The sequence below is a fragment of the Pseudophryne corroboree genome, chromosome 12, assembly GCF_028390025.1.
Source record: "Pseudophryne corroboree isolate aPseCor3 chromosome 12, aPseCor3.hap2, whole genome shotgun sequence".
In the NCBI taxonomy this organism is placed as follows: domain Eukaryota; kingdom Metazoa; phylum Chordata; class Amphibia; order Anura; family Myobatrachidae; genus Pseudophryne; species Pseudophryne corroboree.
This window is the reverse complement of record NC_086455.1, coordinates 6138782-6210332: the sequence shown is the minus strand read 5'-3', so window position 1 is coordinate 6210332 and position 71551 is coordinate 6138782. Positions and strand designations below refer to the sequence as shown.

The 71551-nt window shown below is 49.9% G+C and overlaps 4 protein-coding genes across 21 annotated transcripts in view; all 4 read right to left on the bottom strand.

The window, feature by feature from the left end:
* B4GALT3 (beta-1,4-galactosyltransferase 3) overlaps nucleotides 1-5950 on the bottom strand; it is a 49682-nt gene extending 43732 nt beyond the window's left edge. Inside the window, exon 1 of one of the 2 annotated variants that reach the window (XM_063946803.1) lies at nucleotides 5746-5950. The gene's annotated coding sequence lies outside the window, so the exon portion shown is untranslated. Of the gene's footprint in view, nucleotides 1-4990; nucleotides 5074-5745 lie in introns of those variants that run through there. The other variant, XM_063946804.1, reaches the window with a different exon arrangement.
* A 9031-nt stretch (nucleotides 5951-14981) lies between these two features.
* On the bottom strand, nucleotides 14982-34008 carry USP21 (ubiquitin specific peptidase 21). 4 transcript variants are annotated; one of them, XM_063946799.1, is made up of 14 exons: nucleotides 33780-34004; nucleotides 31375-31439; nucleotides 30517-31225; nucleotides 29559-29618; nucleotides 28578-28701; nucleotides 28135-28246; nucleotides 27175-27312; nucleotides 23506-23570; nucleotides 22895-22998; nucleotides 22101-22187; nucleotides 20358-20436; nucleotides 18987-19094; nucleotides 16528-16642; nucleotides 14982-16445 (listed from the first exon to the last, which is right to left on the bottom strand). In XM_063946799.1, exons 2-14 carry the CDS (start codon nucleotides 31377-31379, stop codon nucleotides 16358-16360), a joined length of 1794 nt encoding a protein of 597 aa, XP_063802869.1. In that variant the 5' UTR covers nucleotides 31380-31439; nucleotides 33780-34004; the 3' UTR covers nucleotides 14982-16357. The 4 variants fall into 4 exon arrangements, with proteins under 4 accessions (XP_063802869.1, XP_063802868.1, XP_063802870.1 ...); XM_063946798.1 differs by having other exon boundaries at nucleotides 33785-34004; XM_063946800.1 differs by lacking the exons at nucleotides 18987-19094; nucleotides 20358-20436 and having other exon boundaries at nucleotides 33785-34006.
* A 510-nt stretch (nucleotides 34009-34518) lies between these two features.
* UFC1 (ubiquitin-fold modifier conjugating enzyme 1) lies at nucleotides 34519-44332 on the bottom strand. Its single transcript, XM_063946802.1, has 6 exons — nucleotides 44181-44332; nucleotides 37360-37427; nucleotides 37208-37271; nucleotides 37052-37128; nucleotides 36679-36769; nucleotides 34519-34772 (listed from the first exon to the last, which is right to left on the bottom strand). Exons 1-6 carry the CDS (start codon nucleotides 44301-44303, stop codon nucleotides 34701-34703), a joined length of 495 nt encoding a protein of 164 aa, XP_063802872.1. The 5' UTR covers nucleotides 44304-44332; the 3' UTR covers nucleotides 34519-34700.
* Nucleotides 44333-49947: 5615 nt separating this feature from the next.
* Nucleotides 49948-71551, bottom strand: part of UBAP2L (ubiquitin associated protein 2 like) — a 52030-nt gene continuing 30426 nt past the window's right edge. For 13 of the 14 annotated variants that reach the window (XM_063946781.1, XM_063946783.1, XM_063946786.1 and 10 more), the window contains one exon: nucleotides 49948-50458. In XM_063946781.1, coding sequence (XP_063802851.1) covers nucleotides 50363-50458 — 96 coding nt within the window. In that variant the 3' untranslated portion in view covers nucleotides 49948-50362. The remainder of the gene's footprint in view (nucleotides 50459-71551) is intronic. The other variant, XM_063946788.1, reaches the window with a different exon arrangement.

The window sequence follows — 71551 nt, the reverse complement described above, 5'->3', positions numbered from 1 at the left end:
GACTCCTCCACTCAACCTCCTCTCTAGGCCTCTCCCATTGGTCTGACTCCTCTACTCATCAGTAGGGCCACTGCCTTCATCTAGTATTCCCCAGGCGATGCTCAGTTTCTGAATTCACTAACACTCCTTTCCCTCTCTCAGATTACAACCTTATTACCTGCATGCTCTCCTCCATTTCTTTCAACTCTGTCTCAATGAAGTCCTCCAATCCTCCTCAAACCCGCAGAAATATTAACGCAATTAATCTTCAAGAACTTTTCACCTCACTCCAACAACTGCTTTCACCTATTTCTGCATCCACTTCTTCTTTTGACACGACTGTGTCACACCTGAAACAGACTCTAGAGATAGCCCTTGATGAAGTGGCTCCAGCTACCCATCACACTCCACATAGGCCTAGAAGTTAACTGTGGCACTCTAAATTAACAAGACACCTACGAAAACTCTACATAAAGTTGAACATCAGTGGCGTAAATCTCATATTCCAATAGACTTCCTCACATATAAGACTGTCTACTACTCTTATCGTAATGCCCTGGACACTGCCAGACAAACATATTTCTAAACTCTCGTCTCTGCTCAAGCCTCTAACCACAAACGACTTTCTAATACATTTAAATCACTTCTGAACCCTCCCTCACCCAACCCACCAGGCACTAACAGTGCGCAAGATCTTGCTTCCTACGTCAAGGACAAGATTGATAAGATCCAATTTATGAAGATGAAGTATCAACACTGTTATGATCCAGCTACTCTACCATCTCTCTTCTTAATCCTATACTATCACAAATAAGTAAATCTCTGTCTCCTGTGCTCATCCCAACCTTAACTAACATCTGCAATCTCTCTCTCTGTCTACTGGTATCTTTCCTTTACTGTGTAAGCCAATGGTTCCCAAACTGTGTGCCGTGGCTCCCTGGGGTGCCTTGGGGCACTTGCAGGGGTGCCTTGGATTGGTGGTCCAGGACCAATTACAATTATTTATGGTCAATGTAATAGGCAAAAATAGTGCTGGTGGCCATCAATCATAAAATGTGTGGACAAACAGACGCAAATTAAATAACTATACCTAGAGATGACATACTGCATAAATACAATTTACTTTATTTAATATATTATTCTAAACTTTGGCCTAGGGATGCCGTGAAACAAATTTTGATACTCTAGGGTGCCATGACTCAAAAAAGTTTGGGAACCACTGGTGTAAGCATTACGGATGGTGTAATGGTTAGCATTACTGCCTCACAGCATTGAGGTCATGGGTTCGATTACCATCATGGCCATAACTGTGTGGAGTTTGTATATGCTCCCCGTACTTGCGTGGGTTTTCTCCGGGTACTCCGGTTTCCTCCCACAATCAAAAAATATACTGAAAGGTTAATTGGCTCCCAATAAAATTAATCCTAGTATGAATGTGTGCATATGTGATAGGGAATATGGATTGTAAGCTACACTGGCGCAGGGACTGATGTGAATGGCCAAATATTCTCTGTAAAGCGCTGCAGAATATGTGTGCGCTATATAAAGAACTGGTAGTAGTAATAATAATAATAATAATAATAAGCCAACAGTGATTACTCCCATTATGAAAAAAAAAAACAAAAAACACAATTCTGACCCTAACTCTCTCTCTAACTATCGTCCCATCTCTCAGCTCCCATGTCTCTCTAAGCTACTTGTGAAACTTGCCTACACTCGTCACACACGCTTTCTTAACTCACACAACTTACTGGATCCACTACAGTCAGGCTTCCGTTCCCAACACAAACACTACAATCCCTAGGTCTTCAGGACACAGCCCTCTCCTGGTTCTCATCCTACCTATCTAATCGCTCTTTCAGTGTCCGTTTCTCTGATTCCACCTCCTCTGCTCTACCTCTATCAGTTGGATAACCGCAAGGCTCAGTCTTAGGTCCTCTGCTTTTCTCCATCTATACCTCATCTCTTGGTAAACTAATCAGCATCTTTGGATTTCATCATCATCTGCATGTGGATGATACTTATATCTACCTATTCTCCCCAGATTTATCACCATCTGCATTGGTCCGTGTAATTGAATGCCTCTCTGCCGTCATCTCGCCACCTCAAACTTAATATTTCCAAAACAGAGTTAAATTATATTTCCACCGGCCAATAGTAGTTACGTACCTGATATCTCTATCACTGATGATAACTCAACAATCACCCCTACCCCACAAGCTCGCTGCCTAGGTGTCATCCCTGACTCTGATCTGTACTTTGTTCCCCACATTCAATCTGTCTCAAGATCATGTTACACACATCTAAGAAACATATCCAAAATACGACCATATCTTACACAGGACACTGCTAACACTCTAATCCATGCTCTCATTATCTCCCGCATTGATTATTGTAATTGTCTCCTGACCGGTCTTCCCAAACATAGGCTCTCACCACTACAATCCATTCTGACTGCAGCTGCGAGTCTAATCTTCCTCGCTAAACGTTCATCGTCTGCTGATCCGCTCTGTCAGTCCCTCCATTGGTTACCGGTATTCTACCGTGTTAAATATAAAATACTTTTACTCACACACAAGGCTATTAACCAAATTACACCAACATACATCTCAAAATATCTCAACATACTCATCTCAAAATATCTCCCAACCCGACCTCTCCGCTCTTCACAAGATCTAGGTCTCTCATCCACACTCATTACTTGCTCCAATGCACGATTGCAGGACTTTCTTCTGGCTGCACCATTCTGCAGAATGCCCTCCCACATACAATAAGACTCTCCTCTAGTCTCCAACCGTTCCCTGAAAACTCACCTCTTTAGGCAAGCTTATCAAAACCCGGAACCACTCGCATAACTTTCATAAGCTTTCCTATCCAATTGCATCCCCACCGTACAGTCCACACATATCCTCACATATTTTCTCATTCTTCACTTTCCCATCCTCCTGACCCTAGTTCATCATTGCTGTGTGGCCATATCATGCAGCCCACCGAGAACCTTTGCATTCTGGTGGACCATTACGCAATTTGCATTCTGGTGGACCATTACACCTATCCTTGTGTATCAATGCCTATTTTCCTACAGAGTGCAAGCTTGCGAGCAGGGCCTTCCTACTTCTGACTGTTTGCTATTTCCCAGTTTTGTTTTATCACTGTTGTATCTAATTGTAAAGCGCAACGGAAAAGTATGTAATTAGAATTTTAATAAACCTCCCCTAAGGTGATGAAGAGGGGGTGACATAATGATGTCATTACCGGTGCGTGGCTTGTGTTGTGTGAACGATAACGACCAAATGGATCAACATCTGGATTGCACCTCTGGTGTGTTTAATAAACTACAAAAATGTTCCGGGCACGTTTTACCGTATCTGCTACGGGTGCTCCTCGGGTAACGCCAAGAACCATGGATTAATATTTACTTACATTAACACGTCTCAAATTTACATCTCCATAGGTTTACCAAATTATTAACTTATTTATATGTACAACCGTGACAATCAGATACTTCCGTGCGAAGAACGGGTAGAGCAGGAAGGGGGGGAGTTGTGCTACATTAACTCATCCATGTATTGACATATAGTTATTATTATTAGTGCATGTATCATGTAATACTACTGTAGGAATGTAGTGGATGTATATGTGGCTAGAATATTTCTATTTGTGGGTATTGCTTATTAGTGTGGTATTATATTGAGATACGATTACCACCCACTTGGATCATACGTGGTGTACCCCATGTTGGAACACGTTATATTGGCCACGCCCACTGGTGTGATCTACGGTCCAGCATTGAGGCTGTACGCCTCACCCAAAATCTGCGCTCCTACCAGGGAAACCCAGGAGTGATGTCTCTTGCAAAATTATGTTCATTGCATACTTGCCTACCTGACCCTCTCCATGAGGGAGAAAATGCTCTGTTCCTGGACTCTCCTGGTAATGTATGATTGCCATCACCTGTGGTGAGCTAGGTAATTGATAAGAAAGGTGTTTCACCACAGGTGATGGCAATCCTACATTACCAGGAAAGTCCAGGAACAGAGCATTTTCTCCCTCATGGAGAGGGGCAGGTAGGCAAGTATGGTTCATTGGGGTACATGGTATGGGACGAGTGTATTGGGGAGCTTTATGAATGGGACAAGTGTTTTTAGACTTGCAGGTGGGAGTACTAAGTCTGTTTCCACTTCTTCTTTTTTTTAAGTCCCTAAAACGACCCAAATATATACTTTACGTTATACGTTTTTATGTACCCCAAATGTAATTTTACACTTATCTTGCGGAACAAAAATGACTTCCTAAAAATTTTTTGACTTTCAAAAAATGCATACAACAGCCATTTCGCCAGATTTAAGTACCAGAAATACATTTATTGTAGCCAATAGTAAACCTCTATGTGTATCTGATGTTCGTTTAGCTTATTATTTTTGAGGGTATAGACAAATTTACCAATTTTTTTACTGCTGGCAACAATTTTCACGGTAATCCCGTTTTCGCGAGTTTGCAATTAAATAGGCGAATGACTGGAGTGCGCAAACCCGCAAAAAGACAGTGTTTACAGCAATAAAGCCGCAAAAATGGCAACTGCTGTAAATTACCATGAATTTTGCGTCCAATTGTATTCGCCCCTCAGTAGGAAGCAAAAATTAATACAGACTACCATGTGTCAAAGAAACAGCTGCTATGTCACAGGCAGGGTGATACAGCTCGTTACATATTATTATTATTAGGCTCAAATGCAGAGCCTGGGACCCCTGGCCAATCACTGTCACTAGCCACGTGGACATCTGATGGGAATAGTAACCTGTGGTCAGCAGACGCTGTTTAATGTTCTGAACAAGTTTAACGATGCTCTGAAGCAGGTTAGTCACATCCCCCCCCCCCCCCCCCCCCCCTTGGGGCATTACTACTATAATAATAATAATATTCTGTATGCTAGCAAATAGCTGCACTTATAACTGAAGGCACATATCTCGCCCATCACCTCTGCTGTGTACTGTTATATATACATACATACCTCGGATTACCTCCCAACATGACCCTCTCCAGGAGGACACAATGCTCTGCTTCTGGACTTTTCTCTTACTGTATGATTGCCATCACCTGTGCTGTAACACCTTTCTTATCCATCATCCTGTTCAAAACAGCTGTTGGCAATCATACATTAAGAGAAAAGTCCAGAAGCAGAGCATTGTGTCCCTCCTGGACATGATAGATAGATAGATAGATAGATAGATAGATAGATAGATAGATAGATAGATAGATAGATAGACATACATATATACACACACACATAATGCTTACCATACTATCCCTTTAAACTGGGCCTCTCATGAGTTGTCTTACTTCTAGGCTGCATTTCTGGTTTTAATCAGCTATAGAACCTGTGTAATGAGTGGCCTGGTTTAAAGGGATAGTATGGTAAGTATATATGCACATTATATTATAATATAATATATATATGTCCTGTCTGCACACATTCATGCTTACACACACACACACACACACACACACACACACACACACACACACACGAGTCCCCTCCACCACATCAGCACACAGGGCTCCCAGCCACCATGAATAATAAACACCACCATGATTGTGCAGAGCTGTGCAAGGGCAGCAGCCATGGGCAGCAGCCTGGCAGGCCCCTGAGCAGCAGAGCTTGCACTCTGTCCAGCAGCCGCAACAGGCATGATATGATGCAGAGTATAGGTGCCACCACCAGGATGGGCACAGGGCAGCAGCAGTGTGTGCAGGAGCCTGGCTTACCTGTGTGCTGCTGGGGGAGAAGCTGCTGTCTGATCCCTGAGCTGTAGGCGGCTGCTGCTATGTAAGATCAGGATGTCTCTGTCATGGCACCAAAGTCTCTCTCCTCCTCCTGCTCCCTTCCTCTGTGTGATGGCTGCTGCTGCCTCCTCACATCCCACCTCCTCCTCCTGCTGCCACTGCCTCCCCCACAGCACTGCTGCTCCTCCTCCTCCTCCTCCTCCTCCTCAGTCTGTAGTGTCAGCTCACTCTCACTCTGTGCAATACATTTACAGTATATACACATACATACTGTACACATACTACACAGTGCATTGCTGATGATTGGTATTCTCCTCTGCTGTTGCTAGAACTTATAAGCTGCAATATCAGAACATTATTCAAATTCTTGTCACCTGGATGGTCAGGTATTGTGGAGGTCCTGTCTGGCTGTCACCTGGATGGTCAGGTATTGTGGAGGTCCTGTCTGGTTGTCACCGGGTCAGGTATTGGGGATGCCCTGTCTGTCTGTCAACAGGACGGTCAGGTATTGGAGAGGACCTGTCTGGCTGTCACCTGGATGGTCAGGTATTGGGGATGTCCTGTATGGCTGTCAACAGGATGGTCAGGTAATGGGGAGGTTCTGTCTGGCGGTCACCTGGATGGTCAGGTATTGGGAATGTCCTGTCTGGCTGTCAACAGGACGGTCAGGTACTGGGGAGGTTCTGTCTGCTCAGGTATTGTGGAGGTCCTGTCTGGCTGTCACCTGGATGGTCAGGTATTAGGGATGTCCTCTCTGGTTGTCACCTGGATGGTCAGGTATTGTGGAGGTCCTGTCTGGCTGTCACCTGGATGGTCAGGTATTGTGGAGGTCCTGTCTGGTTGTCACCTGGATGGTCAGGTATTGTGGAGGTCCTGTCTGGTTGTCACCTGGATAGTCAGGTATTGGGGAGGTCCTGTCTGGCTGTCACCTGGATAGTCAGGTATTGGGGAGGTCCTGTCTGGCTGTCACCTGGATGGTCAGGTATTGGGGAGGTCCTGTCTGGCTGTCACCTGGATAGTCAGGTATTGGGGAGGTCCTGTCTGGCTGTCACCTGGATGGTCAGGTATGAGGGAGGTCCTGTCTGGCTGTCACCTGGATGGTCAGGTATTGGGGAGGTCCTGTATGGCTGTCACCTGGATGGTCAGGTATTGTGGAGGTCCTGTCTGGTTGTCACCTGGATAGTCAGGTATTGGGGAGGTCCTGTCTGGCTGTCACCTGGATAGTCAGGTATTGGGGAGGTCCTGTCTGGCTGTCACCTGGATAGTCAGGTATTGGGGAGGTCCTGTCTGGCTGTCACCTGGATGGTCAGGTATTGGGGAGGTCCTGTCTGGCTGTCACCTGGATAGTCAGGTATTGGGGAGGTCCTGTCTGGCTGTCACCTGGATGGTCAGGTATGAGGGAGGTCCTGTCTGGCTGTCACCTGGATGGTCAGGTATTGGGGAGGTCCTGTCTGGCTGTCACCTGGATGGTCAGGTATTGTGGAGGTCCTATCTGGTTGTCACCTGGATAGTCAGGTATTGGGGAGGTCCTGTCTGGTTGTCACCTGGTCAGGTATTGGGGATGTCCTGTATGGCTGTCACCTGGATGGTCAGGTATTGTGGAGGTCCTATCTGGTTGTCACCTGGATAGTCAGGTATTGGGGAGGTCCTGTCTGGCTGTCACCTGGATGGTCAGGTATTGTGGAGGTCCTGTCTGGTTGTCACCGGGTCAGGTATTGGGGATGCCCTGTCTGTCTGTCAACAGGACGGTCAGGTATTGGAGAGGACCTGTCTGGTTGTCACCTGGACGGTCAGGTATTAGGGATATCCTGTCTGGCTGTCACCTGGATGGTCAGGTATTGGGGATGTCCTGTATGGCTGTCAACAGGATGGTCAGGTAATGGGGAGGTTCTGTCTGGCGGTCACCTGGATGGTCAGGTATTGGGGAGGTCCTGTTTGGCTGTCACCTGGACGGTCAGGTATTGGGAATGTCCTGTCTGGCTGTCAACAGGACGGTCAGGTACTGGGGAGGTTCTGTCTGCTCAGGTATTGTGGAGGTCCTGTCTGGCTGTCACCTGGATGGTCAGGTATTAGGGATGTCCTCTCTGGTTGTCACCTGGATGGTCAGGTATTGGGGAGATCCTGTCTAGTTGTCACCTGGATGGTCAGGTATTGGGGATGTCCTCTCTGGTTGTCACATGGATGGTCAGGTATTGTGGAGGTCCTGTCTGGTTGTTACCTGGATGGTCAGGTATTGGGGATGTCCTCTCTGGTTGTCACCTGGATAGTCAGGTATTGAGAAGGTATGGTCTGGTTGTCACCTGGACTGTCAGGTATTGGGGATGTCCTGTCTGGCTGTCACCTGGACTGTCAGGTATTGGGGATGTCCTGTCTGGCTCTCACCTGGATGGTCAGGTATTGGAGAGGACCTGTTTGGTTGTCACCTGGACGGTCAGGTATTGGGGATGTCCTGTCTGGCTGTAACCTGGTCAGGTATTGGGGATGTCCTCTCTGGTTGTCACCTGGATGATCAGGTATTGGGGAGGTCCTGTCTGGTTGTCACCGGGTCAGGTATTGGGGATGTCCTGTCTGGCTGTCACCTAGATGGTCAGGTATTGGGGATGTCCTGTGTCTGTCAACAGGACGGTCAGGTATTGGAGAGGACCTGTCTGGTTGTCACCTGGATGGTCAGGTATTGGGGATATCCTGTCTGGCTGTCACCTGGATGGTCAGGTATTGGGGATGTACTGTATGGCTGTCAACAGGACAGTCAGGTAATGGGGAGGTTCTGTCTGGCTGTCACCTGGATGGTCAGGTATTGGGGAGGTCCTGTTTGGCTGTCACCTGGACGGTCAGGTATTGGGAATGTCCTGTCTGGCTGTCAACAGGACGGTCAGGTAATGGGGAGGTTCTGTCTGCTCAGGTATTGTGGAGATCCTGTCTGGCTGTCACCTGGATGGTCAGGTATTGGGGATGTCCTCTCTGGTTGTCACCTGGATGGTCAGGTATTGGGGAGATCCTGTCTGGTTGTCACCTGGATGGTCAGGTATTGGGGATGTCCTCTCTGGTTGTCACCTGGATGGTCAGGTATTGGGGAGGTCCTGTCTGGTTGTCACCTGGTCAGGTATTGGGGATGTCCTGTCTGGCTGTCACCTGGATGGTCAGGTATTGGGGATGTCCTCTCTGGTTGTCACCTGGATGGTCAGGTATTGGGGAGATCCTGTCAGGTTGTCCTCTCTGGTTGTCACATGGATGGTCAGGTATTGTGGAGGTCCTGTCTGGTTGTCACCTGGATAGTCAGGTATTGAGGAGGAATGGTCTGGCTGTCACCTGGACTGTCAGGTATTGAGGATGTCCTGTCTGGCTCTCACCTGGATGGTCAGGTATTGGAGAGGACCTGTCTAGTTGTCACCTGGACGGTCAGGTATTGAGGATGTCCTGTCTGGTTGTCACCTGGTCAGGTATTGGGGATGTCCTGTCTGGCTGTCACCTAGATGGTCAGGTATTGGGGATGTCCTGTCTGTCTGTCAACAGGACGGTCAGGTATTGGAGAGGACCTGTCTGGTTGTCACCTGGACGGTCAGGTATTGGGGATGTCCTGTCTGTCTGTCACCTGGATGGTCAGATATTGGGGATGTCCTGTATGGCTGTCAACAGGACGGTAAGGTATTGGGGATGTCCTGTATGGCTGTCAACAGGACAGTCAGGTAATAGGGAGGTTCTGTCTGGCTGTCACCTGGATGGTCAGGTATTGGGGAGATCCTGTCTGTCTGTCACCTGGACGGTCAGGTATTGGGAATGTCCTGTCTGGCTGTCAACAGGACGGTCAGGTATTGGGGAGGTTCTGTCTGGCTGTCACTTGGACTGTCAGGTATTGGGGATGTCCTGTCTGGCTGTCACCTGGACTGTCAGGTATTGGGGATGTCCTGTCTGGCTCTCACCTGGATGGTCAGGTATTGGAGAGGACCTGTCTGGTTGTCACCTGGACGGTCAGGTATTGGGGATGTCCTATCTGGCTGTCAACAGGACGGTCAGGTAATGGAGAGGTTCTGTCTGCTCAGGTATTGTGGAGGTCCTGTCTGGCTGTAACCTGGGTGGTCAGGTATTGGGGAGGTCCTGTCTGGCTGTCACCTGGACTGTCAGTTATTAGGGATGTCGGGAGTGGCTGTCACCTGGATGGTCAGGTATTGGGGAGGTCCTGTCTGGTTGTCACGTGGATGGTCATTCATTGGGGAGGTCCTGTCTGGCTGTCACGTTGATGGTCAGTCTAGGGGAGGTCCTGTCTCGCTGTCACCTGGACAGAGTCATTGAGGTTTCCTGTCTCGTTGTCACCTAGATGGTCAATCATTGGGGATGTATTGTTTGGCTGTCACCTGGATGGTCAGGTATTGGGGATGTCATGACTGGCTGTCACAATGATGGTCAGGTATTGGGGATGTCCTGGCTGGCTGGCACCTGGATTGTCAGTCATTAGGGATGTCTGGTTGTCACCTGGATGGAGAGTCATTGGGGATGTCCGACGATGGCTGTCTCCTGGATGGTCAGGGATTGGGGATGTCCTATCTGGCTGTCACCTGGATGGTCAGGTATGGGGGATGTTCTATCTGGTTGTTACTTGGATGGTAAGGTATTGGGGAGGTCCTCTCTGGTTGTCACCTGGATGGAGAGTCATTGGGTATGTCCTGTCTGGCTGTCACCTGGATGGTCAGATATTGGGGATGTCCTATCTGGTTGTCACCTGGATGGTCAGGTATTGGGGATGTCCTCTCTGGCTGTCACTTGGATGGTCAGTCATTGGGGAGGTTTTCTTTGGCTGTCACCTGGATGGTCAAGTATTGGGGATGCCCTGTCTGGTTGTCACCTGGGTGAAGAGTCGTTGGGGATGTCCTGTCTGGTTGTCACCTGGATGATCAGTCATTGGGGATGTCCTGCCTGGTTGAATACTCCTTTTTGCTCCTACATCTGGGGGGCACGGCTACCACAGAGTTGTGGTGGGAACTAGGGAACTGGACTTCTCTTGCAGGCTGAGGCTGCTTCCCTCTCTCCAGGTTACTTTCAGTGCCCTTGGATTCAGGTAGAATCTCATTACTTCTGCAGCAATTAGAGAAGCTCCCATTGTAAAATCACCTCCCATACCTATTGAGAACAGAGCCCCCAGTGGCAATCGCTCACTATTAGCATACATTGGGAGCTGGTAATGTTATAATGAATCACTGACAGACACCAATATCTAAGCTCCACAGTTTTTTTTTAGTTTTTTTGTTGCAATGCACATCTTCAGTAAATAAGCAGCAGACGGGACGTATTGCTGGATAGGTGTCCACACAAGGAATAGTTGACGTTTATTAAACATTATGAACAGGGGCAGGAAAACACAGGGTTAAATGCAGGTGCAATGGCACAGGCAGGGTGAATGCAGCGGACAATATAGCCAGAGGTGGCTGCACCCAGCAGGTGGTGGCATACTGGCATTTTCCGCACCTTATCTGTACTATACGGTCTCCGCTCTATGGGAGACTCCGCAGCGCACCTCTGGACTTCAGGCCTGATTCATGTCTGTACGGACACACCTGCGCTGCTGCCACTTTTCAGGCTATGGCACTGCTGATCACCAGACGTGAATCTGCCACCCAGGAAAGGACAGAGACACCCACGGGAGCCATTGCAGAGTCCTCAGCACCTGTGTACACATACACAGCACCGACGCAATAACGAGGAGCAGCAGCCCCCCCGAGTGAGTGTATGGTCATCCAGACTGGCCTCGGCAGTGGTAACACTGGTGCCATGTTTCTCTGCATACATGATCGCAGCGGGCGGCTGATACACTCCCCGAAACGCCCGCGACACGCCTACGTTTTTGCCGCTACTCCCCCTTAACTCCCCCAAACGGTCCCTTCCAAATCTCACTGCGAGCGGCATCGCAGAGGTACCTTGCCACGTGCGCAGTGCGATCGCAGCACGGGCGCAGTCCGGTGATCGCTCAGTTGCGTACAAATATGAATTTGGAGGATGCAGGGATTGCACGTTCATATGGGAGTGTGGAGGTCACGCTGACGTCAGCGCATCGCCGCCAGTGGAGCCTCTGACTGGGAGAGAGACATTTGCCCTTATTTATCAATGAGTGATAAATTTCACTGTGAGTGATAAATTGCACCAGCCAATCAGATCCTAACTTCCAAGTCACAGGCTGTGTTTGAAAAATGACAGTTAGGAGCTGATTGGATGGTGCAATTTATCACTCTCAGTGAAATGTATCATTCATTGATAAATAACTCACCCCAAGAGCCGGATTCTGCGTCCATGCCGCTCGCAATTGGCTGATGTGTTATATCCTCGCATGCGTCCCCATTGTTAGCGCTCAGAGACGCAGAACAGACATGGATTTGCCCCGCCGCACGACGCTGCGTGTGAGCGCCTCAGTATTCCCCATATCAGCCGCATAAGCATAAAGCATGTGTGATCCAGGGCTGCGTCCTAGGATGCTGCGGCGAGTCACTGCTACACCCGCGGGCCGGCTCAGTGACTCATGCTCCTATGTCAGGTGAAGATTTACCATCCGAGTCTGGCTCACTGTGCGTCCCAATTGCAGCAGCGCCTCCCTGTGTACACTCTGTGTAACGCAGGCGCAGGATGAGTTTCTGGGGATTTTCCTGCAGGTGCAGTAGCAAAGGATCGCTCATCTCCACGACCACTGCGTGCGGCTCTGAATAAGGCCCAATGGGGGTAATTCCAAGTTGATCGCAGCAGGAATTTTGTTAGCAGTTGGGCAAAACCATGTGCACTGCAGGGGGGGCAGATGTAACATGTGCAGAGAGAGTTAGATTTGGGTGGGTTATTTTATTTCTGTGCAGGGTAAATACTGGCTGCTTTATTTTTACACTGCAGATTAGATTGCAGATTGAATACACCCCACCCAAATCTAACTCTTTCTGCACGTTATATCTGCCCCACCTGCAGTGCACATGGTTTTGCCCAACTGCTAACAAAATTGCTGCTGCGATCAACTTGGAATTACCCCCAATGTGCGCTGTGCCAATAACGGAAATATATAAAAGAAATTATCTCCTGGGGGATCCAGCTCAGGAAGCCACACGTGTGATAGCGAATGTCTGGTCAGCAGGGGGCAGGCAGGGGTGGCACAGGTGGCTGTGTGGGACTGGGGGTCAGTCGGGTGGCACAGGTGGCTGTGTGAGAATGGGGGGCAGGCAGGGGTGGCACAGGTGGTTGTGTGGGACTGGGTGTCAGTCGGGTGGCACAGGTGGCTGTGTGGGAATAGGGGTCAGTGGGGGTCAGTCGGGTGGCACAGGTGGCTGTGTGGGAATGGGGGTCAGTGGGGGGCAGGCAGGGGTGGCACTGGTGGCTGTGTAGGAATAGGAATCAGCAGGGGGCAGGCAGGGGTGGCAGTGTGGGAATGGGGGTCAGCGGGGGGCAGGCAGGGGTGGCAGAGGTGGCTATGTGGGAATGGGGGTCAGAGGGGTGCAGGCAGGGGTGGCACAGGTGGCTGTGTGGGAATGGGGGTCAGCCAGGGGTGGCACAGGTGGCCGTGAGGGAATGGGGGTCAGTCAGGGGTGGCACAGGTGGCTGGGTGGGAGTGGGGTGTATATATATATATATATATATATATATATATATATATATATACACACACACACACACTGTATATATATATATATATATATATATCTTACCCATTTACAGTCATTGTATTACACTACAGCTGGCATTTAATGGTATTGCAGGATTGTCTTTTAGCCCTGTTTATGCCCCCTATTACATTCCATTCCAACAGGTCTTCGCTAAACCCTTAACCATTAATAGTCAAGCCACATTGCCACATTGTACCCCTGTCTGCATGTTTGTAACGGATGCGTCTGGCAGGGGAAGCCATGGCGGGGGGAGGGGGTCCTTTCTTTATTGCCAATCCTGACCCTAGCAAGATGGCTCCTGGGAATGTAACGGCATCTGCTAATTGATGCTGCAATGTAGTATGCCATTTGCTAATTGACGCTGCAATGTAGTATCTACACAAGGGGCTCGCCCGTCCGAGGGTCACATTGCTTTTATCCTGCAATATGATCATTAATAATAAAAGCTCCTAATATAAATGTACGGGAAATCAGTAAGGCAGGAAGACGCGCCGTACAGCTCTGCCAATAAGCGTTTATGTATAGATGGCGCAATGATCAGCTGGCACCGCCGCTGCTTAGATGGTCACTTCTGGGCAATTCCTACCAGCACAGGTCCCTCTGGGATTCTTCTCTCTGTACCTGAACCCAAGACACTGACCGGATTTATCACTGCAGCTTAACGTAACAACCAGTCCATTGCTGCGGAGCTACAATAAGGAGGTCTCTATCAGTGTCAGCTAAACACAATCAGCGTACTGACTTCTAGTACATGGGGAAGATGGAAAATACCCTCCTAGAAACTGACTAGCGCTGCGGAACAGGCTATAATATACTAAAGAGGGACAGTGTTGGGAGGTATTAATAGAGAGATTACTGAGAGGGCAATTTATACCATCACTAGGATCCAGTGACATCACTGAGAGTGCAGCCTATCCACTCATTAGGAGCCAGTGACATCACTGAGAGTGCAGCCTATCCACTCATTAGGAGCCAGTGACATCACTGAGAGTGCGGCCTATCCAGTCACTAGGAGCCAGTGACATCACTGAGCGTGCAGCCTATCCAGTCACTAGGAGCCAGTGACATCACTGAGCGTGCAGCCTATCCAGTCACTAGGAGCCAGTGACATCACTGAGCGTGCAGCCTATCCAGTCACTAGGAGCCAGTGACATCACTGAGAGTGCAGCCTATCCAGTCACTAGGAGCCAGTGACATCACTGAGCGTGCAGCCTATCCAGTCACTAGGAGCCAGTGACATCACTGAGAGTGCAGCCTATCCAGTCACTAGGAGCCAGTGACATCACTGAGAGTGCAGCCTATCCACTCATTAGGAGCCAGTGACATCACTGAGAGTGCGGCCTATCCACTCATTAGGAGCCAGTGACATCACTGAGAGTGCAGCCTATCCAGTTACTAGGAGCCAGTGACATCACTGAGAGCGCAGCCTATCCAGTCACTAGGAGCCAGTGACATCACTGAGAGTGTAGGCTATCCAGTTATTAGGTGCCAGTGACATCACTGAGAGCGCAGCCTATCCAGTTACTAGGTGCCAGTAACATCACATGCAGCCTATCCAGACCCCCACAGTACAGGCAGAACACCAATGCTCACTGGGTTTTGTAGTTAATTTACTGCAAAATATGTGAATATACTTAGGACAGGATCATATATTTACATAAAAACATTCGGTTTAGTACCAAAAATATTAAAATCTTACCGGAATAGCTTGAAATGGACGCAGATATACATAAAAAAAACATACTTTACAGAAAGTGTTCCATAGGAGTAAAACCGATTGGATTAGTTGGAGGCAATTAATAAATTAGTTAATTCACAAGATAGTATTGTAACGGGGTGGTGGGGAAACATACAGGTGGAGCAATGTTATCATATTATAATTTTGTAATGTCAGTGATTTTTTTTTTACTCAAAGTAATTTGAAACTGTGTATTTACCCCTGGCCTGCGCACTATGGAGACGGCCATTGTGTGGGCTGTACATGGGAATAAAGCACACTATCAATTCACCTGGAAACAGCCACATCACCAAGGCACGAGGAGCCTGCTGCTTATGTGCTATATAAGGACAGTCACACACAAAATGGCTGCCCTCACTGCTCCACATATCAGCACTGCCTGCCAGGCACAGGCAAGGTATGCTGGGACTTGTAGTTCCGGCACAGCAGTTTACCTCAGCTCTAAATTAAAATACCACAGCCATGAAATTTTCGTGGCGACTGTAACGCTCGCAAACAATAAAAATAAAAACACTTTTCCTAATGAAATAAGATGCCTGCTGGTCACATTATATAAAAATATGAAAAATATATCATTTCTTTGTGATACGTTCCTTAAAACAAAGAGTATCTCCGTTATGGGTACTGCTTACTATGATTAGTTGCCAGCCAGTTTACCTGTTCACCTATTATTTTTAGAAAATGGTGCAAATTGTGCTGCGTTTTGCCCATTGCGGCATATTGCTCCGAGTGCTTTTATTTCAATGAGCCGCGCCTAAAAATAAAAAATTCTAATTTCACTCAAACTCTTATTCGTGATCCCAGAACAGTCCTCTCGTCATATAGGTGCAGTCTGTCCCAGTGAGTTAGAATGATCATACTACAGCAGAAAGTGCTGGGACTTGTAGTTCAAGTACAAAGCCTGAGCAAATAAATTATTGATACGTCTTATCCGTCGACCATTCCCGCTCGGTGCTGGGACTGGACCTGGCGCCAGCAGCCCCGTGGCGGGCAGTGCAGTGGTCATAATACACGTTTCCTGCGGTAAGCCGCGCAGTCTGAAACTGTTAGACCAATTGGTAGAGAACCATTTATTGCTTCAAAATCCGAGTCGGAATCGCAGCTCGGCTCCGGCACCCACAAATAGTGCCTGGCAGAGGAAGGATCCGGGGGCGGCTCGTTCAAGCAGCAGCAAAGAGCGAGGTCACCGAGACCTCATACCTCCAAGAGATGGTCCAGTGTCCCCAGTAGGCTATTTCTTCAGACCGCTGTCTTCCAGCTCGTAGAATAGGACGTACGCCTCGCTGGTCTGGACTTGGCTCTCACTGATGGGTGTGACTCTGCAGGGGGCAAAAGTTTCATCAGACAAGCTCCGATACATTTCTCTGGACTAAATCATCAGAGAGACGTAACAGAACTCACCGGGAGTCATTGTAGACGCACCATCCGGACTGGCCCTTGCAGTAGCTGGTGTAGTGGCCGTAGTGTACACTGCCTGAGTGATTGCAGAGGGCATACAGGTTGTACATCGGGCTTCCTGCAATCAGTAAGTGACACGTTATCTTACACACGTATGTATATAGGCTCAATGACATAAATCCCAGACATTACACTAGATTGTAAGCTCCTGGGGTCTTCCAGAGTATCGATAAGACTGCTTATAACTAGGTCTCCCATGACACCAGTGCTTTGTAAGAACACTGGGACTGCGTCTATACTAAACTGTAAGCTCTTGGTCACATCTCCTGTTATATAAAAGATTTAAACTATTTTTTTGATACGTTCTGTCATTACGCCTCTAGAGTGCAAGTTTACGGACTTGATGAACCCCAGGTCCTGGTCTCATGGATTGGTTATATAGTTTAGGTGACATTGTCATGTAATCTGAGATGGTCCCATCCTGGCAGGAGACTCCCTAATCCGCCTTAATCCTGTCACACGAGACCTTGACACTAATACCTGACAATCCCCTCTCTCTATTACCGGGATAGCAGCCTACAAACCCTCCGACAATCCACTTTCACTCACAGGCGGCTTCTCCTCTGACCGTCCAGGCGGATACTATTATAGTCCTGCTCAGTACTGCTGTACGGCCGGGAGAAGGGAGGACAGAGGGGGGCTACGATCACTCGCACTTGTGTGATCTGCGGCGGTAAAGGCAGAGCTGCGTCATACCAGTATTATATTCCCTACTCATACACAGCGCACTTACATGGAACCTTTATAAGCGGAGAGTTTGTTAGTATATAGTGTGGTTAATATGTGCATAACAAGTCCCAATCGTGTAAATGGTATTTATGTCGCTGCTGCGTATAGAAAGCCACGCGGGATCCAGAGATCAGACAATATACATTATTGCTGGAGCTGCTTCTCCCCAGGATATCCCTATTGACTGTGCTGCCAGGCTGCTCCGTACTGCACATCACTAAATAACTAGAAGCCGCGTCTAGGGTCTATGGAGCCGGGACCAGCCAGCTCCTGTATAGACACAACAGTGCTGCCGCACAAACCCGTGTCCTCCGAATGTCACCTGGGGCTGTCACCAGTACCCCTTTCATACATACCACCCGGGAATTTCCCTGCTCAGTCCCGGATTTTACACTTCTGAAAAATCCCGGGTCTTTGCTGGGAGCCCCTTTCACACGAAACCAGAGACCTGGGCAGACAAGGCTATTCTCATGTCTCACACACACACAGACGTCACACTCGTACATGTTACACACACACGTCTTACACATACACATGTCACACTCAAACACACACATACATGTAATATACACATACATGCCAAATTCATACATACACACACCACAACAGGCCGCCTCTCTGTTTTTAGGCTGCGCCGGCTGCTTCAACTACTCACTGTAGCACGGACTACAGCAGCCGGCGCATGCCCCCTCTTCACTCCGGCCCCCTCCAGGCAGCCCCGGCCCTTCTACAAATACACACGCCAATCAGGTGCGACCTGGGAGCAAATTCCCGGGTCACACCTTTCAGACCTAAACCGGGTCGTCTACCCGGGACTTAAGTCCCGGGAAAAACCCTGGTCACTGCAGGGTCAGCACCCCAGGAATGTGTTCCCGGGTTGGGGTCTTTCAGACATGCCAAAATCCCGGGTTGATGCGCGTTCATGTGTGAAAAACCCGGGATTTTGGATGTCTGAAAGGGGTATTGATAGTAGGCTCCTAGGATAAAGCCACCTTGTCTAATCCTCTGCTAGGTACATTCTCTTACACAGTGTATCTAGCATTCCCCTTTACTGTAGACTTTTCATTTTCCAGGGGCTGCGGATAATGCAGTCCTGTGTCTACACCGGACCCCCGCAGCTGTGCCATGTGGCAGACAGTGGTTTGCTCTGTGGGAAAAGCTATTTGCTTTCCTCCACTCAAAGTAGAGGGACACTGGGTTTGTGGCATGGCGGTGGGGCCGATATTACACAGGGGGCACCAAACTACCACCTCCCCTGTTGTGGCCTCATCCTGTAATGCTTTTCTATGGTTCTTATATGGAATCACTGTCTGTAAAGGTCCACGGAGTCTCTACAATAGCCCCGCACATCAGCCAGGTCATGCCGGATGACCTCTCTCTCTCTGCTGTTGATATAACGATCAGCTTATAATGATGCCACCTCCTGTACCGCAGCACAGAGAGCAGCGCCTTTAGGATGGACGGAAGCGGTACAGGCATAGGATTCGTAGATGAAACACACAAAGACATTTATTCCATTGACTAGCAAGTGGTATAAGAATATCCATAGCCAGGCATAACGCTAATCCTCACTATTATACACTGCTCTGATGATCACCGCAGAGGCCTCTATGTCCAGTCTAGGCTTGCATCATTCCGCAGCGCAGGGAAGGGCACAGAAACAGCCAACCTACCGGCTTTCTCGCTGGCAAATTCCTTCAGGCTGAGTCGGTGTAAGGGGAAGTCTACAAACACCGAACATTTCTTGATGGAAAACTTGGTGCTGGAGAATCTGTTCAGGTCTGTGAGGCGGAAAGTTATGGAAGATGTGGCACAGCTGGCTGTCCAAAATGGGAGATTCTTACTGCCTGGAGCTACAGGGACCCAAATGATATTCACTTGAGAGCGCAGCCTATCCAGTCACTAGGAGGCAGTGACATCACTGAGAGTGCAGCCTATCCAGTCACTAGGAGGCAGTGACATCACTGAGAGTGCAGCCTATCCAGTCACTAGAGACCAGTGACATCACTGAGAGTGCATCCTATCAAGTCACTAGGAGCCAGTGACATCACTGAGCGTGCAGCCTATCCAGTCACTAGGCACAGTGACACCAATGAGAGTGCAGCTCATCCAGTCACTAGGAGCCAGTGACATCACTGAGAGTGCAGTCTATCCAGTCACCAGGAACCAGTGACATCACTGAGAGTGCAGTCTATCCAGTCACTAGGAGCCAGTGACATCACTGAGAGTGCAGCCTATCCAGTCACTAGGAGCCAGTGACATCATTGAGAGTGCAGCCTATCCAGTCACTAGGAGCCAGTGACATCACTGAGAGTGCAGCCTATCCAGTCACTAGGAACCAGTGACATCACTGAGAGTGCAGCCTATCCAGTCACTAAGCACAGTGACATCACTAAGAGTGCAGCCTATCCAGTCACTAGGGACCAGTGACATCACTGAGAGTGCCGCCTATCCAGTCGCTAGGAACCAGCGACATAACCCAGAGTGCAGCCTATCCAGTCGCTAAGGACCAGTGACATCACTCAGAATACAGCCTATCCAGTCGCTAGGGACCAGTGACATCACTCAGAATGAAGCCCAACCAATCGCTAGGGACTAGTGACATCACTCAGCAGCAGAATGTGGAAGTTTAAGCTTTCAGATTCTACAGCCTCCTCCTGGTGAATGGATGGGATGCACGGTCATGTATATCCGACTAGATAATGACTGGATTTCGCCAGCACATCTGATCTGACTTTGATTAGGCTCTTTGGCTGTTGTGGTGACCCACGAGCAATACAGCAATTTGGCCAACACAGTCTCTCCACCTGCAGACTCCTCACCCTGTCACACTGCAGGTGATGCTTCAGGTATCTGTCATAAGTATCTAGACTGCACACAGCGCCATCTGCAGGCTGAGAGAGATTACTGCATTGTGTGATTTCTCCATGAACTTTATCACTACACATCTCCTCTCATTCTAACAAGACGGAGAACCAAGAGATGTTCCTCCCTGTAACGCCCACCACACACAGAGGAGATCTGCTCTGCAAGATAAAGGATACGTAACACGAGGATTCTGGGAAAGCGCTGGATGGTGAGCTTCTTGGTGCTTTTTGTCCTCTGCCGGCAGCGGTCACAGATCTGTCAGACACAAACCATCATATACTGGTTGAAGACCTGGAGCTACAGGTATCACGTACACATACACCTTAAAGCACAAGTTACCCCAAACCAACAGTGAATATATTGAAAAAGATGTTTAAAGGGCCCGACACAGAGATGTGCGTTAGTGCATTTATGTCTGTGACCCTGTACGCGGCTACTGTACAAAACAACGCTAATGTCTCAGGCGCCGGGATCTGCGGAGATGCCCACCACCGGCTGCATACTAGGAGGCAGCATCGGTAGCAGATCAGGCAATTGTCGCAGTCCTGAATGGTTGCGCAGAATGGCCACAGGAACCGAGATGCTGGTGCCATGTTTTCTGCGTACTGGATCGCCACTAAAACAGTTGCGACATTCCTGCGTTTCTGCCATCACTCCCTGTTGACGCCCCTAACAGTCAGTGCCTGCAAACCACTTGGCAAATAAATCCCACGCGCAGTCAGACGATAACCGCTCAACTCCTAAATATCGGCCTGACTTCCATCTCTGAATGATGCCCTAAGGGTGGAGCATCTCTACCTTCCATCACTCAGGAATGGGAAGCGGACGAGCAGCGAAATGAAACCATCTATGGTCCTAAGTCAGTAAGGATAGCTTATGCGATCATTATTGCAGTTTCCCAATGGTCAGAAAACTGCACACGCGCAGGACCCATTCTGAGCACGTGCAGAACGCGTTCTGCGATTTCATCGCAGGGATGCAAAAACCTCCGCCTCACTGACAGGCAGAGGCGTTAAGAGGGAGGTACGGGGGTGTCCGGCGTTTGGGCAAACAGGGACGTTTCACTCTGTTTTCTGGGAGTGGCAAGGCCAAGAACCGCGTCACGTCTGCAGTTTACTTGGCTTCGTAAGCCGCCCTGTGACTGCAAGCCTGAGTATGCTCACGCTTGCTCAGCCTACAGTCGCAGATGAACATCACGACTATTGGTCGCGACGTTCACCACAGATGCGATTGCATCACAAATGCAGGAAGGAGGTGGCATGCTCCTCTTTTTGCATTACAATTGCAGCCCTTACTGAATGAAGTCCTGTGCACAGATTTACAGATTCATAGGCGAAGGACAGAGGCCTAAAGGTGACACAGGAAACGTACGTTGCCATCGGGTATTACCTTGTATTCTGCTATTTATCAACAGCAATAAATGATTGTACCATCCACAAATACACATTCACTGGCTCAACCAGCTGGACTGAGGTCAAATAATATGAATATTTTGGTAATGATAAAAGAAAATACACTGCATTATTACCATTGGTTATACGTGCCTCCCCCACATTGTACCTCCAACCTCCTTAAAGGGCATCTGTCAGCACACAATGAAGGCAGCCATTTTGAAGGCATCAGAATGTGGCCTATCTAGTTACTGGAAGCCAGTGTCTCGGAGATAAATGGTCGGTCACGTCTGTGGACTGATTGGCTGCATGACTATCAGTCCGAGTCACAAAATGGCCGCCTCCACAGCGTACAGCTATAGGTTCACTTGAAAAGATGAAGGAACTACTGTAGTATGTTTAAAACCGTTTTCCCCATGGAACACGGATCATCCTTATCATACATGTATGATATATGAAACTGGCAGCACCTTCCTATGACGTAACTGGTAGATTATACTGACGACAGCAACCTAACGGGGGAATTACCGGGGCGTTCTCAGAGTTCAACTCTTCCTCCTTAGTGAACAGGCTGAAGGAATCGATCAGGGAGACTTTACCGCTGGTGAAACCTTTCTGCAGAGAGGGACAAAGAATGAGGAACACAATGTTAGAGGCTGATAGATAATACCATGTATCATGGTCACTTAGCGACTGTCTATATATTCATGTTTCTTCATGTATAAAGACCCTATCACAAACAATGTCTCCACTGGATTTAAAGTTCTACGTTCTGCAGCCTGGTGGATCCGGCAGGTCCCCTCAATGAGTCTTTTGGTCAGCGCATTATTATCCTCTATTTATCATCATCTCTCCGGCATAGGTGGGCCTAGCTCAGGTTATTAAAGCCCGTCATTGACAGCACATTCCTGTAAAACCCTTTTATAAACACTTATTTGCGGATCCTGCGGGAGTGAGAAGAGGTGACCTCCTACAGATGCTGAATGCAGTGAGGGAACCCAGAGAATACCCCAGATCACTAAATACAGCCATGCCTCTCATTGTACCAATGGGTGAGTTGCACACTCCCTGAGCTACAGACCGGTACCAGTGATAGCCCCCCACCCTACCCCCAGGAGGCAGTGGGAAGCAGCTGGCGAAACGTACGTGTGACAGCTGTCCTCTGCTGTTAGATTATGTGCGTATTATGCAGCAAGGTATGACACTTATCAGTCTGCGTCTCTCGTATGGATCGACCCTAAAGTCCGTTTACTGGGAGACTGTCAGCATAACTGGGCAAAAATAAAAATAAAAAAAGAGACCATGCACCACCCTTTCCCTACCTTGGGGATGGGCAGAGACAGATCACAGAAGACATCAAACGTAGGCGATCGGTAGCCACAAGCCTGGCACTTAAGGCAGCTCTTTAACTGGCCCACAAATAAATCTGGAGGGGCAGAAAATGATTAGTAGAACAGACAGGATGATCTCTATGGTGAAAGTTACACAAAATGGCATGCTGGTATTTGTGGTCCATAAACGGCTACAAAATGACTGTTTATAGAGGCCGTGTAACTCCCAGGTTTGTGTACTGCCATAATGCAACTTTTTTTTCCTGATACATTTTCTGCCTTTATATGAGTTATGTATTTGTGTCATCCTTGGTTATGACACTTATCTCTGCACTGGATGCACCTGTATCTACACAGCCGCCGTATGATGCGTCAAAGTGGGTTAATGAAGGACTCAGCCTTGATGGTATAAACATCATTGTGAAAAGTAGTAAAGGGCGGGTGTAACCCAATAAATGGAAGTTGTCTGACAGAGGACAACCCAAATACTGCGACTAAAAGACTTCAAGTAATATATTGCTGTACGTGGAAAATAACCCAGAACTCTGTCTCGCCTGACTGTGTTAATAATAACCTAAATAAGTGTAACATGAAACACTTACCTACTACTTTGCTATCTTCTCTCTCCAGGTACTGCTTCCACATCTGATTGGCTCGCTCGTCATCACTGGGGAAAATAAGCTGTACAAGTCAGCGACTCTCCGGTCCCCAACTCCCACTGTACTCAATCAGTGACTCTTTACCTCCTCCCCACCCAACCCCACTGTGCCCATCAGTGACTCTCTACCCCTCATCCCCATCAACACCACTATACCTATCAGTGACTCTCTACCCCCACTCCACCCAACCCCACTGTGTCCATCAGTGACTCTCTACCCCTCATCCCCATCAACACTACTACACCTATCAGTGACTCTCTACCGCCACCCCACCCAACCCCACTGTGTCCATCAGTGACTCTCTACCCCTCATCCACATCAACACCACTATACCTATCAGTGACTCTCTACCCCCACTCCACCCAACCCCACTGTGTCCATCAGTGACTCTCTACCCCTCATCCCCATCAACACTACTACACCTATCAGTGACTCTCTACCGCCACCCCACCCAACCCCACTGTGTCCATCAGTGACTCTCTACCCCTCATCCCCATCAACACCACTATACCCATCAGTGACTCTATATCTCCTCCTCACCCAACCCCACTAACACCACTACACCTATCAGTGACTCTCTACCCCCACTCCACCCAACCCCACTGTGTCCATCAGTGACTCTCTACCCCTCATCCCCATCAACACCACTATACCCATCAGTGACTCTCTATACCTCATGCAACTCCACTGTGCCCATCAGTGACTCTCTACCTCCTCCTCACCCAACCCCACTGTGCCCATCAGTGACTCTCTACCCCTCATCCTCATCAACACCACTATACCCATCAGTGACTCTCTACCCCCTCCCCACCCAACCCCACTGTGCCCATCAGTGACTCTCTACCTCTCATCCCCATCAACACCACTATACCCATCAGTGACTCTCTACCTCCTCCTCACCCAACCCCACTGTGCCCATCAGTGACTCTCTACCCCTCATCCCCATCAACACCACTATACCCATCAGTGACTCTCTATACCTCATGCAACTCCACTGTGCCCATCAGTGACTCTTTACCCCCTCCCCACCCAACCCCACTGTGCCAACCAGTGACTCTCTACCCCTCATCCTCATCAACACCACTATAGCCATCAGTGACTCTCTACCCCCTCCCCACCCAACCCCACTGTGCCCATCAGTGACTCTCTACCTCTCATCCCCATCAACACCACTATAACCATCAGTGACTCTCTACCTCCTCCTCACCCAACCCCACTAACACCACTACACCTATCAGTGACTCTCTACCCCCACTCCACCCAACCCTACTGTGCCCATCAGTGACTCTCTACCCCTCATCCCCATCAACACCAATATACCCATCAGTGACTCTCTATACCTCATGCAACCGCACTGTGCCCATCAGTGACTCTCTACCTCCTCCTCACCCAACCCCACTGTGCACATCAGTGACTCTCTACCCCTCATCCCCATCAACACCAATATACCCATCAGTGACTCTCTATACCTCATGCAACCGCACTGTGCCCATCAGTGACTCTCTACCTCCTCCTCACCCAACCCCACTGTGCCCATCAGTGACTCTCTACCCCTCATCCACACCACTATAACCATCAGTGACTCTCTATGCCCCATGCAACTCCACTGTGCCCAACAGAAACTCTCTACCTCCCGTCTCCATCCCCACCAACACAACTATACAAATCAGTGACTCTTTATACCCCCCAACCCCACCCAACCTCACTGTGCCCATCAGTGACTCTCTACCCCTCATCCCCATCAACACTATACCCATCAGTGACTCTCTACGCCCCATGCAACCACGCTGTACCCATCAGTGACGCTCTATACCCCGCTGCACCCAAATCCATCTATTCTTGCAGTCAGCAACAGAGCTGTCAGATAGACCGCTCCAGCAGAAACCGCTGCCAGCATTGCCGCCTGCAGAAGTGTCTGTCCCTGGGGATGTCGCGGGACGGTAAGAGACGCGCAATACACATATACCAGTGTACTGGCCTGTTATCTCTCTATAGAGTCACTATATCCACACATTTATACACTATATAACAGTTCCCATTTCCTAACAGGATTAGATATATTATACACTGTATCTGCTGCTATGTCACTGCAATACATTATCCTCAGTGATCAGACAAAACGCGTCGCCCATGTGTCTAATGCACTTCAAGGGGCCTCACTAATCAGCCCTATAAAGCTGGGAAAGGCCGCACATTCCCCTTAGTCACAGAAATATCTTAAATCAAGTCATTTAATGAAAGAAACACCTATCTGTAATAACATATCCCCAACCTATAGGAAACAGGGCTGTTTCTAGGGCGCTGCGGACAGTACTGCCGCACTGAGCGCAGTATGCCCTTGGGGTTGGACCAGGCGCCACCTCAATCTGTAATGGCCGGGCACCCGCTGTGAAGTTGTTACTAGCAAGATGGTCCATGTGCAGGCTCCGTAACGGCCTCCCCCTCTCTGGCAGCGAGTAGACTCTGGTGCACATGCGTAGGTCTCCGGGAACATGGCACCTGTGGTGGCCATTTTCTCAGTGATTTACTTGTGCAGCGCTGCCCACCGACGCAGGACTCCAGAGGGATAACTATAATTATTTGGGTGCATGGTGGGCACCCCCTGGACCGAGGGGCTAATGTGAACTGCACACCTTGCATCTGTTATAGATACGCCCATGAATCAAACCCCGCCCCAACTATAGAGTATGCTGCCATATTACAACCAATTGGCTGTGGGTAATCACGTGACACTGCACAGAAGTCAGCGAAAATACATAATGTCACTGTATATTATCTCATTATAAGAGCACAGGAGGCGAGGAGCAGAAGAAGAGGAGCAGGAGGGGAGAAGAGGAGGAGCAGGAGGTGAGAAGCAGGAGGCGTGGAGCAGGAGGTGAGAAGAGGAGCAGGAGGTGAGAAGAGGAGGAGCAGGAGAAGTGGAGCAGGAGGTGAGAAGAGGAGCAGGAGGTGAGAAGAGGAGGAGCAGGAGAAGAGGAGCAGGAGAAGAGAAGAGGAGGAGCAGGAGAAGAGGAGAAGGAGGTGAGGAGAAGAGGAGGAGCAGGAGAAGAGGAGAAGGAGGTGAGAAGAGGAGGAGCCGGAGAAGAGGAGCAGGAGGTGAGAAGCAGGAGAAGAGGAGCAGTATGGGTGGAGCAGAAAGTGAGAAGTAGGAGGAGAGGAGCAGAAGGGGTTGAGCAGAAAGTGAGAAGTAGGAGGAGAGGAGCAGAAGGGGTGGAGCAGAAAGTGAGAAGTAGGAGGAGAGGAGCAGAAGGGGTGGAGCAGAAAGTGAGAAGTAGGAGGAGAGTAGCAGAAGGGGTGGAGCAGAAAGTGAGAAGCAGGAGGAGAGGAGCAGGAGAAGGAGAGGAGCAGAAGGGGTGGAGCAGAAAGTGAGAAGTAGGAGGAGAGGAGCAGAAGGGGTGGAGCAGAAAGTGAGAAGCAGGAGGCGAGGAGCAGGAGAAGGAGGAGGAGCAGGAGGTGAGAAGCAGGAGGAGAGGAGCAGAAGGGGAGGAGCAGAAGGGGAGAAGCAGGACGCGAGGAGCAGGAGGGGAGAAGCAGGAGAAGGGGAGCAGGAGGTGAGTAGCAGAAAGTGAGAAGCAGGAGGCGAGGAGCAGACTGTTAAAACCCTTTTGTTACCTGAGGGAGTCCTGAGGTTCCAGTTGGATTAGACGTTTGGCATCAGAGAGGATGCTGGGAGTTTTCCTACACTTCCTGTTAATTTCTATGTGGATTCGATCCATGAAGAACTTGAGAAATTCCTGAGCATCTTGCTGGCTACATGGGTCACAATATCAATACTGAGACACGGGGAAACTCAGGTAAGGAAATTATTATATTACATAAGCATATATTACACAATACTGAAAATCAACTGAAGAATATAACAAAGTTATAAAAGTGTAAAGAATGCAGCCTATCCAGTCACTAGGACCCAGTGACATCACTGAGAGTGCAGCCTATCCAGTCACTAGGACCCAGTGACATCACTGAGAGTGCAGCCTATCCAGTCACTAGGACCCAGTGACATTACTGAGAGTGCAGCCTATTCAGTCACTAGGAACCAGTAACATCACAGAGTGCAGCCTATCCAGTCACTAGGACCCAGTGACATCACTGAGAGTGCAGCCTATTCAGTCACTAGGAACCAGTAACATCACAGAGTGCAGCCTATCCAGTCACTAGGAACCAGTGACATCAGAAAGAGTGCAGCCTATCCAGTCACTAGGAGACAGTGACATCACTGAGAGTGCAGCCTATCCAGTCACTAGGAGACAGTGACATCACTGAGAGTGCAGCCTATCCAGTCACTAGGAGACAGTGACATCACTGAGAGTGCAGCCTATCCAGTCACTAGGAGACAGTGACATCACTGAGAGTGCAGCCTATCCAGTCACTAGGAGACAGTGACATCACTGAGAGTGCAGCCTATCCAGTCACTAGGAGACAGTGACATCACTGAGAGTGCAGCCTATCCATTCAGTAAATGGTGCATATTAATAAGGAGGGTATAATAAGCTGGTGTGAGTCAGTGACTGCTTCCTATCATATATTGTAAACAGACTGAAATTATAGGATGGCTCCTGATCTCACGTTTACCTGTATCCTGTAAAAGACGGGATGTATTTCTGGAAGACAGCTCTTAGCCGAGCAGGGTTAGCAGAGTCTGGGGGCTCTGGGCTCCACAAGGAGGTAAGGACGTCAGCAAAAGCTGGGGATGAGACACACAAAACAAAGTTAGCTTGAGTAAACTGATTAGATGAAGGTCACGCGATACACGGACGGGAGGAACCCTCCAGTGATCTCAACTGCAACTAGTGAGTTACACTAGTTGCACCTGGCCGACACATTCACATCAATCCATTATAACCATAGCATAAAACGTCTCCATAGACTTCAGGGACAACAGCGCCACCTTGTGGCCTATAACCACACAAAGAAAACTTCTGACATACATACTGTACATACATACATATATATTTATCATAATACTCTATGGCCACTAAGTGGCGCTGTGGGCAGTGTGACATCACGCAGCGTACCCTCTGTGAGATCCTGCGGCGTCCTGGAGTTCGCCGCCTGCTCATGGCGGAATTCCTGCCGGAGGATGTAATCCCGGAGGGGCTTCGTGCTGCTCAGACACTGGAGGACGGCGTTTAGGAAACACTGCAAGGAGTAAGAATAACACAAACATATTATATATATATATATATATATATATATATATATATATATATATAAATCTAGAACTATTTTATGAGTGTGTGTGTGTGTGTGTGTGTGTGTGTGTGTGTGTGTGTATATATATATATATATATATATATATATATATATACACACACACACACACACTCATACAATAGTTCTAGATTTAGACATTGCATGGACAAATCAGACGCACTTGTACGCTCTGCACGAGAGGCTGAATGACAGGTATATATAATATATCCCCTCATTTATATTAATCATGGGTTAGGTACATTCTGAGGTAGGCCGTATCCAACATCTCCTCTTGGTTCTCTTAGTACAATAGGCGTCCAATGGAACACTCTGACCTGCGTGACAATCCGTTCTACCTAACGGCGTCTCCTAGCTGACATCACTGAGTGCCGGATGTCTCCCGTGTCTGGGGTTAATTTCCCAGCGACATCAGAAAATTCATATGATGGCGGGACATTTATATCCCTTCCTATGGCAACCAGATGTATACAGCGGGTGGGGCATAATCTATTCTATTACCAGCACTAAAGACCAGTTACATCATTATTCCCGTAAAACGACCCTCGGGTTCTAAGCACAGAGCAAATATTTTATCGTAGCAGAAGATTAATAATTTATACAAAGACTTTAGAATGATTCTAATAATGTTGCTGTACAATTTCAGGACAGCTTAACCAGCCAATTATATGCTAGCAATGAGTGGGCGGGGTGAAATGGATAGATTTGTCAGGATCAGGTTAGCAAGGACACATTGGTACTTGTAGTTCCACAAGGGTTTCCCATAGAGGCCGCGCCAAACCTACCGTGTTGCCTAGATTCCGCAGTCCGACATGTCCTGAGCCGAGGACGGGAACACGCGGCGGCTGTGGGGAAGCAGAGAGAGCAGTCAGCGGCTGGCATGTCAGACATCAGACGCTGCAGAGTTACACAAGGAAAGATGGTTGGGCATGAAGCGCCCGGCCCTACAGCTGGTCGTTACCTCGCAGGTCATCAGCAGCAGACCCATCATGGCAGTATGGACAACCGATTCGGAAATGTCAGCCCCCTTCCCCTGCACCTCCTTCTTGTCGGCCAAGGTGCGCTGAAGTTTCTGCGGTAGCTCCACCAGGCATGTCCCCTGGAGCCCAGGCATGGTGCGGCTCTGCCAGGGTGCCAGGCTGTCCTACCCGCTCACTAGCACCTTGGAGACTGAGGGGATTAGTGGGACGGTCTCTCCCTGTCATCCTCTCAGCGGATTGTCACTGGGACTATTCAAGGTGGTTCAGCAGGCTCATCTCCTTGGGATTAATTAGCTGTAGTGTCATCCTGCCCTCTCTCTCCGTGGAGGAGAAGGGGAGGGAACACCGTACGACAGCAGCGTAGAGGGAACACCGTACGACCTTGGCAATGTATGCATGGTTACATAAGGATACACAGAACTGGGTCCCTATACACCGCAACTATAGTGTTACTATAAACAGAAATTTATATTATATATATATATATATATATATGTACACATACAAACATACATACTTGTGATCAAGTCACAAACACGTCTGGTTACAAGTCATGCTATCCTGGCTGGGAAGCCCTCATGCGTGACGGCCTGATGGCGCACTTGGCCGATAGCCCAAAGTGGGCGACCGCCATCATCACCCAACCGGAATTATGGTCAAGCGCAAAAGCGTTCCCAATGATTACACAAGGCTTGGGGTTAGCTATCTCCACCATGGCCCAACATCGGACTAATCCATGGAGATTGTATTTGCAGGTACTCACAAGAGAAGATGGAGACGGGCTGTCCGGGGGGCCACAGGCTTGCGGGTGCTGGTAGGACTCTTGGGGTTCTCGCTGCGTTGTCTTGGTGGACACGTCGGGCCGCAGTGACAGAAGAGAGGTGTTGCAGGTCTTCTGTGGAGCCTCCACAGCGGGCAGCACGTTGAGCCTTTTGAGAGAGCTGCTCCTCCTCAGGGATGCCGTGTCTAATGGGGGCTTCCGGCTGGACGAGGCGCTGCGCTCTCGGACCACCACCTGGGCCAGACCTTTGCTGATCTCCTCCGTCTTTTCTCTGTTCAGGCTCAGGTCCCCGTGACTGACAGATTTAGACCGAGAAAGACTGCCAACTCTGACCTGAGGGGTGTGAGCGGATGCTTTGCTGGGTGGCGGGGGGCTGGTGACGATGATCATGTGATTAGCCTTCACCGGCCCCCTCTTACTAGCAGGATCCGTACGCTGTGCACTCCGACCGCGGTCCTTACTCTTCTCCACCAGCGGGCGGGGAGGCAGTGGCCGGAGCTTGGGAGCAGGGACCGTTCCATTGCTGTAGATGGTGGAAGCATAAGCCGAGCGCTCCTGGCTGACAGTGCGGAGGGATGTGAGGACCTTGCCAACTGCGGCCGGCTGAGTGGTGATCACCGGGGACTCACGACTCCGTGCAAACCTGGGTTCACATGCCTGGGGCATTGAGGGCCGTAGGGATTGGTGCACCCTGTGGGTAACAAGTTACATTTAGCACAGGAACAGTGGAAGTTGCTTTGGTTCTAGAGCAGTAACCAGATTTATATAGTATATAGACATGGTGGATGTAAGGTCACCTCCAGCTTCCTGGGGTAAGGGGGGCAATATAATCCCAAGTACCTCATTGTCCACGGTGTGTGGGTGGTGTGTCCCAGTTCCGCGCTCTCAGCTCACATCTCGGCAGCCTGGGAAAGGAGGAAGCAGTTAATCCGCACTGATTTGCAGAGGTTATAAATGCCAGGAGTAAAAATGGCGTCCCACTGGGATCTGTAGCACTACGAGAGTAGGTTTAACCCTCGCGCAGCTGAAGGGAAGTATAATGGAGAATGTTTGGCTAAGAGAACAATGATGTGATATGACCATCCCAGCCACATTCTATTATGTGTATCCTGCACTCATGACACACACAGTACGGTCACTCACAGGGGCTCTGTCACGTATGGGAAACGGCTGGGTGATACCGGAGACCACAGCCCATTGTACAGAGGAGGATCAGGGCTACTGCTGGGTACCAGTCTTTCCTAATCTCTATCCCTGATCCCTACACACACAGTGGGGGGCAGTATATTGGGTGGCTGATCCCTACACACACAGTGGGGGGTAGTATACCGGGTGACTGATCCCTACACACACTGTGGGGGGGGGCAGTATACCGGTTGGCTGATCCCTACACACACAGTGTGTGTGTGGGGGGGGGGGGGGAGAGTATACCGGGTGGCTGATCCCTACACACACAGTGAGGGGCAGTATACCGGGTGACTGATCCCTACACACACAGTGGGGGGGGGCAGTATACCGGGTGGCTGATCCCTACACACACAGTGAGGGGCAGTATACCGAATGACTGATCCCTACACACACACAGTGGGGGGCAGTATACCGGGTGACTGATCCCTACACACACAGTGGGGGGCAGTATACCGCGTGACTGATACCTTCACACACAGTGGGGGGGCAGTATACCGGGTGACTGATCCCTACACACACAGTGGGGGGGCAGTATACCGGGTGGCTGATCCCTACACACACAGTGGGGGGCAGTATACCGGGTGGCTGATCCCTACACACACAGTGGGTGGCAGTATACCGGGTGACTGATCCCTACTCACACTGTGGGTGGCAGTGTACTGGGTGGCTGATCCCTACACACACAGTGGGGGGGGGGCAGTATACCGGGTGGCTGATCCCTACGCACACAGTGGGGGGCAGTATACCGGGTGGCTGATCCCTACGCACACAGTGGGGCCATTATACCGGGTGGCTGATCCCTAAACGCACAGTTGGAGGGGGCAGTATACCGGGTGGTTGATCCCTACACGCACAGTGGGTGGCAGTATACCGGGTGGCTGATCCCTACACGCACAGTGGGTGGCAGTATACCGGGTGGCTGATCCCTACGCACACAGTGGGAGGGGCAGTATACCGGGTGGCTGATCCCTACACACACAGTGGGGGGGCAGTATACCGGGTGACTGATCCCTACACACACAGTGGGGCCATTATACCGGGTGGCTGATCACTACACGCACAGTTGGGGGGGCAGTATACCGGGTGACTGATCCCTACACACACAGTGGGGGTGGGGGGCAGTATACCGGGTGATTGATCCCTACACGCACAGTGGGTGGCAGTATACCGGGTGGCTGATCCCTACACGCACAGTGGGTGGCAGTATACCGGGTGGCTGATCCCTACGCACACAGTGGGGGTGGGGGGCAGTATACCGGGTGATTGATCCCTACACGCACAGTGGGTGGCAGTATACCGGGTGACTGATCCCTACACACACAGTGGGGCCATTATACCGGGTGGCTGATCACTACACGCACAGTTGGGGGGGCAGTATACCGGGTGACTGATCCCTACACACACAGTGGGGGTGGGGGGCAGTATACCGGGTGATTGATCCCTACACGCACAGTGGGTGGCAGTATACCGGGTGGCTGATCCCTACACGCACAGTGGGTGGCAGTATACCGGGTGGCTGATCCCTACGCACACAGTGGGAGGGGCAGTATACCGGGTGGCTGATCCCTACACACACAGTGGGGGGCAGTATACCGGGTGACTGATCCCTACACACACAGTGGGGCCATTATACCGGGTGGCTGATCACTACACGCACAGTTGGGGGGGCAGTATACCGGGTGACTGATCCCTACACACACAGTGGGGGTGGGGGGCAGTATACCGGGTGATTGATCCCTACACGCACAGTGGGTGGCAGTATACCGGGTGGCTGATCCCTACACGCACAGTGGGTGGCAGTATACCGGGTGGCTGATCCCTACGCACACAGTGGGAGGGGCAGTATACCGGGTGGCTGATCCCTACACACACAGTGGGGGTAGTATACCGGGTGACTGATCCCTACACACACAGTGGGGGGCAGTATACCGGGTGACTGATCCCTACACACACAGTGGGGGGCAGTATACCGGGTGACTGATCCCTACACACACAGTGGGGGGCAGTATACCGGGTGGCTGATCCCTACACGCAGGAGTCTGTTGGCAGACACGCACATTACCTGAGGCCGCGGACCCGCGCTGTGTTGGTGTCAGGGCCTACCCCTCCCTGGACTCATAGCAACCGCAGCATCCTCCGCCATCTTCCCTCCGCCGATTTCTCCTGCGCATGCGGGCTCAGTGCCACAGCCCCTCCCACTATTTACTCCTGTTACCATGGCGAGCGGGAAGACGCGCATGCGCAACTACACAGCGGCGCAGCCCGTTACCTGGCAGCCGTAACCAGGCGGCGGCCATCTTTATTGTGGCCATAATGGAGTCCTGGCAAACATTATCCCCTGTAATTCCGCAGCCATCCAAGTCTCCAGTGTCAGATACCTGGGGAACGTTCTTCAGACGGCGGTGTACATTTATATCAGGGATAACTAGTATGCGGCCCTCAACAGTGGAAGGACATGCTGGGATATGTAGTTCCACAGCAACTGGAGGGCTGGGCGTTCAATAACTGACGTTCTTTATTTTATATATATATATACACATATATATATATATATATATATATATACACATACACATACACACACACCATTGGTAAGTTAGACAGACGTGTAGGATATTATTGCACTCATTGGATAGACAGATGAGAGGGTCATGTTGGGAGGTATGTATACCCCTAGTGGTGAGCAAGGCCCTCCCCGTATAATCGCCGTGGTAACAGGATATAGCAGGAGTCCCTAAGGCAACACATCACTTCAAATTAAAACAGAATACTGAATAAAAGAAAACTTGGGGTCCGTCTGTTTCACAACGTTTATTATGCCGAATGTGGATGGCCGCAAAACGGCACTAGGTAAACGTCTGCACCTCTATGTCACGCTGGTGAGTTCAGTAAGCGACACATAGGATGTGGAGGGGTGTAGACATGGGAGGGTCCCTTGTCGCAGTCACATGAGGCGGCACCATGTTACAACTGCGCTCTCAGTCGTCTTTGTGTTTCACCAATCCCTTGCTGATCAGATCAGGTATCTCCACCGCCAGCCACGGCCCTAGCTGTGTGACACAAGAAAGACACGATGAGACTGAGCGCTGCAGACAGGACGCGCTTTACATAGATCTCTTGTTTAGTTTATACATAAGATTCCCTTACCCCCTCCCCACCCCGTCCTATAATGACTGATCTGTAGTTTAGACATAAGATTTCCTTACCCCCTCCTATAATGACTGATCTGTAGTTTATACATAAGATTTCCTTACTCCCTTCCCCACCACCTCCTATAATGACCTATCTGTAGTTTATACATAAGATTCCCTTACTCCCTCCCCACCACCTCCTATAATGACTGATCTGTAGTTTATACATAAGATTTTCTTACTCCCTTCCCCACCACCTCCTATAATGACCTATCTGTAGTTTATACATAAGATTCCCTTACTCCCTCCTATAATGACTGATCTGTAGTTTATACATAAGATTCCCTTACTCCCTCCCCACCACCTCCTATAATGACCTATCTGTAGTTTATACATAAGATTCCCTTACTCCCTCCTATAATGACTGATCTGTAGTTTATACATAAGATTCCCTTATTCCCTCCCCACCACCTCCTATAATGACCGATCTGTAGTTTATACATAAGGTTCCCTTACCCCTCCTCACCAACGCTTATAATGAACACTCTGTAGTATATACATAAGGGTCCTTTCCCCCTACCACCTATAATGACTGATCTGTAGTTTATACATAAGGTTCCCTTACTCCCTCCCCACCACCTCCTATAATGACCTATCTGTAGTTTATACATAAGGTTCCCTTACTCCCTTCCCACCACCTCCAATAATGACTGATCTGTAGTTTATACATAAGGTTCCCTTACTCCCTCCCCACCACCTCCTATAATGACTGATCTGTAGTTTATACATACGATTTCCTTACTCCCTCCCCACCACCTCCTATAATGACCTATCTGTAGTTTATACATAAGATTCCCTTACTCCCTCCTATAATGACTGATCTGTAGTTTATACATAAGATTCCCTTACTCCCTCCCCACCACCTCCTATAATGACTGATCTGTAGTTTATACATAAGGTTCCCTTACTCCCTCCCCACCACCTCCTATAATGACTGATCTGTAGTTTATACATAAGATTTCCTTACCCCCTCCTATAATGACTGATCTGTAGTTTATACATAAGATTCCCTTACTCCCTCCCCACAACCTCCTATAATGACTGATCTGCAGTTTATACATAAGGTTCCCTTACTCCCTCCCCACCACCTCCTATAATGACTGATCTGTAGTTTATACATAAGGTTCCCTTACCCCACCTCACCAACGCTTATAATGAACAATCTGTAGTATATACATAAGGGTCCTTTCCCCCTACCGCCTATAATGACCGATCTGTAGTTTATACATTAGGCTCCATTACCCCCTCCCCACCCCCTCTTATAATGGCTGATCTGTAGTATATACATAAGGTTCCCTTACCCCTCCTCACCAACGCTTATAATGAACAATCTGTAGTATATACATAAGGGTCCTTTCCCCCTACTGCCTATAATGACTGATCTGTAGTTTATACATAAGGTTCCATTACCCCTCCTCACCACCGCCTATAATGAACAATCTGTAGTATATACATTAGGTTCCCTTCTCCCCTTCCCCATCACCTTCTATAATGACTGATCTGTAGTTTATACATTAGGCTCCATTACCCCCTCCCCAGCTCCTCTTATAATGGCTGATCTGTAGTTTATACATTAGGGTCCCCTTATCCCCTCCCCACCACCTCCTATAATAATGGATATGTAGTTTATACATAAGGTTCCCTTACCCCCTCCCCACCACCTCCTATAATAATGGATCTGTAGTTTATACATAAGGTTCCCTTACCCCCTCTCCACCACCTCCTATAATGACTGATCTGTAGTTTATACATAAAGTTCACTTACCCCCAAAGCCATGAGTTGGGCTATGCCAAATTTCGGGACGTTCCGTGCCCAGAGCGGCTTGAAGTGCTCGGTCAGACAGATTTTTCCTCCTCTGAACATAAGAAGAAATACATAACTACATCTGGTATAATACTAATTACAGACTGAGTCTCCCATATCCAAAACGCTTGGGACCACAAGTATTTTGGATATCGGATATTTCCATACTTTGGAACGTTAACATCCCATAATAAGATATCTTAGTGATGGGACCCAAGGCTAGCCACAGAACGTTCCACATACACCTCATACACACAGCCTGAAGGTCACGTTATACCGTTTCTCATTTTCTCCCAATAAAACTACATCTGTAGTAGCAGCCATCGCCTCGTACCTGTACATTTTCGCTGTCTTCCCGTCTAGTTCTGGAATGGCGATCTCAGGAGCTGTGGCGGGATACGTCACCGGGATCTATGTACGGTAAAACACAATTAGCCCTTGGGACAACTGTAAAGAGGAAGAGCTCTGAGGTGTAGTAACGCGGTCTCACATCAAACTCAACGTCAAACTCGTATTTCAGGAGCTCGTGAATGTACCAGCACTTTCCAAACCACCTACAAGAGAGAAAGGGTAGAGAACCCGTTAGTATTTGCCGGCACAACGGGAGGTTCCGGTCTGGCCTGTGGGGTCTGCAGATCTTACCTGGTGCCCTCCTTGTTGGACTCCAGTCGGAACCAGTCATTGTCTGCTTTCTTGTTATTCTCCACATACTGTGCGACAGGAAGAAAAGACATGTGCGTCACCGATAGCTGGGACCAGATACTAAGCAATACCTTTATAGCAGTGTAGCTTGGCATACCATCATTCAGTGACCTGGCACAGGGGTGGGCATACCATCATTCAGTAACCTGGCACAGGGGTGGGAGGGCATACCATCATTCAGTGACCTGGCACAGGGGTGGGAGGGCATACCATCATTCAGTGACCTGGCACAGGGGTGGGAGGACATACCATCATTCAGTGACCTGGCACAGGGGTGGGAGGGCATACCATCATTCAGTGACCTGGCACAGGGGTGGACATACCATCATTCAGTGACCTGGCACAGGGGTGGGAGGGCATACCATCATTCAGTGACCTGGCACAGGGGTGGGAGGACATACCATCATTCAGTGACCTGGCACAGGGGTGGGAGGGCATACCATCATTCAGTGACCTGGCACAGGGGTGGGCATACCATCATTCAGTGACCTGGCACAGGGTGGGCATACCATCATTCAGTGACCTGGCACAGGGGTGGGAGGACATACCATCATTCAGTGACCTGGCACAGGGGTGGGAGGACATACCATCATTCAGTGACCTGGCACAGGGGTGGGAGGACATACCATCATTCAGTGACCTGGCACAGGGGTGGGAGGACATACCATCATTCAGTGACCTGGCACAGGGGTGGGAGGACATACCATCATTCAGTGACCTGGCACAGGGGTGGGAGGACATACCATCATTCAGTGACCTGGCACAGGGGTGGGAGGACATACCATCATTCAGTGACCTGGCACAGGGGGTGGGAGGACATACCATCATTCAGTGACCTGGCACAGGGGTGGGAGGACATACCATCATTCAGTGACCTGGCACAGGGGTGGGAGGACATACCATCATTCAGTGACCTGGCACAGGGGTGGGAGGACATACCATCATTCAGTGACCTGGCACAGGGGAGGACATACCATCATTCAGTGACCTGGCACAGGGGTGGACATACCATCATTCAGTGACCTGGCACAGGGGTGGACATACCATCATTCAGTGACCTGGCACAGGGGTGGACATACCATCATTCAGTGACCTGGCACAGGGGTGGGAGGGCATACCATCATTCAGTGACCTGGCACAGGGGTGGGAGGACATACCATCATTCAGTGACCTGGCACAGGGGTGGGAGGACATACCATCATTCAGTGACCTGGCACAGGGGTGGGAGGACATACCATCATTCAGAGACCTGGCACAGGGGTGGGAGGACATACCATCATTCAGTGACCTGGCACAGGGGTGGGCATACCATCATTCAGAGACCTGGCACAGGGGTGGGCATACCATCATTCAGAGACCTGGCACAGGGGTGGGGAGGACATACCATCATTTAGTGACCTGGCACAGGGGTGGGCATACCATCATTCAGTGACCTGGCACAGGGGTGGGAGGACATACCATCATTCAGTGACCTGGCACAGGGGTGGCGAGGACATACCATCATTCAGTGACCTGGCACAGGGGTGGGCATACCATCATCCAGTGACCTGGCACAGGGGTGGGGTATGAAATCTGGTCAGCCAGGAAACCGGCAAATCCCGGTCAGTATTTTCTCCCTACACCTATTCCTAACTCACCGCTCCTGCAGCCTAACCCTAGCCCCCCCCCCCCCCCCAATTAAGAAGCGGTGAAGAAATTAATACATAGCAGTAAGTTTGGGGAACCGGTAAATCTGTTTCCTTAGGAGTAAATCTCCTGAGCCGCAGGGAGCATGGTGGTTATAGGCCCGTGCTGGTGGGAGTACAGGTTTATTAATTGGTCAGGTATCCTGAAGTAATCTGGTACACAGGAGAGAGAAGTAGCGATACATTTGTGTAACCTACAGTGTAAAGGTCCATATACACTGTACGATATTCCAGTCAGTATCACTCATTTCCCCCTTCTGAGCGGTATTGACTAAAATATCGCACAGTGTGTATGCAGCAAGCGACGGCTGATGTGCGTTCCCGGGGGGGGGGGGGGGGGGACGGCCCTTGCTGTCGGCTGTGCATGTAGCTCAATTTGGCCTTCGACCGAAAGCTGCATGCAAGGCCTGGCCGCGGCGTGACATCACCGTGCGATATCGGGAAACGCTGGGTGATATCGCTCATTGGGGCCTAATTCACACATGACCGGTGCTGTGCAGCGGATCAGGTCTGAACTGTGCAGTGCGCCGGCGCATGCCAGACAGCCAACTCAGCCCTGCAATCGTCTCTGCCTGATTTGACAGGCAGAGGCGTTCGCTAGGCGGGAGGGGGCGGGCCGGCAGCGTTTGGCCGCCATTTTAGGGGCAGGGTCCGGGCTATGCAGGCATGCCCGGACCATGCGGGGGGTTGGCCATGGCGGCTGTGTGACGTCACACGCAGCCGCTGTGACTCTTACAGCGACGGGTAGTTCCCTGCCAGTGCGCAGGAGCTGCGCTTGTAGGGAGCTACTCTTCCAGGTACAAAAGCATCGCCGCCGTGCGATGCTTTTGTACTTGTGCGGGGGAGGGGCGGGCCTGACACGCGGGGTGGACTAGCTCTGTGCTGGGCGTGCTCCCGCATGTCAGGGAAGCTGATCGTAGATGTGATAAATTTATCACATCTACGATCAGGTGTGAATTAGGCCCAGGGAGCGTATCGTAGATGTGCCCACCTTGTCACCGCTCACTCTTACACTGGTGTGTGCCCACCTTGTCACCGCTCACTCTTACACTGGTGTGTGCCCACCTTGTCACCGCTCACTCTTACACTGGTGTGTGCCCCACCTTGTCACCGCTCACTCTTACACTGGTGTGTGCCCACCTTGTCACCGCTCACTCTTACACTGGTGTTTGTTCTCAGGTCACATGGTCAGTACCAACAAACACTGCAGGTAAGTGAGCTCACCGTCATGAGACGCACGGCACATATTGTTATGGGAAACACCCGAGTCTATCATTGTCCTCCTGCATTGATGTATTCAGGTATCATGTACTTTCCAGATTTTTTATTAATATTAAAAACAAAGTTTTACGCAGTATATTTTTATACAACCAGAGTGGCGCCCCTCCCCCCCCCCCCCCTTTCCCCTCCCGGATTCTTCTTTTCCCCCTTTCTTTGACATTTGGAACCTTGACTCTAGGGAGCACCACCGGCATTTACACTATACATACCTCCCGCCATCGGGTAACATCACGCCTATTTGGTGAGGCGGCCGGCAGATTACTAAGAACGTTAGGCCGGTCATAGGATTTACATTGGCACCTCATTTGGATGCCATTAGCCAAACCAGTGCATCAACCAAACCTCCTGACCTGCTCTAGTACAGGAGGTAGCCCTGAACAGGGCGGCACCAAGGGGGGGGACTGCCGGTACAGCAATCCCGAGCCCGGACACTATAACAGAGAGTCTCCTACCGCTCGCCGGCTGCAACAGGAATGAGGTCCTATGGCCGCCTGCCCGCCGCTACTGCCAGTGCTGTATGATGCTCAGTGGCATCAAGGGGAGGAGCAAGGCTTGCCGGCAGTGTCAGGCAGTGCACCCGCCTCCTGACTGCCCTGCTGCCCGTCTCCCGCACAAACACAACCCCCCCTTTCCCCCCACCACCGCTGCTCATGCAACTCAGGAGCAAGAGGTGGGACTGGAAGAGGGGGCTGACGGGGAAGAGTACATAGGTACAGGAGGGCACACACCAGGCTCAGGCATGACGCTTAGGTCAGTGTGTAGGTGTGTGTGTGTGTGGGGGGGACTTTCCCTTTAATACCAATTGTCTATGTGGGATCCATTGAGGATACGGTAGATGCTATAATCAAGTTGGAGTAAGGCCCTCTGATGTCAGTGGGAGGAGCCATGATGCCAGGAGGAGGAGCTAGGCCAGTGGGATAGTTCTTCTATTATCCACGCCACCAACTACTCCCTCTAGTAAACAAGCGGCGAGTGAAGCGAGCCACCGAGCCTGAAGCGTGGCGAGCGTACATTTCGGATAGTCTGTTCGGCCATGGCTCCTCCCCCTGCTGACATGAGAGGTCCCTTCCCAAACTTGGTTTTAGACCTAACTTTGAGGATACCGGCAGTAGGAATGCCGTAACCAAATCCCGACACGGCTCGGAATGCCGGCGCCAACATTCCGACATGGATAGAAATGCCGGCGCTGGAATCCCAAACGCCAGAATCCCGATTGAGGTATGCCAGGACTCACTGTTGGTAAGCCGCACAGGGGTGAGGTTTCAGCTGCGGGGAAGGGGGTTAGAGTTAGGCAACTCCTGGGAGGATTAGAGTTAGGCTGCGGGGGTGACAGGGTTAGGTTTAGGCTGCGGGAAGGGGGGGGGGGATAGGTTTATGCACCACCGGGGGGGGGGGTTAGAGTATCGGTATTCTCTACTTCGGAAAGCCGCCGTTGGGATATCGTATGTATCTCATTCTATTTAGACATAATGGTCATTATGGTGACTGGCCCCCTCCCCCAACTGCCCCTACTATAGTGATTAGATGGACCAGCCGGGGAGGATGGAGGTACCAGAACAGGGTAAATATACAGCTGTATGGGGCAGGGTGGAACAGGGAGGGGACAGAAAGATGGAAGCTCGGTTGTGGGGTAACAAGTGACCTGGCAAATGCCAGTCCCTTTACTACTTTATAACATCACTATGAATAAGTGGTGAAGGGGGGGGCACCATTGTTATTTCTTCTCCGGAAGCATGGTTTGCGGGGCGCGTGGCTGCAGAGAGTGCACCGGGGGTGTGCCACAGAGCTGCAGAGAGTGCACCGGGGGGTGTGCCACAGAGCTGCAGACAGTGCACCGGGGGTGTGCCACAGAGCTGCAGACAGTGCACCGGGGGGGTGTGCCACAGAGCTGCAGAGAGTGCACCGGGGGGGGAGGTGCCACAGAGCTGCAGAGAGTGCACCGGGGGTGTGCCACAGAGCTGCAGAGAGTGCACCGGGGGGGGAGGTGCCACAGAGCTGCAGAGAGTGCACCGGGGGTGTGCCACAGAGCTGCAGAGAGTGCACCGGGGGTGTGCCACAGAGCTGCAGAGAGTGCACCGGGGGTGTGCCACAGAGCTGCAGAGAGTGCACCGGGGGTGTGCCACAGAGCTGCAGACAGTGCACCGGGGGTGTGCCACAGAGCTGCAGACAGTGCACCGGGGGTGTGCCACAGAGCTGCAGAGAGTGCACCGGAGGGTGCCACAGAGCTGCAGAGAGTGCACCGGAGGGTGCCACAGAGCTGCAGAGAGTGCGGAGCACATGGCTGCAGAGAGTCTGTGCGTGTGGCTGCAGAGAGTGCACCGAGGGGGGGCCACAGAGCTGCAGAGAGTGCACCGGGGGGGGGGGGGGGGGGATGCAACAGAGCTGCAGAGAGTGCACCGGGGAGGGGGGGATGCCACAGAGCTGCAGAGAGTGCACCGGGGGGGTTGCCACAGAGCTGCAGGGAGTGCACCGGGGGGGGGGGGGTGCCACAGAGCTGCCGAGGGTGCACCGATGGTGTGCCACAGAGCTGTACAGACTATAGAGGCCTCTGGTTAGGTTTAGGTTGTGGGGTGCAACAGAGCTGCAGAGAGTGCACCGGGGAGGGGGGGATGCCACAGAGCTGCAGTGTGCACCGGGGGTGTGCCACAGAGCTGCAGAGAGTGCACCGGGGGTGTGCCACAGAGCTGCAGAGAGTGCACCGGGGGGGGAGGTGCCACAGAGCTGCAGAGAGTGCACCGGGGGTGTGCCACAGAGCTGCAGAGAGTGCACCGGGGGTGTGCCACAGAGCTGCAGAGAGTGCACCGGGGGTGTGCCACAGAGCTGCAGAGAGTGCGGAGCACATGGCTGCAGAGAGTGTGTGCGTGTGGCTGCAGAGAGTGCACCGAGGGGGGGCCACAGAGCTGCAGAGAGTGCACCGGGGGGGGGGGTGCAACAGAGCTGCAGAGAGTGCACCGGGGTGGGGGGGGGGGAGGCCACAGAGCTGCAGAGAGTGCACCGGGGGGGGTTGCCACAGAGCTGCAGGGAGTGCACCGGGGGGGGTGCCACAGAGCTGCCGAGGGTGCACCGATGGTGTGCCACAGAGCTGTACAGACTATAGAGGCCTCTGGTTAGGTTTAGGTTGTGGGGGGGGAGGGTTGGGGTTATGCTGCGTCCCGAGGGGAGGGTTAGGTTTAGGCAGCGGGGATCAGGGGGTTAGGTTTAGGCACCTATGGGGTGGGTTAGGCTGCAGGGAGGGAGGGTTAGGGGGTTGGGGAACACCCTTTATTAACCCCTGTTGGCTTATAAACAATCGTGATCCCGGCAGCGGTATTACGCGTGCCGGGATCCCAAGCACTGGCAAATTAAACTGCTCACGTATACAGTATGGGGGGGCACTGTGCAGAATACAGAGGGCGCTGTACACAGTATGGGGGCACTGTACAGAATACAGAAGACGCTGTCCACGGTATGGGGGGCACTGTATACAATATAAGAGGTGCTGTACAGAATATATGGAGGTGCTGTATACAGTATGAGGGCGCTGTATAGAATATAGGGGGGCTGTATACAATATAGGGGGCACGGTATACAATATAGGAGGCGCTGTATAGAATATATGGGGTGAAGTAAAATGATGGGGAGGGGGGGGCACTGTACACAGGAAGTAAAATGTATGGGAAGGGGGGGGGGGACTGTACACAATACAGAGGGTGCTGAAACAGAACACAGATGACAGCCGTGTACCATTTCCCCACCCGGAACCTCTTTATCCCAGACATGTTTCCGAGGACACATTACTATGTGACACAATCTCACCTTAATGAGCGCCTGGTACTCCTCCTTCAGCCGCTGCACCCACAGCTCCTTGTCCCTGGGACTCGCTCCGGTCTTCAGAAGCGGAATCTCCGACACCGCCCGGCGAGTGGCCTCATCCACCATGTTGGGAAAAGGAGAGACAGGAAGCGGAAGTTGTTGTCATGCCAGTTCGAGGCTCGGGCGGCCATCTTGTGTGCTGACAATGCTGATTTTTTTTTTTACATTTTTTTTTATTATTATTATTAATTATTATTATTATTATTATTATTTTTTTTTTTTATGGGGTTACTGAAAATGATGGGCGATGCTAGGGCTATTCACCATGCAGCCCTCCAGCTATAGTGGAACTAAACAACTTAGCATGCCCTGACACATTTTTGCTATAGGGAATGCTGGGATGTGTAGTTCAGCAACAGATGGCAGGCCAGGTTACACTGGGAATAATTACAGCATGCAGTACACACTAATAATCACCATAAAACAGTTATAGCATTGCATTATATGCGGCTGATGTGTGTGTGACAATAGGACGCCTTTAATACAAATTTCATATGACTATCATCAATATAATTGTTTAATTAATTTAATTCATCAATAAGTTTAACTATGCTGCAGTTCGGGCCTATAGCTGAAAGTGAGAGTACATTTGTAGTAAGCGTATAAGTGCTGTCTAGCCGCTAACGTGAGGTAGCGATGTACAGTTACAGCTGACATGGCGCCTATACTGCACATCTGTCAGCTGCAGGTAATCGTGTGCCCACTTCTCAAGAATGAAAATGTGAATGGGTGCCGCCCCACTCCCCCACGGACTTATTCCACGTCAATATTATGCATTTAAAGCCTTTACAACAGTAACTTTCTTTAACGTAAACCTGTCGCGTTTGCACAGTGGGGGAAGCCGCCATTTTGTGAGCCTCAGGACGGATGTTTTCACAGAAACGCTGTCTGACCAATTTTCATCCAGCCTGGCGTTATATTTATTTATGAGGGTTTAGACAGACTTACTCTGCAATGCCGTTACACCGCGACACTCATGCATTACCCAGGCTCTGTGGCTGTCTGACTTCAAGCCTGCAACTCACCTGTTTGTAATCAGCCACAGCACCTGTGTTCCCGTATAAAGGGATAGGTGGTCATTCCGAGTTGATCGCTCGCTAGCAGTTTTTAGCAGTCGTGCAAATGCTATGCCGCCTCCCACTGGGAGTGTATTTTAGCTTAGAAGAAGTGCAATCACTTCAGACTATTCAGTTCCTATTTTGACGTCACGAACACGCCCTGCGTTTGACCAGCCACGCCTGCGTTTTTTACGGGCACGCCTGCATTTTTTCGAACACTCCCTGAAACCAGTCAGTTGACACCCAGAAACGCCCTCTTCCTGTCAATCACTCTGCGGCCAGCAGTGCGACTGAAATGCTTCGCTAGACCTTGTGTGAAACTACATAATTCGTTGTAATAGTACGACGCGCGTGCGCATTGCGCCGCATACACATGCGCAGAAGTGACTTTTTTTGCCTGATCGCTGCGCAGCGAACGAAAGCAGCTAGCGAACAACTCGGAATGACCCCCAGTACGGTAAGCAGCTTAGGTTTAGACCCTTGTGATCTGATTGGCCTACATTCACATGAATTCTCAGACGCAAAAAAAAATGTCTGACACTATTGGGGAGGTGTATCAAGCCCTGGAGAAAGATAATGTGGAAAAGTTGCTGAAAGCTTCTAATCGGGTTCTAGCTTCTAGCTGCCGTTTGTTAGGGTGTGCTAGATAAATAATAACTAGATAGCTATGAGCAACTTCTCTGCTTTATATCTCCCCTTATGTCACAGTGTAGTGGGCTAGTATTAGTATTATATACGTTTCAGACAGAAATCCCGGCAATTACCCCGCCCTTTAGTGTCGGGTCGAATTGCCGGTCTCTGTCTGACTCCCCCCTTCACACAGAGGCAAATTATCGGGTCAAGAATTTCTACACTGTAATTTACGGATCAAAACGGGTATTTCGTCTATGTGAAAAGGTCAACCCATGTTTAGATACCCGTGTCTCCAACCCTGGTAAATTCCCGGGTTGAAGCCCCCTGAATTTTAACCCGGGTTGAGCCTTTCACACAGAAAAGGGACCCGTGTTTTTCGTGAAATTACCGGTTACAACTGCTTTACCCGGTAATTTCATTTTCTGTGTGAAAGGGGTGTAATAGTTAATTATATGGCGGTAATCAGAGGCGGAACTTGTGAGTGGGGGGCGCAGGTGCAAAAATATAATTTGAATCTCCCTCATCCACACTATTCTAAGTTCATAATGTGCTGCACAGCAGTGGGTGACAGGGAAAGGCAGAGGGTGACAGGGGGAGGCAGTGGGTAATGGGTATACGTACAATGAGGGTAATTCCAAGTTGATCGCAGCAGGAAATTTTTTAGCAGTTGGGCAAAACCATGTGCACTGCAGGGGAGGCAGATATAACTTTTGCAGAGAGAGTTAGATTTGGGTGTGGTGAGTTAAATCTGCAATCTAAATTGCAGTGTAACAATAAAGCAGCCAGTATTTACCCTGCACAGAAACAAAATAACCCACCCAAATCTAACTCTCTCTGCACATGTTACATCTGCCCCCCCTGCAGTGCACATGGTTTTGCCCAACTGCTAAAAAATTTCCTGCTGCGATCAACTTGGAATTACCCCCAATGTACTGAGTGGTGTGGAGATCAAAGGACATGCCTCTGCTCTGTCCCTTTGTGCTTTTCTCAGTTTGGCACTCGGTCAGTTTTACGTAAAGACCCATCGGGTAAGTTCTGTGTGATTTAGAACAGAACACATATGCAAAAATATGTAAATTTGCACACACACTGATCACATCCAACTCATAATGTGGCCCTTAATGTGGACTGACTAATGGGGCTAATTCAGACCTGTTCGCACAATAGGTTTTTCTGCAGTCCTGCGTTCGCATAGTCGCCGTCCATAGGGCAGTGTATTTTAGCTGTGTAAGTGAGTGAACGCATGTGTAGCAGAGATGTACAAACAGATCTTGTGCAGTCTCTGAGCAGCCCAGTCCTTACTCAGCCGCTGCGATCACTTCAGCCTGTCCGGGGCCAGAATTGACGTCAGACACCCGCCCTGCAAACGCTTGGACACACCTGTGTTTTCCCAACCACTCCCTGAAAACGGTCACTTGCCACCCACAAACGCCTTCTTCCTGTCAATCTCCTTGCGATCGCCTGTGAGAATGGATTCTTTGTAGAAACCCATGACTGAGCGGCGATCAGCTTTGTACCCGTGCGACGCGCCTGCGCATTGCGGTGCATATGCATTAGTGACCTGATCGCCCGCTGTATGAAAACACAGCCTAGTGATCAGGTCTGAATTAGGACCAATATGTGTAAATATATCTTTAATAACACATGTAACGGTGGCATTGCCGCACCAGTATAGTTAATGACCGCTTGTGCAGCGAGGAAGGGGATCTAGTGCTGTGCGCCAGTTGTAACATATTTCTCATGTATTTGATCTATTAGACTTTGCTATTACAGGATTCAGGTCGCTTTGGGACTTTCAATAAATGGTATGTGAATGTCCTGGCATTAGTAAAGGCTTATTGGTTACAGAGCAGCACTTTCTTGGATATGCACGTTGGTGGTCCCCTGTGCTTGTGTGTGTAGAACTTACCCGGTGAAGTGGGTAATTTGTAAAAACAAATAAGTCTGCTGTAAATTGCATTATTTTATTTTTAGTGCACATGGCCTGGGGAGGTTAGAGGGCACATGGTCTGGGGAGGTTAGAGGGCACATGGTCTGGGGAGGTTAGAGGGCACATGGTCTGGGGAGGTTAGGGGGCACATGGTCTGGGGAGGTTAGGGGGCACATGGTCTGGGGAGGTTAGGGGGCACATGGTCTGGGGAGGTTAGAGGGCACATGGTCTGGGGAGGTTAGAGGGCACATGGCCTGGGAGGTTAGAGGGCACATGGCCTGGGAGGTTAGAGGGCACAAGGCCTGGGGAGGTCAGAGGGCACACGGCCTGGGGAGCTCAGAGGGCACATGGCCTGGGGAGGCCGTTGCACACGGCCTGGGGAGGTTAGGGGGCACACGGCCTGGGGAGGTCAGAGGGCACACGGCCTGGGGAGGTCAGAGGGCACACGGCCTGGGGAGGACAGAGGGCACACGGCCTGGGGAGGACAGAGGGCACACGGCCTGGGGAGGACAGAGGGCACACGTACTGGGGGAGGTTAGAGGGCACATGTACTGGGGGAGGTTAGAGGGCACATGGCTTGGAGAGGTAGAGGCAAACCTTTAGCAGATGTGGACACAAAAGAAGAGAATAACGTATAGGAAAATGGAGTCAGACAAGGATGTAGGCGACAATCAACACAGATGGGTGGGCTGACTACCTGACATAGGTACAATGGAACCCTATCAGTCCCAACACATTACTACTGTATCTGAGTGATGGCGGCCCTGGTCACTGGCTCCTAGTAACTGGATACGCTGCACTCTCAGTGATGTCACTGGCTCCTCGTGACTGGATAGGCCGCACTCTCAGTGATGTCACTGCTCCCTAGTGACTGGATAGGCTGCACTCTCAGTGACGTCACTGGTTCCTAGTAACTGGATAGGCTGCACTCTCAGTGATGTAACTGGCTCCTAGTGACTGGATAGGCTGCACTCTCAGTGATGTCACTGGTTCCTAGTGACAGGATAGGCTGCACTCTCAGTGATGTCACTGGCTCCTAGTGACTGGATAGCCTGCACTCTCAGTGATGTCACTGGCTCCTAGTGACTGGATAGGCTGCACTCTCTCAGTGATGTCACTGGCTCCCAGTGACTGGATAGGCTGCACTCTCAGTGATGTCACCAGGCTCCTAGAGACTGGATAGGCTGCACTCTCAGTGATGTCACTGGCACCTAGTGACTGGATAGGCTGCATTCTCAGTAATGTCACCTGGCTCCTAGTGACTGGATAGGCTGCACTCTCAGCAATGTCACCTGGTTCCTAGTGACTGGATAGGCTGCACTCTCAGTGATGTCACTGGTTCTTAAGAGACTGGATAGGTTGCACTCTCAGTGATGTCCCTGGCTCCTAGTAACTGGATAGGCCGCACTCTCAGTGATGTCACTGGTTCCTAGTGTCTGGATAGGCTGGAGTCAGACAGGGATGTAGGCGACAATCAACACAGATGGGTGGGCTGACTACCTGACATAGGTACAATGGAACCCTATCAGTCCCAACACATTACTACTGTATCTGAGTGATGGCAGCCCTGGTCACTGGCTCCTAGTGACTGGATAGGCCGCACTCTCAGTGATGTCACTGGCTTCTAGTAACTGGATAGGCCGCACTCTCAGTGATGTCACTGCTCCCTAGTGACTGGATACGCTGCACTCTCAGTGACGTCACTGGTTCCTAGTGACAGGATAGGCTGCACTCTCAGTGATGTCACTGGCTCCTAGTGACTGGATAGGCTGCACTCTCAGTGATGTCACTGGCTCCTAGTGACTGGATAGGCTGCACTCTCAGTGATGTCACCTGGCTCCTAGTGACTTGATAGGCTGCACTCTCAGTGATGTCACCGGCACCTAGTGACTGGATAGGCTGAACTTTTAGTGATGTTACTAGCTCCTAGTAAATGGATGGACTGATATTACTCTATTAGACATTATGTATACCTACAGAGACAGCAACCAATCTTTGCTATACAGTGACTTGTACAGGGGAAGGAATTTATTGTATCTTAGTGTTCTGTGAATGTAATACGTAAAATAAAATGGCAAGGAGAGACGTGTAGCTGTGTTTTCCTTTTATATATACAAGACACATCCATTAAATTTAGAACACAGTACAAAAAAACACATCAACTAATGATTCGTACAATGCAGAAGTCATAGCAATCCTTCCTAATGTATACAGAGGTGATGTGCACCCATCCCCTCTCTGACCTCTGCAAAAAGAGGTTAAAATAAAGGGGGGGGAGGGGGGAGTGAGGGAGAATAATATAACAAAACATTATAATAATAATAATAATAAGACCGGGGGTTTCATAATTCGAATGCAGAAAATGGGAAGATACAAATTCTATATTACAGAAAGGAAGGGGGGGCGGGGTCAGCACAGGTGGGCGGAGAGAGGGGATGTTTGTTGATGCTTTTGTGCCGATCAGTTCAGTTTTGCAATGTTCTTGGTTTGGGGGACGTCTGCCGCTAGTTGGTTCCCCAGCTATAGCTGTTGTAGGCGGACTTGCTGGCCAGAGACTTTTGCGGCATGGAGGCGCCTTGGGTTCGCTGCCCGGAGCCAGTCTATGGAGAAAAGCAATGCAAGGTGTCAGTTATATGAGGGTGTCAGGGTAACCCAGTTCGGCGGACAATTTGCAGAAATCTCCACTCGTAAATGAATCAAATATTCAATACGGACTCTAAGGGTACATTTACAGAAGTGGAGATGTTGCCCACGGCAACCAGATGCTAAAAGGTGCTAGATCAATCTTAAGTAGAATCTGCTTGGTTGCTATGGGTAACAACTCCACTTCTGCAAAAACGTGCTTTAGTAAATATACCCCTAAAAAAGGAGTAGGATTAATATGTAATTTACAGTGAGTAATACAATATTACTGGCCATGCACCCGTACGAGGGGCAAAAACACAACTGGAACAATAAAGACTACAAAACAAAAACTAAAATCTAAGTTCATCCAAACGTAAGACCGGAGTCTGGCAGGACATGCTGTGATTCATAGTTCCACCAGGTGAGCCGCTGATTGCCGGATCCTTCTCCAGGAAAGAGTCAGTGATGTATAGACGTATAACTATTAGGGGTACATATGTGAAGCACCCGCTCTGGCAAAACAGCGGCTTCTCCGTGAGATTTCATTAAACGTTAAAGCAGCACTATGAAGCCCGGTGCAATTTGCACGTATTAGTGTCACTTTAAACGTTGCGGTCCATACCGCGGAGAAACATTGGCTTTTCCATAACTATGGGGGTAATTCCAAGTTGATCGCAGCAGGATTTTTTTTAGCAGTTGGGCAAAACCATGTGCACTGCAGGGGGGGCAGATATAACATGTGCAGAGAGAGTTAGATTTGGGTGGGGTGTGTTCAATCTGCAATCTAATTTGCAGTGTAAAAATAAAGCAGCCAGTATTTACCCTGCACAGAAAATAGGATTTTGGTACTTACCAGGTAAATCCTTTTCTTTGAATCCATAGGGGGCACTGGAGTACTCTTGGGATATGGACGGGAATAGGGCACTGAATATTTAAATTTAGAACACTCCACCCCTCCATATCCCAGAGTACCTCAGTGTTTTTTACTGAGCCGAACAGGAGCTATAGAGAGGTTGACAATGGAGATTACATATAACATAACGGACAACAATGAAGTTGACACATAACGTTACTGACAACTAAACAGTTGACACCATAACCAGAACTTGATAATTTGAACCAGTCGGTGAGAGTGTGTTACCATAAGATCCCCTGAACTTACCACAAACCAGGTAAAACTGCTCTGGGTAGGCGTCCAGTGCCCCCTATGGATTCAAAGAAAAGGATTTACCTGGTAAGTACTAAAATCCTATTTTCTTTTTCATCCACTAGAGGTCACTGGAGTACTCTTGGGACGTACCAAAGCTTCCCCCTTGGTCGGGAGAGCTGTTTGGCACCTGTAACACTAGGCGGCCAAAGCTAGATGCTGATGCCGCAAACGTATCAAACTTGTAAAAGCGCACAAACGTGTGCACTGAAGACCATGTAGCCGCACGACAAAGCTGCGTCGTAGAAGCTCCACGACCAGCTGCCCATGAAGTTCCCACAGAACGTGTGGAATGAGCTGTTACTGATGTAGGCGGCTGTAACCTAGCATGAAGGTAAGCCTGACGTATAGTCAGTTTTATCCATCTGGATAAGGTCTGCTTAGACGCTGGCCAACCCATCTTGGCAGCATCATAGAGAACAAACAACGTATCCGTCTTACGAACTGTAGACGTTCGGGATACATAAACGCGTAATGTGCGTACCACATCCAGAGTTCCAGAATGTCCTGTTAACACAGGAACTACTATTGGTTGATTGATGTGAAAAGATGACACTACCTTTGGTAAGAAAGCGGGATTCGTCCGAAGTTCCGCTCTGTCATCATGAAACACCAAATACGGTGGCTTGCATGACAAGGCACCCAAATCTGAAACACGCCTTGCCGAAGCTAAGGCTAGAAGAATAAATTGTTTTCCAAGTGAGAAACTTTATATCCACTTGCTGTAATGGTTCAAAATATGAAGACTGTAAGAAATCTAAAACCAGATTCAAGTCCCATGGCGCTGTAGGTGGAATGAATGGAGGCTGTACTCTGAGGACACCTTGCACAATTGTACCGACGGCAATAGAGCCAATCGTCTTTGAAAGTAAATTGACAAAGCAGATACCTGCACCTTTAGTGTAGATAAACGCAGTCCTCCATCTAACCCCATCTGTAAAAATAACAAAAGACGGGATAACTTGAAAGATGATGTCGGAAACTTCCGAGCTTCACACCAACCTATATAGGCACGCCAAATTCTGTGATAATGAGCTGCCGGAACTGGCTTCCTAGCACGTAACATGGTTGCTATAACAGATTCTGTAATGCCCTCTCTTCTTAAGAGTGCGGTCTCAATAGCCACCCCATCAAACGCAGCCGCGCTAAATCGGGGTAAAGGAACAGACCCTGTTGTAACAAGTCCAGACGTAGTGGGAGCGGCCAAGGATCGTCTGCGAGTAGTCCGTGGAGATCCGAGAACCAAGCTCTCCGAGGCCAATGAGGCGCCACTAGTATGACTGTGACAGACTCTCTTTTGATCCGTTTTAGCACCAGAGGGAGCAGCGGAAACGGTGGAAACAGATACACTAGGCTGTACGGCCAAGCGATTGTGAGAGCATCCACCGCCACTGCCTTTGGATCTCTCGTTCTGGACACATACTGGGGCGTTTGGTGATTGTGGCGAGACGCCATCAGGTCCACTTGAGGGTAACCCCACCTCTGGACCAACATGTGAAACACTTCTGGATTTAATGCCCATTCTCCTGGATGAAAATCCCGACGGCTGAGATAATCCGCCTCCCAGTTGTCCACTCCCGGAATGAACACTGCCGACAATATCACCTGGTGGTATTCTGCCCAATTGAGGATTCAAGCTACTTCCCGCATTGCCATGCGGCTTCTCGTTCCCCCTTGTTTGTTGATGTATGCGACTGCCGTCGCGTTGTCTGAGTGCACCTGGACAGTCTGAGAGCGAAGCATGTGTACTGCTTGTCGTAGCGCATTGTAAATTGCACGGAGTTCCAGGACATTTATAGACAGCAATCTTTCGTGATCCGCCCAGAGACCCTGGAGCTGACAATTTTGAACTACAGCTCCCCAACCTCTGAGACTGGCGTCCGTCGTTAGAATTATCCAATTCCAGCTGCCGAACAGTTTCCTTGCGGTTAAATTGTGTACTTTGAGCCACCAGAGTAGAGACACCCTTGCCCGTGGCGACAACCTCACCCTGTGGTGAATCTGCAGATGCGAGCCCGACCACTGTGCGAGCACATCCAGTTGAAATGGACGCGAGTGAAATCTTCCGAACTGAAGCGCTTCGAAAGCCGCCACCATTGTTCCTAAGAGGCGAATGCACAAGTGTACCGACACTGTGCGTGGCTTGAGCACTAATTGTACCAGATGGCGAATAATCTGTACTTTCTGTTGTGGTAGGTAAATTTTTTGATTTACCGTATCGAGAATCATACCTAGGAATTGAAGTCGTTGAGACGGAATTAGATGTGATTTCTTGAAGTTGACAATCCAACCGTGGTGAACCAGTACATCGTATGTTAGCAACGCATGTTGGAGAAGCATCTGTTGAGACGGGGCTTTGATGAGCAGATCGTCTAAGTACAGAACTATTGTCACTCCCAGGGATCTGAGATGAGCTATCATCACAGACATCACTTTGGTGAATACCCGAGGCGCTGACGAAAGGCCAAACGGTAGAGCCTGAAACTGGTAATGGTTCTGGCGTATTGCAAAACGCAAGAACCTCTGATGAGGTTGCCAAATCGGAATGTGTAAGTACGCATCCTTGAGATCTAGCGCAATCATGAATTCCTTTGGCTCTAAACCTGCAATTACTGACCGCAGAGATTCCATCTTGAATCTGTAGTAAGTGACGTACTGATTGAGACCCTTTAAGTTCAATATTGGCCTGACTGAGCCATCCGGCTTCGGTACCACAAACAGACTGGAATAATAACCCTGACCTTGTTGTTGTACCGGGACCTGAATCAAAACTGCTGAATCCAGTAGGGACTGAATGGCAATTTGCAGAACCGCCCTCTTGTCGTCCGAGAGAGGTAGTCCTGCCTTGAAAAACCGCAGTGGCGGAAGACAGTCGAACTCTATTTTGTAACCTTTTAACACTAAATTGCGGATCCACCCATCCGCGGATGTCTGGAATCACGCCAAATGGAACGTCTGAAGGCGTGCTCCCACAATTGGAGATCCGAGATGGGCTGGTAGCCCGTCATGCCACTGGCTTGTCGGTGACCTTAGCGTCTTGACGACTTGTGTTGGTTTGTTGGAAACCACGTCCTCGACCCCGTCTACCAGGCGTGGCTGTTCCTCTGCCACGTCCGCGAAAGGACTGCGGTCTAAAGGATTTGAACGCAGGTCCAGAGTATCTCCATCTTGGTACCGTTGGAGGCAATGGTAAGAAAACAGACTTTCCTTCCGTGGCCTCAGAAATCCATTTGTCCAATTCAGGACCAAACAACTTCTCGCCACCGTAAGGTAACGCCTCTATACCTCCTTTGACCTCTGCCTCCGCTTGCCAAGAACACAGCCAGAGAGCTCGTCGTACTGTAACCAGTGACGATGAAATGCGAGAAGTGAGCTGACAGACGTTAGTAGAAGCTGTACATAGATAATCAGCAGCTTCACACATTTGATCAGCTAGAAGTATAAGGTGATCGTCATGTAGGGCAGACTTGAGTTCTGTTATCCATACTATGAGCGCCTTAGTGACCCAGATGCCAACCAACCCAGGTCTCAGCAGCACTCCTGCTGCTATATACATGGACTTTAGCATAGTCTTCTATTTTACGGTCCGAAGGGTCTTTAAGCGTAGTAGCAGCTGGTACTGGTATGGTTCATTTGTTTGTAAGTTTAGACACAGACGAATTCACCAATGGTGGATTCTCCCATGTAGCTGTCACAGAGTCTGGAAACGGGTAACTAGACTTAAATCTGCGAGGTATAGAAAACCGTTTATCTGGAGTCTGTCGTGTTTCTACTAACATCTTATTAAGAGACTCCGAAACAGGAAAACACATTGGAAATCTCTGTCGTTTAGTAAATACGACTTCATCATTTGTCAGAGGCTCCTCAGTTTCTGTAAACTTCAGAGACTGACGCACTGGATGAGATTATCAATACCTGAGCTGTTAAAATCATCACTATCTGACTCCACTTCGCCCTCATCTTGTGCCGTGAGGTCTGGCATAGAATCATCAGACTGTAACATAGCAGAAACTGGTAAATCATAAGACATATGAAATTTATCCCGTCTACCCAAAATGGATTTGGAACTTTCGCAAGGCTGAGACGCCTCCGGTAGTTCTGGCAGTCTCACCCTAGACTCAGATCTTGCCGCTTCCCGCTCTTGACGAGCGGCAGTCAATTCTGATTGCAACCCAGCCAGTACAGTGGCTAGCATTTCCCATGGAGGGTCCGGGGATGAAACTGGAGCAGAAATTGTATTCGTAACTGAATCCACAAAACATACTGGACATGTGGTAGATCCATCCGGTAACACACTGCTACAGACTTTGCAGTGATGCTTTTTAATTTTCGCTGGTGCCTTACTCATTATGGAGACAGACAATACAATACACAAAAAACAGACACTTGCACGACTCAGTAAAATAGTAGTAAGGTGTCTCAATATATATCTGGCCAAGTGCAGTACACGTGGCCAGTACTATGAAATGTGATCCCAAATTCCCACTAACACCCCTGCGCCTCCGGTGGAGTAGAGATGTAGTACTGGAACGTTCTGGAATCACAACAGGAAGACACAGGAAGCATGGTTACAATGGCCCCCATGCCATGCTTACACATATAATCACAGTACAGGTTATAATCTTTTAAACTGATATATAACCTTGTATCAAAAAATAAGAATTTACTTACCGATAATTCTATTTCTCATAGTCCGTAGTGGATGCTGGGAACTCCGAAAGGACCATGGGGAATAGCGGCTCCGCAGGAGACTGGGCACAAAAGTAAAAGCTTTAGGACTACCTGGTGTGCACTGGCTCCTCCCCCTATGACCCTCCTCCAAGCCTCAGTTAGGATACTGTGCCCGGACGAGCGTACACAATAAGGAAGGATTTTGAATCCCGGGTAAGACTCATACCAGCCACACCAATCACACCGTACAACTTGTGATCTGAACCCAGTTAACAGCATGATAACAGAGGAGCCTCTGAAAAGATGGCTCACAACAATAATAACCCGATTTTTGTAACAATAACTATGTACAAGTATTGCAGACAATCCGCACTTGGGATGGGCGCCCAGCATCCACTACGGACTATGAGAAATAGAATTATCGGTAAGTAAATTCTTATTTTCTCTGACGTCCTAGTGGATGCTGGGAACTCCGAAAGGACCATGGGGATTATACCAAAGCTCCCAAACGGGCGGGAGAGTGCGGATGACTCTGCAGCACCGAATGAGAGAACTCCAGGTCCTCCTCAGCCAGGGTATCAAATTTGTAGAATTTAGCAAACGTGTTTGCCCCTGACCAAGTAGCTGCTCGGCAAAGTTGTAAAGCCGAGACCCCTCGGGCAGCCGCCCAAGATGAGCCCACTTTCCGTGTGGAATGGGCTTTTACAGATTTTGGCTGTGGCAGGCCTGCCACAGAATGTGCAAGCTGAATTGTACTACAAATCCAACGAGCAATAGTCTGCTTAGAAGCAGGAGCACCCAGCTTGTTGGGTGCATACAGGATAAACAGCGAGTCAGATTTTCTGACTCCAGCCGTCCTGGAAACATATATTTTCAGGCCCCTGACTACGTCCAGCAACTTGGAATTCTCCAAGTCCCTAGTAGCCGCAGGTACCACAATAGGCTGGTTTAAGTGAAACGCTGAAACCACCTTAGGGAGAAATTGAGGACGAGTCCTCAATTCTGCCCTGTCCGTATGAAAAATTAGGTAAGGGCTTTTATAGGATAAAGCCGCCAATTCTGAGACACGCCTGGCTGAAGCCAGGGCTAACAGCATTACCACTTTCCATGTGAGATATTTTAAGTCCACAGTGGTGAGTGGTTCAAACCAATGTGATTTTAGGAACCCCAAAACTACATTGAGATCCCAAGGTGCCACTGGAGGCACAAAAGGAGGCTGTATATGCAGTACCCCCTTGACAAACGTCTGAACTTCAGGAACTGAAGCTAGTTCTTTCTGGAAGAAAATCGACAGGGCCGAAATTTGAACCTTAATGGACCCTAATTTTAGGCCCATAGACAGTCCTGTTTGCAGGAAATGCAGGAAACGACCCAGTTGAAATTCCTCTGTAGGGGCCTTCCTGGCCTCACACCATGCAACATATTTACGCCAAATACGGTGATAATGTTGCACAGTTACATCCTTCCTGGCTTTGATCAGGGTAGGGATGACTTCATCCGGAATGCCTTTTTCCTTCAGGATCCGGCGTTCAACCGCCATGCCGTCAAGCGCAGCCGCGGTAAGTCTTGGAACAGACAGGGTCCCTGCTGGAGCAGGTCCTTTCTTAGAGGTAGAGGCCACGGGTCCTCCGTGAGCATCTCTTGAAGTTCCGGGTACCAAGTCCTTCTTGGCCAATCCGGAGCCACGAGTATAGTCCTTACTCCTCTCCTTCTTATGATTCTCAGTACCTTGGGTATGAGAGGCAGAGGAGGGAACACATACACTGACTGGTACACCCACGGTGTTACCAGAGCGTCCACAGCTATTGCCGGAGGGTCCCTTGACCTGGCGCAATATCTGTCCAGTTTTTTGTTGAGGCGGGACGCCATCATGTCCACCTTTGGTTTTTCCCAACGGTTCACAATCATGTGGAAGACTTCTGGGTGAAGTCCCCACTCCCCCGGGTGAAGGTCGTGTCTGCTGAGGAAGTCTGCTTCCCAGTTGTCCACTCCCGGAATGAACACTGCTGACAGTGCTATCACATGATTTTCCGTCCAGCGAAGAATCCTTGCAACTTCCGTCATTGCCCTCCTGCTTCTTGTGCCGCCCTGTCTGTTTACGTGGGCGACTACCGTGATGTTGTCCGACTGGATCAACACTGGCTGACCCTGAAGCAGAGGCCTTGCCTGACTTAGGGCATTGTAAATGGCCCTTAGTTCCAGGATATTTATGTGAAGTGACGTTTCCATGCTTGACCACAAGCCCTGGAAATTTCTTCCCTGTGTGACTGCTCCCCAGCCTCTCAGGCTGGCATCCGTGGTCACCAGGACCCAGTCCTGAATGCCGAATCTGCGGCCCTCTAGAAGATGAGCACTCTGCAACCACCACAGGAGAGACACCCTTGTCCTTGGAGACAGGGTTATCCGCTGATGCATTTGAAGATGCGATCTGGACCATTTGTCCAGCAGATCCCACTGAAAAGTTCTTGCGTGGAATCTGCCGAATGGAATCGCTTCGTAAGAAGCCACCATTTTTCCCAGGACCCTTGTGCATTGATGCACTGACACTTGGCCTGGTTTTAGGAGGTTCCTGACTAGGTCGGATAACTCCCTGGCTTTCTCCTCCGGGAGAAACACCTTTTTCTGGACTGTGTCCAGAATCATCCCTAGGAACAGCAGACGTGTCGTCGGAATCAGCTGCGATTTTGGAATATTTAGAATCCACCCGTGCTGTCGTAGTACTACTTGAGATAGTACTACTCCGACCTCTAACTGTTCCCTGGACCTTGCCCTTATCCAAACGGCAGCGTCTGAAACTGATAGTGACAGTTCTGTACCACAAACCTGAGGTGCCCTTGGTGTGAAGGGCAAATTGGGACATGGAGGTAAGCATCCTTGATGTCCAGAGACACCATATAGTCCCCTTCTTCCAGGTTCGCTATCACTGCTCTGAGTGACTCCATCTTGAATTTGAACCTTTGTATGTAAGTGTTCAAGGATTTCAGATTTAAAATAGGTCTCACCGAGCCGTCCGGCTTCGGTACCACAAACAGCGTGGAATAATACCCCTTTCCCTGTTGTAGGAGGGGTACCTTGATTATCACCTGCTGGGAATACAGCTTGTGAATGGCTTCCAATACCGCCTCCCTGTCGGAGGGAGACGTTGGTAAAGCAGACTTCAGGAACCGGCGAGGGGGAGACGTCTCGAATTCCAATTTGTACCCCTGAGATACTACCTGCAGGATCCAGGGGTCCACTTGCGAGTGAGCCCACTGCGCGCTGAAATTCTTGAGACGGGCCCCCACCGTGCCTGAGTCCGCTTGTAAGGCCCCAGCGTCATGCTGAGGACTTGGCAGAAGCGGGGGAGGGCTTCTGTTCCTGGGAAGAGGCTGCCTGCTGCAGTCTTTTTCCCCTTCCTCTGCCCCGGGGCAGATATGAGTGGCCTTTTGCCCGCTTGCCCTTATGGGGACGAAAGGACTGAGGCTGAAAAGACGGTGTCTTTTTCTGCTGAGAGGTGACCTGGGGTAAAAATAAGATTTTACTTACCGATAAATCTATTTCTCGGAGTCCGTAGTGGATGCTGGGGTTCCTGAAAGGACCATGGGGAATAGCGGCTCCGCAGGAGACAGGGCACAAAAAGTAAAGCTTTTCCAGATCAGGTGGTGTGCACTGGCTCCTCCCCCTATGACCCTCCTCCAGACTCCAGTTAGGTACTGTGCCCGGACGAGCGTACACAATAAGGGAGGATTTTGAATCCCGGGTAAGACTCATACCAGCCACACCAATCACACCGTACAACCTGTGATCTAAACCCAGTTAACAGTATGATAACAGCGGAGCCTCTGAAAGATGGCTTCCTTCAACAATAACCCGAATTAGTTAACAATAACTATGTACAATTTATGCAGATAATCCGCACTTGGGATGGGCGCCCAGCATCCACTACGGACTCCGAGAAATAGATTTATCGGTAAGTAAAATCTTATTTTCTCTATCGTCCTAGTGGATGCTGGGGTTCCTGAAAGGACCATGGGGATTATACCAAAGCTCCCAAACGGGCGGGAGAGTGCGGATGACTCTGCAGCACCGAATGAGAGAACTCCAGGTCCTCCTTAGCCAGAGTATCAAATTTGTAAAATTTTACAAACGTGTTCTCCCCTGACCACGTAGCTGCTCGGCAAAGTTGTAATGCCGAGACCCCTCGGGCAGCCGCCCAAGATGAGCCCACCTTCCTTGTGGAGTGGGCCTTTACAGATTTAGGCTGTGGCAGGCCTGCCACAGAATGTGCAAGTTGGATTGTGCTACAGATCCAACGAGCAATCGTCTGCTTAGACGCAGGAGCACCCATCTTGTTGGGTGCATACAATATAAACAACGAGTCAGATTTTCTGACTCCAGCTGTCCTTGCAATATATATTTTTAATGCTCTGACAGCGTCCAGTAACTTGGAGTCCTCCAAGTCACTTGTAGCCGCAGGCACTACAATAGGCTGGTTCAGATGAAATGCTGACACCACCTTAGGGAGAGAATGCGGATGAGTCCGCAGTTCTGCCCTGTCCGAATGGAAAATCAGATATGGGCTTTTGTAAGATAAAGCTGCCAATTCTGATACTCTCCTGGCAGAAGCCAGGGCTAGAAGCATGGTCACTTTCCAAGTGAGATATTACAAATCCACCTTATTTAGTGGTTCAAACCAATGAGATTTTAGAAAGTCCAAAACCACATTGAGATCCCACGGTGCCACTGGAGGCACCACAGGAGGCTGTATATGCAGCACTCCCTTAACAAAGGTCTGGACTTCAGGGACTGAAGCCAATTCTTTTTGAAAGAAAATCGACAGGGCCGAAATTTGAACCTTAATAGATCCCAATTTGAGACCCATAGACAATCCTGATTGCAGGAAATGTAGGAATCGACCCAGTTGAAATTCCTCCGTCGGAGCACTCCGATCTTCGCACCACGCAACATATTTTCGCCAAATTCGGTGATAATGTTGCACGGTTACTTCCTTCCTTGCTTTAATCAAAGTAGGAATGACTTCTTCCGGCATGCCTTTTTCCTTTAGGATCCGGCGTTCAACCGCCATGCCGTCAAACGCAGCCAGCCGCGGTAAGTCTTGAAACAGACAGGGACCCTGCTGAAGCAAGTCCCTCCTTAGAGGTAGAGGCCACGGATCTTCCGTGATCATCTCTTGAAGTTCCGGGTACCAAGTCCTTCTTGGCCAATCCGGAACCACTAGTATCGTTCTTACGCCTCTTTGCCGTATAATTCTCAATACTTTTGGTATGAGAGGCAGAGGAGGAAACACATACACCGACTGGTACACCCAAGGCGTTACCAGCGCGTCCACAGCTATTGCCTGCGGATCTCTTGACCTGGCGCAATACCTGTCCAGTTTTTTGTTGAGGCGAGACGCCATCATGTCCACCATTGGTCTTTCCCAACGGGTTACCAGCATGTGGAAGACTTCTGGATGAAGTCCCCACTCTCCCGGGTGAATATCGTGTCTGCTGAGGAAGTCTGCTTCCCAGTTGTCCACTCCCGGGATGAACACTGCTGACAGTGCTATCACATGATTCTCTGCCCAGCGAAGAATCCTTGCAGCTTCTGCCATTGCACTCCTGCTTCTTGTGCCGCCCTGTCTGTTCACATGGGCGACTGCCGTGATGTTGTCCGACTGGATCAACACCGGTTTTCCCTGAAGCAGAGGTTCTGCCTGGCTTAGAGCATTGTATATTGCTCTTAGTTCCAGAATGTTTATGTGAAGAGACGTTTCCAGACTCGTCCATACTCCCTGGAAGTTTCTTCCTTGTGTGACTGCTCCCCAGCCTCTCAGGCTGGCGTCCGTGGTCACCAGGATCCAATCCTGTATGCCGAATCTGCGGCCCTCCAATAGATGAGGACTCTGCAACCACCACAGAAGAGACACCCTTGTCCTTGGAGACAGGGTTATCCGTAGGTGCATCTGAAGATGCGACCCTGACCATTTGTCCAACAGATCCCTTTGGAAAATTCTTGCGTGGAATCTGCCGAATGGAATTGCTTCGTAAGAAGCCACCATTTTTCCCAGGACTCTTGTGCATTGATGTACAGACACCTTTCCTGGTTTTAGGAGGTTCCTGACAAGCTCGGATAACTCCTTGGCTTTTTCCTCCGGGAGAAAAACCTTTTTCTGAACCGTGTCCAGAATCATCCTTAGGAACAGCAGACGAGTTGTCGGCATTAACTGGGATTTTGGAATATTCAGAATCCACCCGTGCTGTTTTAGCACTTCTTGAGACAGTGCTAATCCCATCTCTAGCTGTTCTCTGGACCTTGCCCTTATTAGGAGATCGTCCAAGTATGGGATAATTAATATGCCTTTTCTTCGAAGAAGAATCATCATCTCGGCCATTACCTTTGTAAAGATCCGAGGTGCCGTGGACAATCCGAACGGCAGCGTCTGAAACTGATAGTGACAGTTTTGTACAACGAACCTGAGGTACCCCTGGTGTGAGGGGTAAATTGGAACGTGGAGATACGCATCCTTGATGTCCAAGGATACCATAAAGTCCCCCTCTTCCAGGTTCGCTATCACTGCTCTGAGTGACTCCATCTTGAACTTGAACTTCTTTATGTACAGGTTCAAGGACTTCAGATTTAGAATAGGCCTTACCGAGCCATCCGGCTTCGGTACCACAAAGAGTGGAATAATACCCCTTCCCTTGTTGTAGAAGAGGTACCTTGACTATCACCTGCTGAGAGTACAGCTTGTGAATGGCTTCCAAAACCGTCTCCCTTTCGGAGGGGGACGTTGGTAAAGCAGACTTCAGGAAACGGCGAGGTGGATCTGTCTCTAATTCCAACCTGTACCCTTGAGATATTATCTGCAGGATCCAGGGATCTACCTGCGAGTGAGCCCACTGCGCGCTGTAATTTTTGAGACGACCGCCCACCGTCCCCGAGTCCGCTTGAGAAGCCCCAGCGTCATGCTGAGGCTTTTGTAGAAGCCGGGGAGGGCTTCTGTTCCTGGGAAGGAGCTGCGTGTTGCTGTCTCTTCCCTCGACCTCTGCCTCGTGGCAGATATGAATAGCCCTTTGCTCTCTTATTTTTAAAGGAACGAAAGGGCTGCGGTTGAAAAGTCGGTGCCTTTTTCTGTTGGGGAGTGACTTGAGGTAGAAAGGTGGATTTCCCGGCTGTAGCCGTGGCCACCAAATCTGATAGACCGACTCCAAATAACTCCTCCCCTTTATACGGCAAAACTTCCATATGCCGTTTTGAATCCGCATCGCCTGTCCACTGTCGCGTCCATAAAGCTCTTCTGGCCAAAATGGACATAGCACTTACCCGTGATGCCAGTGTGCAGATATCCCTCTGTGCATCACGCATATAAAGAAATGCATCCTTTATTTGTTCTAACGACAGTAAAATATTGTCCCTGTCCAGGGTATCAATATTTTCAATCAGGGACTCTGACCAAACTACCCCAGCACTGCCCATCCAGGCAGTCGCTACAGCTGGTCGTAGTATAACACCTGCCTGTGTGTATATACTTTTTTGGATATTTTCCATCCTCCTATCTGATGGATCTTTAAGTGCGGCCGTCTCAGGAGAGGGTAACGCCACTTGTTTAGATAAGCGTGTTAGCGCCTTGTCCACCCTAGGAGGTGTTTCCCAGCGCTCCCTAACCTCTGGCGGGAAAGGGTATAATGCCAATAATTTCTTTGAAATTATCAGCTTTTTATCAGGGGCAACCCACGCTTCATTACACACGTCATTTAATTCTTCTGATTCAGGAAAAACTATAGGTAGTTTTTTCACACCCCACATAATACCCTGTTTAGTGGTACCTGTAGTATCAGCTAAATGTAACGCCTCCTTCATTGCCAAAATCATATAACGTGTGGCCCTACTGGAAAATACGGTTGATTCGTCACCGTCACCACTGGAGTCAGTGCCTGCGTCTGGGTCTGTGTCGACCGACTGAGGCAAAGGGCGTTTCACAGCCCCTGACGGTGTTTGAGTCGCCTGGACAGGCACTAATTGATTGTCCGGCCGCCTCATGTCGTCAAACGACTGCTTTAGCGTGTTGACACTATCCCGTAGTTCCATAAATAAAGGCATCCATTCTGGTGTCGACTCCCTAGGGGGTGACATCCTCATATTTGGCAATTGCTCCGCCTCCACACCAATATCGTCCTCATACATGTCGACACACACGTACCGACACACAGCAGACACACAGGGAATGCTCCTAACGAAGACAGGACCCACTAGCCCTTTGGGGAGACAGAGGGAGAGTTTGCCAGCACACACCAAAAGCGCTATATATATATCAGGGATAGCCTTATAATAAGTGCTCCCTTATAGCTGCTTTGTTATATCAAAATATCGCCATAAATTTGCCCCCCCCCTCTCTGTTTTACCCTGTTTCTGTAGTGCAGTGCAGGGGAGAGACTTGGGAGCCGTCCTGACCAGCGGAGCTGTGAGAGGAAATGGCGCCGTGTGCTGAGGAGATAGGCCCCGCCCCTTTTCTGGCGGGCTCGTCTCCCGCTATTTAGAGAAATCAGGCAGGGGTTAAATATCTCCATATAGCCTCTAGGGGCTATATGTGAGGTATTTTTAGCCTTTATATAGGTTACATTTGCCTCCCAGGGCGCCCCCCCCCAGCGCCCTGCACCCTCAGTGACCGCGTGTGAAGTGTGCTGAGAGGAAAATGGCGCACAGCTGCAGTGCTGTGCGCTACCTTTAGAAGACTGCAGGAGTCTTCAGCCGCCGATTCTGGACCTCTTCTGACTTCAGCATCTGCAAGGGGGCCGGCGGCGCGGCTCCGGTGACCATCCAGGCTGTACCTGTGATCGTCCCTCTGGAGCTTGATGTCCAGTAGCCAAGAAGCCAATCCATCCTGCACGCAGGTGAGTTGACTCCTTCTCCCCTCAGTCCCTCGCTGCAGTGATCCTGTTGCCAGCAGGAATCACTGTAAAATAAAAAACCTAGCTAAACTTTTTCTAAGCAGCTCTTTAGGAGAGCCACCTAGATTGCACCCTTCTCGGCCGGGCACAAAAATCTAACTGGAGTCTGGAGGAGGGTCATAGGGGGAGGAGCCAGTGCACACCACCTGATCTGGAAAAGCTTTACTTTTTGTGCCCTGTCTCCTGCGGAGCCGCTATTCCCCATGGTCCTTTCAGGAACCCCAGCATCCACTAGGACGATAGAGAAAAGGTGGATTTCCCAGCCGTTGCCGTGGCCACCAGGTCCGATAGACCGACCCCAAATAACTCCTCCCCTTTATACGGCAATACTTCCATATGCCGTTTGGAATCCGCATCACCTGACCACTGTCGCGTCCATAACCCTCTTCTGGCAGAAATGGACATCGCACTTACTCTTGATGCCAGAGTGCAAATATCCCTCTGTGCATCTTGCATATATAGAAATGCATCCTTTAAATGCTCTATAGTCAATAATATACTGTCCCTGTCCAGGGTATCAATATTTTCAGTCAGGGAATCCGACCAAGCCACCCCAGCACTGTACATCCAGGCTGAGGCGATTGCTGGTCGCAGTATAATACCAGTATGTGTGTATATACTTTTTAGGATATTTTCCAGCTTCCTATCAGCTGGTTCCTTGAGGGCGGCCGTATCAGGAGACGGTAACGCCACTTGTTTTGATAAGCGTGTGAGCGCCTTATCTACCCTAGGGGGTGTTTCCCAACGCGCCCTAACCTCTGGCGGGAAAGGGTATAATGCCAATAATTTTTTAGAAATTAGCAGTTTTTTATCGGGGGAAACCCACGCTTCCTCACACACCTCATTTAATTCATCTGATTCAGGAAAAACTACGGGTAGTTTTTTCACACCCCACATAATACCCTTTTTTGTGGTACTTGTAGTATCAGAAATGTTCAAAACCTCCTTCATTGCCGTGATCATGTAACGTGTGGCCCTACTGGAAAATACGTTTGTTTCCTCACCGTCGACACTGGAGTCAGTGTCCGTGTCTGTGTCGACCATCTGAGGTAACGGGCGCTTTAGAGCCCCTGACGGTGTTTGAGACGCCTGTACAGGTAATAACTGATTTGCCGGCTGTCTCATGTCGTCAACAGTCTTTTGTAAAGTGCTGACGCTATCACGTAATTCATTCCATAAGACCATCCAGTCAGGTGTCGACTCCCTAGGGGGTGACATCACTATTAAAGGCAATTGCTCCGCCTCCATACCATTTTCCTCCTCATACATGTCGACACAACATACCGACACACAGCACACACACAGGGAATGCTCTGATAGAGGACAGGACCCCACTAGCCCTTTGGGGAGACAGAGGGAGAGTTTGCCAGCACACACCAGAGCGCTATATATATATATATACAGGGATAACCTTATATAAGTGTTTTTCCCTTATATAGCTGCTGTATTGATTTATCTGCCAAATTAGTGCCCCCCCCTCTCCTGTTTTACCCTGTTTCTGTAGTGCAGGACTGCAGGGGAGAGTCAGGGAGCTTCCCTCCAACGGAGCTGTGAGGGAAAATGGCACCAGTGTGCTGAGGAGATAGGCTCCGCCCCCTTCTCGGCGGCCTTTCTCCCGCTTTTTTAAGGAAAAATTGGCAGGGGTTAAATGCATCCATATAGCCCAGGAGCTATATGTGATGTATTTTTAGCCATCTAAGGTGTTTTTATTGCGTCTCAGGGCGCCCCCCCCAGCGCCCTGCACCCTCAGTGACCGGAGTGTGAAGTGTGCTGAGAGCAATGGCGCACAGCTGCGGTGCTGTGCGCTACCTTATTGAAGACAGGACGTCTTCTGCCGCCGATTTCCCGGACCTCTTTAGTCTTCTGGCTCTGTAAGGGGGCCGGCGGCGCGGCTCTGGGACCCATCCATGGCTGGGCCTGTGATCGTCCCTCTGGAGCCAATGTCCAGTAGCCTAAGAAGCCCAATCCACTCTGCACGCAGGTGAGTTCGCTTCTTCTCCCCTTAGTCCCTCGGTGCAGTGAACCTGTTGCCAGCAGGATTCACTGAAAATAAAAAACCTATACTTAAACTTTTTCACTAAGCAGCTCAGGAGAGCCACCTAGTGTGCACCCTTCTCGTTCGGGCACAAAAATCTAACTGAGGCTTGGAGGAGGGTCATAGGGGGAGGAGCCAGTGCACACCAGGTAGTCCTAAAGCTTTTACTTTTGTGCCCAGTCTCCTGCGGAGCCGCTATTCCCCATGGTCCTTTCGGAGTTCCCAGCATCCACTAGGACGTCAGAGAAATCCTATGTATATTATCCATGTAGCCTAGCATACTGCTGCTGCTGCTTGTCCCCCATCGTGCAGCTGCTTGCAGCTTATAATGGTGCTGTGATTCTCCCCCCCCACCCCCCACCCCACCCCCACCCCCACCTGTATGCTTCGTTGAGCATGTAAAAAGGCTGGGCGCGGGTAGAGGCAACCAAGCGGCCAGCAGTAGTGTGGGGCGGGCAGCGGTAGTGTGAGGCGGCCAGCGGGAGCCGGGTAGCGGGACGCGCCAGAGAACAGACAGCGGGAGGCGGGGAGCGCGGTCCCTTGAAGCGGCTTTGAGCAGCGGCGGCAGTATGCTGTAAGAATAATTGTCCCCACACCGCGGGGCGGCAGCATGAGCTGACCACCCCGTCCCCCAACATACCTGGACTCCTGTGGTGAGGCTCCGATGGGGCTTCTCTGTAAGCACCGGCCAGCCTTTCTGCAGGATGTCTGCTCTGGCTGCGAGGGTGCTCTTTTGGTGAGGACCGACACGCCACAGCTGCTTGTAGCAGCTTCCACTATCCCTGACCCTGGCCTTTTGGAAGGGGGAAAGGGATGTGGTATGAAAAAAGAAAAAATATTAACAAAAAAATATTCAAAATAATTGTGGACTAAGCCACACAAGGCTGTTGCTACTTGAGCACAGAAAAAACACTGAGGTAGTCTGGGATATGGAGGGGTGGAGTGTTCTAAATTTAAATATTCAGTGCCCTGTTCCTGTGGAAGCCGTCCATATCCCAAGAGTACTCCAGTGACCCCTAGTGGATGAAATAGAAAATAAGAATTTACTTACCGATAATTCTATTTCTCATAGTCCGTAGTGGATGCTGGGGACTCCGAAAGGACCAGGGGGGGGATAGCGGCTCCGCAGGAGACAGGGCACAAAGTAAAAGCTTTAGGACTAGCTGGTGTGCACTGGCTCCTCCCCCTATGACCCTCCTCCAAGCCTCAGTTAGGATACTGTGCCCGGACGAGCGTACACAATAAGGAAGGATTTTGAATCCCGGGTAAGACTCATACCAGCCACACCAATCACACCGTACAACTTGTGATCTGAACCCAGTTAACAGCATGATAACAGAAGGAGCCTCTGAAAAGATGGCTCACAACAACAATAACCCGATTTTTGTAACAATAACTATGTACAAGTAATGCAGACAATCCGCACTTGGGATGGGCGCCCAGCATCCACTACGGACTATGAGAAATAGAATTATCGGTAAGTAAATTCTTATTTTCTCTAACGTCCTAGTGGATGCTGGGGACTCCGAAAGGACCATGGGGATTATACCAAAGCTCCCAAACGGGCGGGAGAGTGCGGATGACTCTGCAGCACCGAATGAGAGAACTCCAGGTCCTCCTCAGCCAGGGTATCAAATTTGTAGAATTTAGCAAACGTGTTTGCCCCTGACCAAGTAGCTGCTCGGCAAAGTTGTAAAGCCGAGACCCCTCGGGCAGCCGCCCAAGATGAGCCCACTTTCCGTGTGGAATGGGCTTTTACAGATTTTGGCTGTGGCAGGCCTGCCACAGAATGTGCAAGCTGAATTGTACTACAAATCCAACGAGCAATAGTCTGCTTAGAAGCAGGAGCACCCAGCTTGCTGGGTGCATACAGGATAAACAGCGAATCAGATTTTCTGACTCCAGCCGTCCTGGAAACATATATTTTCAGGGCCCTGACTACGTCCAGCAACTTGGAATCCTCCAAGTCCCTAGTAGCCGCAGGCACCACAATAGGCTGGTTTAAGTGAAATGCTGAAACCACCTTAGGAAGAAATTGAGGACGAGTCCTCAATTCTGCCCTGTCCGTATGAAAAATTAGGTAAGGGCTTTTATAGGATAAAGCCGCCAATTCTGAGACACGCCTGGCTGAAGCCAGGGCTAACAGCATTACCACTTTCCATGTGAGATATTTTAAGTCCACAGTGGTGAGTGGTTCAAACCAATGTAATTTTAGGAATCCCAAAACTACATTGAGATCCCAAGGTGCCACTGGAGGCACAAAAGGAGGCTGTATATGCAGTACTCCCTTGACAAACGTCTGAACTTCAGGAACAGAAGCCAGTTCTTTTTGGAAGAATATTGACAGGCCCGAAATTTGAACCTTAATGGACCCTAATTTGAGGCCCATAGACAGTCCTGTTTGCAGGAAATGCAGGAAACGACCCAGTTGAAATTCCTCTGTAGGGGCCTTCCTGGCCTCGCACCACGCAACATATTTACGCCAAATACGGTGATAATGTTGCACAGTTACATCCTTCCTGGCTTTGATCAGGGTAGGGATGACTTCATCCGGAATGCCTTTTTCCTTCAGGATCCGGCGTTCAACCGCCATGCCGTCAAACGCAGCCGCGGTAAGTCTTGGAACAGACATGGTCCCTGCTGGAGCAGGTCCTTTCTTAGAGGTAGAGGCCACGGGTCTTCCGTGAGCATCTCTTGAATTTCCGGGTACCAAGTCCTTCTTGGCCAATCCGGAGCCACGAGTATAGTCTTTACTCCTCTCCTTCTTATGATTCTCAGTACTTTTGGTATGAGAGGAAGAGGAGGGAACACATACACTGACTGGTACACCCACGGTGTTACCAGAGCGTCCAGAGCTATTGCCTGAGGGTCCTTTGACCTGGCGCAATATCTGTCCAGTTTTTTGTTGAGGCGGGACGCCATCATGTCCACCTTTGGTTTTTCCCAACGGTTCACAATCATGTGGAAGACTTCTGGGTGAAGTCCCCACTCCCCCGGGTGAAGATCGTGTCTGCTGAGGAAGTCTGCTTCCCAGTTGTCCACTCCCGGAATGAACACTGCTGACAGTGCTATCACATGATTCTCCGCCCAGCGAAGAATCCTTGCCACTTCCATCATTGCCCTCCTGCTTCTTGTGCCGCCCTGTCTGTTTACGTGGGCGACTGCCGTGATGTTGTCCGACTGGATCAACACCGGCTGACCCTGAAGCAGAGGTCTTGCCTGACTTAGGGCATTGTAAATGGCCCTTAGTTCCAGGATATTTATGTGAAGTGACGTTTCCATGCTTGACCACAAGCCCTGGAAATTTCTTCCCTGTGTGACTGCTCCCCAGCCTCTCAGGCTGGCATCCGTGGTCACCAGGACCCAATCCTGAATGCCGAATCTGCGGCCCTCTAGGAGATGAGCACTCTGTAACCACCACAGGAGAGACACCCTTGTCCTTGGAGACAGGGTTATCCGCTGATGCATTTGAAGATGCGATCCGGACCATTTGTCCAGCAGATCCCACTGAAAAGTTCTTGCGTGGAATCTGCCGAATGGAATCGCTTCGTAAGAAGCCACCATCTTTCCCAGGACCCTTGTGCATTGATGTACTGACACTTGGCCTGGTCTTAGGAGGTTCCTGACTAGGTCGGATAACTCCTTGGCTTTCTCCTCCGGGAGAAACACCTTTTTCTGTACTGTGTCCAGAATCATCCCTAGGAACAGCAGACGTGTCGTCGGAATCAGCTGTGATTTTGGAATATTTAGAATCCATCCGTGCTGTCGTAGTACTACTTGAGATAGTGCTACTCCGACCTCTAACTGTTCTCTGGACCTTGCCCTTATCAGGAGATCGTCCAAGTAAGGGATAATTAAGACGCCTTTTCTTCAAAGAAGAATCATCATTTCGGCCATTACCTTGGTAAAGACCCGGGGTGCCGTGGACAATCCAAACGGCAGCGTCTGAAACTGATAGTGACAGTTCTGTACCACAAACCTGAGGTACCCTTGGTGAGAAGGGCAAATTGGGACATGGAGGTAAGCATCCTTGATGTCCAGAGACACCATATAGTCCCCTTCTTCCAGGTTCGCTATCACTGCTCTGAGTGACTCCATCTTGAACTTGAACCTTTTTATGTAAGTGTTCTAGGATTTCAGATTTAAAATGGGTCTCACCGAGCCGTCCGGCTTCGGTACCACAAACAGCGTGGAATAATACCCTTTTTCCTGTTGTAGGAGGGGT

Excerpts from the sequence above, each read along its gene's own strand:
- USP21 (XM_063946799.1), bottom strand. Across the intron at positions 22,999-23,505 it reads AGAAGATAGCAAAGTAGTAG|ATTTATTTGTGGGCCAGTTA; the intron begins GTAAGTGTTTCA and ends CTGCCCCTCCAG. Across the intron at positions 16,446-16,527 it reads TGCGTCTACAATGACTCCCG|AGTCACACCCATCAGTGAGA; the intron begins GTGAGTTCTGTT and ends TGCCCCCTGCAG.
- UFC1 (XM_063946802.1), bottom strand. The coding sequence starts at position 44,303 with ATGGTGGATGAGGCCACTCGCCGGGCGGTGTCGGAGATTCCGCTTCTG. Across the intron at positions 37,428-44,180 it reads AGTACCAGGCGCTCATTAAG|TATGTGGAGAATAACAAGAA; the intron begins GTGAGATTGTGT and ends CCTGTCGCACAG. Across the intron at positions 36,770-37,051 it reads AAGACAGCGAAAATGTACAG|AGGAGGAAAAATCTGTCTGA; the intron begins GTACGAGGCGAT and ends TCTTATGTTCAG.